The 60,948-nt window shown below is 48.0% G+C and overlaps 4 protein-coding genes across 8 annotated transcripts; all 4 read right to left on the minus strand.

Moving 5' to 3' along the window:
- Positions 1-4,574: 4,574 nt before the first annotated feature.
- LOC120950195 (CLK4-associating serine/arginine rich protein-like) lies at positions 4,575-11,390 on the minus strand. Its single transcript, XM_040368029.2, has 7 exons — positions 10,743-11,390; positions 10,498-10,595; positions 9,847-10,034; positions 7,849-9,745; positions 7,560-7,725; positions 6,523-6,628; positions 4,575-6,414 (listed from the first exon to the last, which is right to left on the minus strand). Exons 1-7 carry the CDS (start codon positions 10,839-10,841, stop codon positions 5,306-5,308), a joined length of 3,663 nt encoding a protein of 1,220 aa, XP_040223963.2. The 5' UTR covers positions 10,842-11,390; the 3' UTR covers positions 4,575-5,305.
- Positions 11,391-12,868: 1,478 nt separating this feature from the next.
- On the minus strand, positions 12,869-18,750 carry LOC120961019 (uncharacterized). The gene is made up of 2 exons (XM_040384572.2): positions 15,134-18,750; positions 12,869-14,845 (listed from the first exon to the last, which is right to left on the minus strand). The coding sequence occupies exons 1-2, from the start codon at positions 15,686-15,688 to the stop codon at positions 12,956-12,958; spliced, it is 2,445 nt and encodes an 814-aa protein (XP_040240506.2). The 5' UTR covers positions 15,689-18,750; the 3' UTR covers positions 12,869-12,955.
- Positions 18,751-20,468: 1,718 nt separating this feature from the next.
- Positions 20,469-42,601, minus strand: LOC120961020 (interferon regulatory factor 2-binding protein-like B). 4 transcript variants are annotated; one of them, XM_040384573.2, is made up of 5 exons: positions 40,589-42,601; positions 27,336-27,389; positions 23,225-23,488; positions 22,088-22,725; positions 20,469-21,958 (listed from the first exon to the last, which is right to left on the minus strand). In XM_040384573.2, exons 1-5 carry the CDS (start codon positions 41,292-41,294, stop codon positions 21,818-21,820), a joined length of 1,803 nt encoding a protein of 600 aa, XP_040240507.2. In that variant the 5' UTR covers positions 41,295-42,601; the 3' UTR covers positions 20,469-21,817. The 4 variants fall into 4 exon arrangements, with proteins under 4 accessions (XP_040240507.2, XP_040240508.2, XP_040240509.2 ...); XM_040384574.2 differs by lacking the exon at positions 27,336-27,389; XM_040384575.2 differs by lacking the exon at positions 23,225-23,488 and having other exon boundaries at positions 40,589-42,600.
- Positions 42,602-44,077: 1,476 nt separating this feature from the next.
- Positions 44,078-46,284, minus strand: LOC120961023 (uncharacterized). Of its 2 annotated transcripts, none has more exons than XM_040384578.2 (3): positions 45,311-46,284; positions 44,745-45,182; positions 44,078-44,661 (listed from the first exon to the last, which is right to left on the minus strand). In XM_040384578.2, the coding sequence occupies exons 2-3, from the start codon at positions 45,165-45,167 to the stop codon at positions 44,248-44,250; spliced, it is 837 nt and encodes a 278-aa protein (XP_040240512.2). In that variant the 5' UTR covers positions 45,168-45,182; positions 45,311-46,284; the 3' UTR covers positions 44,078-44,247. The 2 variants fall into 2 exon arrangements, with proteins under 2 accessions (XP_040240512.2, XP_040240513.2); XM_040384579.2 differs by lacking the exon at positions 45,311-46,284 and adding an exon at positions 45,272-45,297.
- Positions 46,285-60,948: the final 14,664 nt, after the last annotated feature.

Consider the following 60,948-nt stretch of genomic DNA (forward strand, 5'->3'; position numbering starts at 1 on the left):
CATTCCAGCCCTTTACTTGAAAAGCTTACTGACCCCTGAGTAAACTAAAAAAAAATTGTTGACCGATATGTCGTTCAAAGCTCCATTGTGTTTTGCCATCACTCGGCAGTGCAAAAGGATGATACTTTTATTGTACTCTTGGGTGCAATTAGCGACAATAAAACGCGTGCTTTTAATTAGTGCAACATCGATTGCTCCTCAGCAAATAGGGGTTAATATGCTCCAGTCCTAGGGCAATTCATTGCACACTCTTCGTACCAGGCATTGGGCCCGTTTTGTTTCCCACTTTACACCAAGCCTGTTTTCCAGCATTTCCAGCAACCTGACGCCTTCCTTTTAGAACTCTTTGCAGCCATCCGTGACCCATTTCCATGACAAACACACCGCACGATACGCCCCAACCGATACTGACACAAATCCACAGCGACATCAGATGCTCAAACTCCAGCGAACTGTCCACCACCGTGTGTACGTGCACGGTCGGCTGCAGATACTGCTCGTACTGGTGCCGAAACAAACCCATCAGCCCGGCCTCATACATCCACCGTAGGTACATCGCCACCAGATCGGTCAACGGTGAGCCACGGGCAAACGCGTAGGATAAATAGCTGTATCTTGTCACCATTTCCGGCACAATGTATGACCGCTTTCGACCGCTAACCGGATCAATGCCGACGTTTTCACTGATCTGGTACGAAGCCATTGCGAAGCTTTCCAGATGAGCGCACTGGGTAGAGTATGGCGAACACACGGATGCGCCAACGCCTCGCGCCATTATTCGATCCTTCAAGCGTGGTTCAAGATTCCTCAAAAATCTGACCATCCCCTCCGGCAACCTTATCGGTATGCCCGTGGCGAAAAATTCCTCCAACGTTTTCGCATCCGGCACGAACCGGTAGGCAAGAAAGAAGGATGTCACCGTAGCGAGATACGACTCAATAAGGACGAAGCTAATGACCGCGAGACATATGCGATAGAAGGATGCGATCGGTTGACGAGCGAAAAGCTGTTGCGCCAATCGTCCCAACCGAGTGTGCTGCTTGGAAAGTTCATCGAATGCGCTTATCAAAACCGTGCACACTACGATAAACCATCAAACCGTGCCTGAGAACGGACGCAGCAACGATTGCGTCAAGTCGATCTGCGTAGTGCGTGGAGCTACCAAACAGTAGTACGTAATGTCCGGGATGTACACGACGGGCAGAATACCCACATTCACGTGTCGGCGCGTCATCATTACGTCCGCCTTTGACCGATGCAAACTCCTAGTTATGACCGCGATATCGTTGTCTATACTATCCGTCGGTTGTAAGATGCGTACCTTCAGTTGACAGCCAATTCGTTCCATGACGGTTTCAAAAATGTTCACATCAATCCCACAAAACGGTCGATGTTTGCCCTGGAAGTGGGTGTATGGAAAGGATGTCATTGCTAGGGCGTAGATATCGAACGTGGCATTGCGCAACAGGCCGCGGTTCCACTCAAACGCCGGTGCGTACGTCAGTGGACCGTTCATAAAGTAAACGCTCGACGCAAAAAACAGCGTGTACTGGAGCTCTTCCGCCTGGTGCAACCCAGTCACACACCAGTACACGACGTTGTACGTTGAGAACGCAGATCCAAGCTCGATTGCGACCGCTAAATTGCCGTTAGAAAGATACGCGTCCTCCACTAGCACGATGTATTTTCCATTCCGAACGATCCTGGTAAAGTCACGCATGATCGCTTTGAATTGGATGAGCAAGTTGCTCTAAAACAAGGTTAAAAACGTAACCGTTAGTAAAATGGGTTCATAACTCAAAGTTAAGCACTGCAAAACACTTACCAATGTGCTGCAATCCATGTACATTACGATTAAGCTTGACTCATCGGGTGTGCCGATGGAGTAGCCGCTCTGTACGATCACTTTAGGGTGTGGCAAGGCAAGATAACTCTCATAAGCGGCAAGCTTTTCCAAGCCTACCAAGTACAACGTTCTCGAGTTATGATGAAAGCATTCTTCCACCAAGCTGGAGATTGTCTTGGGAATTTGCGTAGGTTCAGCTACAGCAGCGAATATAACTCCAACAGCTAGCCCAACTAATAGCATTCGCTTCCATGCCATCGTGCTTTGCCGGTATGACTGAAGAGTGTGAAAGTATCCTACTGAGTATCCTAAGCCCAAGATGACTTTAATTGCTATCCAAATAACGTGTAATGGTATCATGGTATTGACCTAGCCAATGATATGTTACTCTCAAAGCAATAGATTGCCTATATCTTCCCAATAATTATAATTATGTATTGTGTTTCCAGTGTGTTGCTTTCAAAACATGAACCACTCCGATCCTGGTGTGTCTCTTGGGAGAGATAATTACACTTCGAAACAAATCTGTTGCTACTAATTAGTGCTTCCGATAGTAATTACGACATACATGTATCCTTCATAGATGCTCATTTAAAGCCTTTCGGACCAGTCCCAAAATAAACACACAGCACGACACTCCCCAACCGATACCGACACAGACCCACAGCGACATCAGATGCTCAAACGCCAGCGAATCTTCAAGCGTATGTGCATGATCGTTCGGTTGTAGATACTGCTCGTAATCTTGATGAAACAAACGCATCAGCTCGGCCTCATACATCCACCGTAGGTACACCGCTACCACATCGGTCAGCGGTGAGCCGCGGGCAAACGCGTACGACATGCAGCTGTATCTTGCCACCATCTCCGGCACAATGTACGATCGCTTGCGGCCACTGATCGGATCAACCCCAACCAGTTCCTTAATCCTCACCGAAGCCCTCGCGAACGTATCCAAATGGGCGCATCCGCCAGAGAACTCTTCGCACTCCGTGCCGCGAACGCCTCGTGCTACTATAAGATCTCTTACGCGTGGTTCAAGATTGTTCAAAAATGTGTCCATTCCTTCCTCCAACCTTATCGGAATGCCCGTGGCGAAGAATTCCTCTAACGTTTTCGCATCCGGCACGAACCGGTAGGCAAGAAAGAAGGATGTCACCGTAGCGAGATACGACTCGATAAGGACGAAGCAAATGAACGCGAAACAGGTGCTGTAGAACGAAGGCAGCGGGGGGCAGGAACAGATCCACCTCAGCCACACACCCATCCGGGTGTCGTACTGCGAGAGCTCATTCAATACACTTATTGCCACTGCACAGCCCACGATGAACAGCCACACTTCGTACGAGAACGGGCGCAACAGCGATTGCGTTAGGTTGATCTCCGCAGCGCGTGGAGCGACCAGACAAAAGTAGGTCGCTTCGGCAATATACACAACGGGCAGAATACCCGCATCCACGTGTCTGCGCGTGAGCATTATGTCGTCCTTTATGCGGCTCAAACTATCAACTATATGCACAACATCACTGTCACTATTGTCCGTCGGCTCTACCACGCGCAATTCCAGTACGTACCCAAGATTCTTTATGATAGTGAACATAACAGTGTAGAGTTCGCTAGGTTTCACACCGGTAGAGTTTGGTTGGTGTGACGCGTCTTCGAGCGTATTGGACGCCCACCGTGACAATAAGATAAACCTTGGTCGGTGGTTGTCAAAAAAGTAACTAGATTGACAACGCCAAGGACGGGAAATTTAAGGGACGCCACTCGAATGCCGGAAAGTAACTACGGTGGAGTGATTTGGAAATATAGAGAACCCAACAAACAGTAACATCTATACCACGATACTCTTCCCCTCGCAAGTATACGTATGGAAATGAAGTAAACGCAATACCGTTGATTGTTGACCTTTCATAACGCCACAGTCCTCGCCTCCACTCAAACACCGGTGCGTGTGTCAGCGTGCTGCCGATCGTGTGAACATGCCGGGCAAGATATAAAGAGTACTGGAGCACTGCCGCATGCCGAAATCCCGTCACACACCAGTACACGATGTTGTACGTTGCAAAGAAGTGCCCAAGATCGGCCGAAATCGTACCATTTCCGTGCCGTAGGAGAGCATCCTCTACCAGCACGAGGTATTTTCCGTTCCGAACGATTCGGTTAAAATCTCGCAAGATCATGCTCAGTGTGTTGTACATGAAGCTCTGCAGCGGGAGGAGCAAAACAAAAAAACACACACACAGATTAAAACAAAATCAATAGCAAGTAAAGTACTCCAGTAACTCACCCGTGTCCTGCAATCCACGAACAATACAATCAAACTTGACTCATCGGGCATACCAATGGAGACGCCGCTCTGTACGATCACTTTAGGATATGGCAGGGCGAGATAACTTCGATAGCTGACCATTCCCTCCAAGCCTACCAAGTACAGCGTTCTCGAGTGTTGGCGAAAACATTCTTGCACAAAACGTATGAGAGCGGATGGTACCTTGGCAACTTCCGCAGTAGGCGATAGGGCACCGAATATAACTCCGATCGCTATTCTACACAGCACGAGGAAGATTCGGGACGACAACATCACCATGCGTTACTGGTACGCGACTGAGCGGAGTCTCGCCGGGATAGGGCCGTCCACACAAACTTTTAATTGCTATATCTACAAGAATTCTGTTGCCGTGCACTAATGATACGTTACTTTCGGATAGTAATAACTTTACACAGCTTTGCTTTTAATAACCCTTCTTCTGTATTCTCTTCTGTCTGTCCGGTGAAGTGAAGTACTGTGTGTAATGGTTGCAAAATGTGCAGTTGCTCTTATTCATTGACAAAACGAAAAACAATCTCCATCGGTAGGAACTGCTTCTTCCCCAAACCCTTTAAACCCCCCCCCCCCCCCCCCCCTCAAACAAAAGCTCCAACGAGAGCGCGCGAAAGCTTATTGTAAACGGTAAACCTGAATCGTCTATTGGTATGTAGGTAAAGGAGGTGTTTATGTTGTGTTGTAGAGGTGATAACAATCGTACGCAGATAGTACGATGATGATATTATTAGCGGTAAGATTAGAACGAAGTAAACATTAGTCGGCTCTTCAGGCTCAGGGGTTTGCAAACCTAATGGCAGAATATGGACCACATTGCTGTGAGTGTGTGTGTGTCCCGGAAACCAGTTTGACTTACAACAAGTTCCAGAGCCACTAAGAGCATAAGAATAAACTGTATACCTTGGGTGCATCAAATTTGCATAAGGATAGTATAAAGAGTTACCAGATTGGAGCAAACCCAATGTCAGTTTGACACTACCCATTCGACCCTTGCTGCGGTAGTGCGTTGTAATGATGAGGTAAGACGTTACAAGATTTGTAAGAAGTAGGAACGGAAAAGAGGTTAAAACGTATAAAGAAAACAAAGCCCACCGTAGATTTGGGTGAGCTGCAAAGGATCGACAAGGCGAATGTCAGTAGTCCACCAGCTTCTTGATCGGCTTCGGTGACCGATTCGACTGCCGGCTGGATGTCACCGCCCCAGATCCGCTTCCACCGCCGCCATTCCCCCTGGTGGTGGGCCGTTCGTTCGACCGCGAGCGACGACCGCGTGAACTGGAACGCGATCTTCGGCCACGGTAGCGACTCCCACCACCACCACCACCACCGTAACTACCGGACGACTGTTGCTGCCCATGGCCACTGCCTCCGTAACCGCTCTGGTAGCGCTCATAGTCGCCTCTCGTACGCCCATAGTCCGTACGACGGCTGCCTCTGCCAGCCGCATTTTGTCCCGCATCGCGCGAACCTAACCGTTCCCTCGATTTCGACCGTGACCGATCGTAGCGCGATGGCGGCGATCTTCGACGATTACGATCATCGAAACGACCAGCGCCCGTCATTGCTCCGCCTCGGCGAAGATTCATCGAGGGGGATGACATGCCGCCGCCACCACCACCCCCGTACCCTCTCGAGGACGAGATGCCCCCACCACCCGGGGCGGGAGATTCGCGACGTCGCAACCGACCACTATCGCCACCGTACGAACCCGACTGGTGCTCGGAACCCGCTGACTGTGCACCAAAGTTAGACGCACTGCGTAGTACCGGCTTTCGTTCGATAACGACACTGTTCCTATATCCTGCTCCACCACCACCACCACCACCACCGGAACCCATCGGTGGACCGCCCCCTCCCGCCGGCAGTGCGGGTGGTGGCCGGGAATGAAGCGACACCTTCGGTGGTGGAAGCGACGTTAACGGTGGCACTAGTAACGGGAGTCGACGGGGTGACGAGGAACCGTCCCCATCACCACCGGATGGTTGCAGCTGACCAAACCGATGTAGCCGTGACGCCTGCTGCTGCTGCTGCTTACCGCCCGCCTCGTCACCTTCGTCCGAGCTGCGCTCTTCCGAGCTGTGCGATTTGCTGTGTTCGCTCTCCGGCGTGCCGTACTTGTGACGCAGCTCACGTTGCCGGCGCCTCAGCTTCAGCGCCAGTTCGCGCATCTCGTCGTCACGTTCCTGCTGCTGCTGTATCTGGCGCTCCACCTTCTCGATCTCGGCCTTCTTGTCCGCTTTGTCTAGAAGGGCAGAGAGAGAGAGAGAGAGAGATAGACACGTTCCCATCATTACGATCCCACAAGCGGGGAGGACACAACGGCGATTGGTATACGGTGATACGAACTCACATTGTTTGTTCAGCAGGATCTGCATCTTGCGCTTGAGACGATCGCGCGGGTTTACTGACTTCGAGCTGGCCCCGGTACTGGCGATGCCGCTAGCCCCTATCCCGACCTGTTACGCAAAATTTTGCATGCGTGTCCACGCGCGTGTGTGTGTGTATGTGTGGAGGGAGGAAAAAGAAAACAAACGGTAAACTAGTTAAATGACCAACGCAGACGGCGATTCGGTATGAGCGATGTGATGAATTGTGACTCATTGGGGAATGTGTGTAGGAGTTGTGTATGTGTGTGAGGTGTGTATGTGTGCATGTGTTTAGTGGGTGTGTGTGTGTGTAGTTTATGAGAGAATGAGTGTTTCGTGTGCGATGGAATGCATGAATGATAATACCACACTTTACGCAACATTAACAATAAAGAATCAGCAGAAACCCTTCGGCAGGTTTGGAGTTTTGGAACATGGAAACTGAGCGCGTAATCTTATTCATCTATGCCACCTTGAGAGCTACATGAATTGGAGGTGCTTTACCGGACGACAGGCAGAATGGAAATTTAAACATGAACTTTACACCAAAATTTCGATCATGATTTTGGCAAAGATTTTGATAATGGAATAGTATCAATCAGTATCCGATCAACATCGATCCGGTCTTATGGTCACATAAGGTCATGAGACATAGCAGATATTCTATCGGGAAAAAGACTAAAAGAAACAAGAGCCGTTCGAGACGCCCATTACAGATTACGGATAACGTGTTGAAGAGTTTGGCACAAATCAGTCAATCGAAAACAAACGAGAGCGCTTATAGATGTGAAGGATAATATACCACCTGAGGAAAGCCCTCAGATAATGCCACCAATTAACAAAACACACACGCACACACGCATCGGAGGATTGGAGACAGAAAGGACGCAAAAGGCGGTTTTGCATTTTTTTTTTTTTTTTGCTGGTGATCGTGGTGGTGGTGGTGGTATTCGGAAACGATCGGATATAGAGGTTGCGGTTGTTTTGGTTTTGGTTTTCTGTTTGAGTTATTCTTACTGACTTTGGATTCGGGCGCGCTGGTTCCACCAGTAACCGTTTTACCAAACCTTAACGATGCGCTACCACTGCCGCCAACGCCCACGGTCGGGCCGACGACGGGCTGCTGCTCGATCGCAGGGTTTTCCAGCTTTTCCTGCTTGATCTTTAGTACCATCTCACCAGCGGGTCTGAATGGAAGAAAATGAGCATTTTTATAGGGTGTTAATTGAAGACGGTTTAACACACAAATGGGAAAGCAAATGGCACAGCAAATAGTGAAAGTGAACGAATACGCTACACGCTACACTCACTTAATGGTGCCGGCTCCCGGCTGGCTATCGTCCGCTCCCGTGGCTAGTTCCGGCGTCGGCAAAGCCGGTGGCAGTGTGACGGCCGGTTTACGATCACCGTCCCCGTTCGTATCGTCGCCGGACGTGCTCGCGTCGTCGCTCGAGCTTTCGTCGCCCCGCCTGCGTCCGTAGTACCGTTTGATGGGCACTTCCGGCTCGGGTTCGATCAGTGCCAGCGTTGGCAGGGGTTTCTTTTCGTCCACCGCTGCCTCAACCGCGACCGGCGGTGGTGGTGGCGGAGGCGGCGGAAGTACACCGAGTAGTGTGTGTGGCACAACGAGAGGTAGCTTTTCATGCGTGCCGACGACTGGCACGGCCGGTTGTTTGGCAGCTGCTGCTGTTGCTGCCCGTGACCCATCACTGTCCTGTGATTCACCCGTACGGAGTTTTGTACGCGACGGTTGCGCCCGGTGTACCGGCGGCGTTCGGGACCGTGATCGCGAACGTGATGAGGTAGAAGAGGAGGAGGACGATGAGGAAGAGGATGACCGTGCTGTACGGCGCCGCGTTGATGATGACTGGCCACCACCAGCAGGATAGCGACGCCGAGGGCTCCGACGGGACGCTTTCGCGCGTGTGCGCGAGTGTGACCGGGAGCGCGATCGTGACTTCGTTTTCGAGCGGCGTCGGTAGCGCGAATAGGTCGAGCGGCCACCCGCTCCACTCCGTCCGCCACTTCTCGATCGCGACCGGGACCGACTCCTTCCCACGGCGGTGCCCCGCAAGCGCCTTCGGCTTTTGCTGCGGCTGCGCTCCCGACTCCTGCTACGGCTGCTGCTCGAGGACCGACGGCGCCGTCCGCGACTTCTGCCCCGACTGCTTCGGCTGCTGCGGCTGCCGCTACTACTGCGGCTACCCCTGCCACGACCGCCACTGGCCGCAGCTGCCGCCGCCGCCCGCTGATACTGGACCGGTGGCTTGCGGTCGCTTTCCTTCGACTGGGCCTGCGTCTTCAGCTTCTCCAGGTTTTGCTTCACCTTGTCCGCGTAGCTGAGCGTACTGGTCGAGCCTTCCGGACCGCTGGCGCCGGCGCGCAGCCGGGCCGCCGCCTTCGACGTACCCGCAATGCCGCCCAGCGTGCTCATGTCCCGCGCAAACCCGAACGAAATCTTCCCGTGCGGCTGCAGCTCCTCCTCCCCACCGAACGAGGTAATGTACGTGATCTTGCCCGAGTTGACCGGCGACGGCGACCGGGAGCTGTCGTTCGCTTCCACGAACGTGCGCGGCACCAGCTCCTCCTTCGCCGCGTAGCTCGGCGGGCTAAGCGGCCGGCCCGCTACCTTCCGCTCCCGCTGGGCCCGCCGCTCGCGCCTACTTTTGCGCCCACTGAACATGATCTTCTCCTGCTCCTCCTCCCGGGCCATCCGCAGTGCGTCCGCCTCGTCCGCATCCTTCGTGAGGAAGGAGTAAAAGTCGTTGCTCTTCATACCGTACTGCCGGCCGCACGTGTTCAGCTCGTGCGCCTGATTCGTGCCGATCTTGTTAATGTCGATCGACACGTCCATGTCGAGGTCCGAGTCGGAATCGTCCTTCATGCACTCGTCGAACCGGGCCGCCGCCGCCGCCCCCGCCGGTCCCCCGGTCCCCGTGCCCGACAGTGGGGTGGCCGATGCTTCCGATGCCTTCTCGATCGCCGTCAGCGACTGCGAGAATGGGATGCTGACCGTTCCAACGCCCCCGGGGCCCGAACCACCCGGCAGCGTTTCCGTCTCTTCGTACGTGTAGCCGATCGCGGCACCGGCGGACGATTTCTTTTTGGCGGCCGCAGCCGCCGCCTTCGTTTCCGCCTCGATCTGGGCATTCACGCCGAACTGTTCCTCGAGGTAGAGCTGGTGGAGATACTTTTCCTCCACAATGCCTGCAACAGAGGTGGGGAGTGAGGGAAAGGGGTAAAATTGGGTCCAAACCACACACACACACACACTCGGCCGGCTTCCCGTTGGATGTATAGTTACCCACCGAGAAATTCGTTCTGCGCCAGCACCCGGTACCGCTCGTAGTTCATCGCACGCTCGTCCGCATCGTCCACGTCGGGCGCGTCCGGCTGGTCGGGCGGATTGGTGCGCGGCACCGGCGGTATGTAATCCAGATGGGCACGCACATCGAACCGATCGATCAGATTGTCCTTCTGTCCCTGCCAAGGCATCCTGGAGATGGAGGAAGCCGGAAAACGGAAGCAAAAAGACAAACATAAAACAGACCGCCCATTTTGTGTGCGTGTGCTGCAAGCCTGTTGAAAGGGTTTCTTTGACGCGGTCACCTCTAACCAAGCCAAGATGGTAGTAAGCGAATAGGATGGGGTAATTGTGTGCGTGTGTTTCCGTGCCCAGTGCTGTGCGGACAATTACGCTGCAATTACGCCGGGCATGGGAGAAGGTAAACAGGAAATGTATTTGCTACTTTACTAGGGCGTCCGGCAGGAACCGGCCCGGTCCCGAAACCCGGCCGGCGTCCGGGTGTGTGGCGGGTGGAAAGGGCTGGACACGCAGGGGAAGCATGTGAGAAAATTGCAGCGCGTATGAACGAACAAATCAAAGCAAACAGGGAGAGGGGAAAAAAAAGAAAACCAGGGAGAACCATCGCTCCCCGTGCGCATTGAATATCACTTGCATGATTGCCGGATTCTCCGCAGCTGTCGCGACGCTCGCATCCAGGTGTATTTTGCATTTGCGTCCGTGCACTTGAAGGAACTGTGTCGGGTCGGCTTTCTGCATTCGGGACGGCGTTCGGCGGCGAAGGAGAAAAAAAACGGGAAATTTGCAATCAGTACAAGGTCAACGGTGGAAAAACAACAAGGGGTCCTGCCCGGAACCGGTTCAGCGTCTCTCCCCTTCTCCCCCGTTCCCGGCACTTACGATACGCTCGTAGAAGTCCTGCCTCCGTTCGGCCCGCTTCCGATAGTCGACCAGCATGCCGCGGATCTTCTTCTCCTGTTTGCGCGCTTCGTGCCACATTTTTGATCGTGTGACCGTACGCTACAGGAACTGATACTTGGCTTCGTCGAATAGTAAATGTATGATGAATGGTGCTTTTGTTTTTAAGTGTTGCGTGCCCGTGTGGCGATCACATTTTCCCGCTGCTTGGTAAATTTCCCAAGCGTATCGCGCATCGGACCGAATTTTAGCAAACGTTCCTCTTTAACCACTTAACACAATGCAATATTTGTTTGGCACATTATCAAATAAGCACTTTTCTTCCAACACATGCCCGGCGTTTTTTTGGTAAAAAAAAAATCTTCTGAACAGCGACACTCCCCTCGCCGTACACTCTGTGCCTCTCTGTGTGCAGAGAAGATGCCGGTTGCACTGTTCAGCAGCTAAAAGTTATCGTTGCACGCAGAATAATGTTTGCACTTTATTTACAACCAACTGTACACGGGTTTTCCGATCACATTTTGGTTTCGAAGCAGCGGAAATGATTTTACTTTAGCAAATAACCAAAGCCGCACATTGCTGGGATGCGGCAAAGCGAGTGTACAATCGTTTTTGTTGTGCTTGCCTGCTTGCTTTGACAGTGTCGGCCAAACCCATCAAACAAACGGCCCACTGCGCGATTCGTGGTGCATTCAGTCGACATTGGAGGTTGGCTCTTGGTCGACTTTCAGCGACGGCGTTTCCCGTATCGTTCGAGTTTAACAAACAAAAATAAAACTTTTATTGTTGAACAATTTTATAAACAAACAACGGCACAAGTTTTAGCTTCAAACTTCTACATCATCATAATTGTCCAGAATTAACTAACACACACTGTAAGACCATCAAGCCAATAAAAATATTTTTGTGAAACAAAAATCTTGAAACATGTTTTCGAAACAGTGTTTCTACATACACCGAGATAGCAGCTGAGAGAATAACTGAGACAGCATGCTTTGACAGCGACAGACAGCATTTTCGGTGAGAAAAATCTCCTCGGCATGCAAAGCACGATGGAGCTGAGAAAAAATTGAATTTTCAGTTTATGGCGAACGATCAATTATAGTTAGAATTTTTGCCATCTTATAATCGTAGAAATATTAAATTATTAGAAAAAGAAACTTTTTTGACTTCATTTTAGCGATTCAAATGGATTTTTTCAACATCATTTTAAAAGTCTCATCTCGGCGCTCAGCACACACCGGCGTGAGAAACCGGTTGTCAATTCTCTCACAGCCATCTCTCAACAGCAGTCTCGGTATATGTAGAAACGCTCAAAGAATAGAAAAAGTAATAAAAAATTAAATTAACTTTTGTTGTTCTTGTTTACATTAAAATAATCGAGCAATTAGCCCATAATTCAAAGCTACCATACTGAACTGCACAGGGAATCTGAACCAAGGTGTATTAATATGAGAGGGTAGAGTTCTCCAGAGCATTTCACGACATGACATAACAATGCTGGAGGCTCCGGTGCTACAATCAGGAAGGACTGGATGGGATATAACAATTTGTATGCAATTTAACATATCATTTCTGAATGATCTCGCCCGGCAAATGCGATAAAAATACCCTAATCACCTTTTAAGTACATACATCTTGATCTGAACCGCTCGGTGGAGTAGCCTATACTGCCGTCCATCGACGTTCCGTCCTTGCTCAGGCAAGGAGTAGAAAGTAGTACAAGGGACGAACATCTCGACAAGCTACTGGACAAATTTACTATAGAGTGGAAGGAGAAGGCCTGAAAAAATGAGCGAGCAGCAATGATTTTTTTCCGTCGCTTTGTACAGCGGGACAGTGGGAATGTTCAGTGGGAATTCATCTATGGGATCGTAGCGCCATTGCAATGTATAGCGGATGCTAGCAGTACTAATTCAAATCGGCCAATAAGTCCGTTAACAACAAAATAATTGAAAAGAACGATGAGCTCAAACTTCCGATATTTATATTAAAAACAATTGCTAAATGCTTTGAAATATCTAATCAAATTTTAAAAAAAACATTACTAAAGCTATGTGATTTTTAAATTATCCTTAAAATAATAAATAATCTGATAAAAACTGTAATTTAAAAATCGTTGTTCAGTCGTTTTATTTGCTTTAAAATTGTTGTCCCAAAAATGCTTCCATGAATAAAAACAGCGTACAAATATTTTACTTTATTTCACCAGGACTCAACACTTCACCCAGATCACACTGAGCATGAAAATTGGACGTCAACGAGGACAAATCCGTTCCCTCGCTGGTACCAATCTGGCCGGCAGAAGATCCGTTGCTTTTCGTATCGCCGCTAAATGGCGTGTCACACGTAGAAGAAGAACAAACCGAAGCCACCTCCGAATCTGTATCATACTCATTTTCAGAAATAACCGGACCGCCGTAGTCAACCGTACCCAGCAAACCGTCGGATCTGCTCGATACGCTTTTTGAGGGAGACGGCAGCAGCACGGGAGACGATCGCGAACTGCAACAACTATTTTCCGTTATTGTGTTTGCTTGCAGTGATTGTAAAAATTTCTGCGCTGCTTTTTTCACGCTTTCATCTCGCTCTGGACGGGCCGCCGACAGTGTTCTTTCACGACCACCAAATTCACAGATCTTACGAATCGTTTTTGCATAGCGTGGATTGCTTTCGAATACGGTACGCTGAAATTTCTTGTAATCGTACGGCGGGGACGAGAAGGCGGGACGTGATGATGCCGGTCGCTCCTCGAAGGTGTGCTGACATCCGAAACATTCACACGATTTGGACCTCCGGGCGGATGATGCTGATGATGCTGGACGCATCGGAACACACTGAGCCGGGTAGGACTCATCCACCACCTTCGAGGCGCTGCTTTTAACATTCTGAGCAATTTTCACTACCTTTGCGCTTTCTTCTGCAATCTTCTGCAAATTGTCCTTGAGAGCTGCGAGATCTTCTGCCAGTTCGTTGCTCATTTTCATATTCCTTGACTGTATGTCCACGGCCGACTTCCAGATGCGCAAGTTATCCAGAAACCTGCTCGAAGACTGTCCGCTGAAGGTCGGATCATGATCGGATTCGGAGGTACCGCCGACCGCTGCCCGGCTTAACTCCGCCGGACTCCGAAGTGCAGGAATGCTCGAGACTTCCAGCAAACTTCGCTGACACTGTACGCTGGTGGGGAGTGTCTTTTCACGCACCGCTTCCCGAGATACCGAGTGTGATGTTTCACTGGAGCGATCATCTTTCCAATTCAAAAGCACTCGTATATCGTCCTCTTCAAGATCATCTTCCGTACTGGAGCAGCTAGAATCTTCATCAAAAATGTCAAGCGACACCTCGGGACGCTTCTTGGTAGAAAATTCCTTGTGCTTCCTGCTAACGAATGGATCTAAATATTTGTTCGGCTTGTTGTTGTGTTTTGTCAGCTTACAGACAGATCTAGGGATACGTATCATAGGCAGCCCACCGCCAGCTTCCTCTCCAGAGCTTATAACTTCCGTTGCCGTATTCTCTGACTCACTGTTTGAGTGTGCGTCCGGTTTATCTGCAACTTCTACGCGCAATTTAAACAGCTTGGGCGCAATTTCAGTTTCTAAATCCTGCTTAATATCCTCAGCTGCTCCATTCCGAATGTCTGTGTTTAAGTGTTTCACCGGAAGTGCCTGATTCAACTCAACGTACTTCACGTTATCATTTTGCAGTTTTTCACAAGACGTATCCCTTGGATCAAAGATGGCGATGCTCCCCGTTTGCTGTACCTTCAGATTTGCATCCCAACGTCCCTTGATAGACAAGCTCGGCAGGATGTGGCTTGTAAATCCAAGCGATTCTCCCGCATTTTCATCTGTATCTGGTGCTTTTTCTTCAGTCGTTGATTTCTCTACTGCTTCATTGTGATTTTTATCTTTTTCTGGAATTGTGGAATCTCCGTCTCCTCCGTTTACCTGCACCAGAGCCGGCTCAACACTATCCGGTTCTTGAGGAGGTGGTTCCGCTTGCTCCACTTGCTCAGTGACAACGTTCTCAAGATGTTCTGCATGATCCTTCGCCGCATCGGGATACTTTTCCGACTGCATCTGTATAAACCGGTCAAACAGGAGCTTGAACTGCCCATCAGAGAACGTTGGCCTACCCAAAGGCTTCCTGCTAGCCGTTGCAGCTGGCACTGTAGCAGGAGGAGGAGGCCGTGTTTTAATAGCACCCCGTACACGATGCTCAGGTGCGATGGGACACTTTGCCGACCGGGTAGCAGCAGATCGGACGGACGGTGTACCACCACCACCACCACCACCCCCAGCACCCAGCACATTGGTTCGCTTTGCACGCGGTGAAACAAAGTTCACATTGGTCCCTATACTACGTACCTCGGGCAGCGTTTCCACGGCAACAGTGTTGTTCAGCGGTTCAGTTTGAATGCTTCTTTCGCCCGCTGTTGACATCGTAACACGGCCCACTTCCGGATCATCGGACAAGGCTCCGGCATCATCCCTCGGGACGGTTTGTTGAATCACCGTAACAGCACTTCGACGCCGGTTCTCACACACCGTAAGTACCTCCCGCTCTACCGTCCTTTCAACCACAATCGGTTGCTTCCAAGCTTTCGGCGTTGCAACCTTCTTGTTAGAGCGCCTTTCCGGCCCACACTGCACACCGTGCTCATCGACCGTTGCGAAGGTTTTTCTCGTTTCACGGATAAATGTACGCGCGTACCTTATCAAATCGGCGATGTCTTCCTTGTCGAGCGCTTCCTTCTCGCAGGCCCGTTCCTGCTCGATCGACTCCACCGTAAGTGTGGCTTGTTCACCAAGCCTATCGAGCTCGTCGTACAGTGCCTTAAAGCCCGACCTCATTGCGCTGAGCGAGCCGAGCTCGGCTACGCTTTCGTCCTCCGTGAAGCACTCGTCGTCGTGTTCTCGCATCCTCCTGTGCAGTCATCAGTGTACTGAAGTGGATTGCAGGTCCTGCTGCGTTCGGCTGGTACGTCTAGGCTTGGTGTTAGCCGGGTTGCTAAGCTACCCCCAGCGCCCAAACAACGGGCTGGCGTTATGCATGGCTGACGACGATGTCGATATGATGAAGGTGCAAATGCAGAACTGCAAAGCAAGCACGAAAAATGCACATACACACACACACAATCTTGGTAGATTTTGTCAATAGGATTATTATTGTAGAATTTTTTTATATAATGTTTATTATTTGTTTCTCATTCGTTTCATATATAATGGTTCACTATTTACAAAAAAGGGAGCATGTTCGCCAGACTCGCGCTCTAGTGTGTTAATTTAGATTTCTAATGACTTCTTCGTCGAAGATTCTCCCTACTACAGCGTTTTACAAGTGTATCCCTTCTCGCTAACGCTGACTAATATGCCAGTTTGGGATGTTGAAACGATGAAGCGCTTCTCTCTTCTACTACACTGCATTTCCAACACTACCAAGGGAGAGTTGTGTATGGAGCGATCGAGCGATCGAGCGATGGTACATGCTACAGTTCCTTTCAGTGTTTCAATCAGGTATTTTATCATTGTCAAAGTTCAACGCGCACACACTCTCAAACACACACACACTTTATGCAGGCTTTTTAAATTGTGCAAAAAGGGGTTCGCTCTCTCTCTCTCTCTTCTAAAAATCATCCTTGTAATGTCTCCTACTGCAAGGTGATCTTGGGACGACGACCCCGTTTGCTTTACAAGTATGTACACGTATGGCGAGTGTTGTGTTCCAATGGTGACGCAAAGGCGACGACCACGGTGACAGAGGCCGCCTTCGATCTGGCTTCGTTCGGTGCAGGATCCTCGGATCCTCAGGTGCACCTGGAAGCTCCGGAATTATCCGTCGCTTCCGTTACACACAAAGCGACGATCGTGCACCGTTCGAACCGTTCCAGGCGTCCAGGGCCAGCTGCGTGTCCGTGTCGTCGCCTGGTGTCAGTTTTGCTTAATTAAATGTACAAATTGGGTGTAAAGAACGAAACGAAACAACTGTTCTTCCTGCAACTGTGTTGTTGTTGTTTTGGTTGTTGTTGTTGTTGGTGTACGCGTCTCTTCTCCACGTGGGCTAACTGAGTGGTCGATGGACGCTTTGCTAAAGAGTTGCGTCCTCGCACAAGGGTGAAACAGGAATGATCGGGTATAACAAGGGACTGTTCTCCTAACGAAACAAGAAGGTGATCGGTGCCCCCACCGCCCCACCCACTCGAGATGGCTCCTATCAGTAGTTGGTGGTAGTGGCCCTATAATGCTTCTGTTTATGGTTATGTAGTAATGCTTAACTCTGTTAACTTCCTCTGTCTCTCTCTCTCTCTCTCACTATCGCTCATTGCTACTATTTTCTTAAATTTGCTTTGCAAAAACCTAACAATACGCAGACCGAAACACGTGGCATGGATGTGTGGTTTTACCAAACGGTGGCCAATGCCTTCATCCCCCCATCAAATTTCAACCAAACGTTCGGTCAATGCTGCTAACGAAACGCACAAACAATTCCTATTCTGGGGAAAGAAAAACTTGTCACACCACACAAACACACAACTACTCTAAGGAACACTCTCCTAAGCACGAAACAACCTATTGGAATAAATTAATCACCTCTAACTGTTGTGTGGTTTAGGGTTAAAACTTTAGACAACATTCTCCTCCCATCCCGGGCGCAGGATGTCAATATTATCAATATTGCAAGTAATTCGAAAAACGCTCTAGTAATGGTAATAATATGCAGTAAAGGTATGCTAGGAAGGTAGAATGGTCAATGGTAATAGTGCTTGCTGGTAGTATGAAATAGTTGGTAATAAGGCCTGGGAAAGAAAACCGTTTTTAACCGTTGCAACCTATCTCGATCATTTGTTACACAAAATGGTCAAGAAGATCGCGCACCGTGGGCTGTGCAAACAAACGGTTCACGAAACAAACAAGTTCAAACTATTGTAGCAAGTAGTAGTTGTAGCTCTAATGCTAATGCAGCGCCCCACTATCGCTTGTATTGCGTGGCGCGATCGGTAATGATAATGATCTTTCTCCGACTAAACTGAGATCGGGCCTGATTAACTGATAACCCCGGAATGCGTCCCCCGGCTCACCAGCTACGGTCACGATCAATAAATCTATCTAAAAGTGCAGTAGTCCCTCCTTCCCTACTTAACGTACAGGCGGGCTGGTAAACTCAAATCCATCCAAACAATCGTCCGATCCTCCGCTTCGCAGTAACTCAAACGTGTTTTTTTTATACTACTATTTTATCTCGGCTATGTAAGTGCAAAATTCGGGGGGAGGGGGGGGGGGGGGTGGTGGTAGTAATTCTATACCATCTCTTTTTACATTACTTTAACTGCTATTATACTATTTCCGTTAGCGATTGAGGACACTCTACATGCTAATGCGGCTTGCTAAAAAAGGAAGTTGCTGCCTTTATACAGCAGCCGAGCAACACTACTAAACTCACTACTACAGTACAATACAATAATTTCCAAAATGCGACGATAATGGGTTGGTTTTGTTTTGTTTTGTTGTTTTCGCTTATGATTCGTTAGTATGTATGATTGATTGTTTTTTGTTTTCTTTTTTTTGTCTGTTCTTCTTCACTTCGGAACATTCATTTACTTCGCCCCTCTCTCTCCCTCTCTCTCTCTTTTGATGCTTTTGCATCATTGCATAGTAATTGCAGTTTGCGTTTGCGCTGCATTAGAATGTCCTCTCTCTCTCGAGAAAAGGGTTACTCGATTGCTATAGTAAGGATATTCTACATATCGTTCAAAGGTACGGTTCTTCTCTCTGTGCGTGTTCTTCTGTGGTTGAGTTTGGCGCTGTTCTATTAGGATCAGATCCACTGAACAACCCACTTCACCTCTTCTTCTTCTTCTGGGCAGCAACAGGTAACTTTACTAAAACGAAAACAATAAACACATAACACGACTAACGCAAACACAAATTATATTTAAAAACAAATACATACTAACATACACTAACATACTCACCGTTAGGGATCAAATCATTCAAAAAACCGAAAACGTTCAACACAAACGGAACACAACTGGAGGAACGGGGAAAAGTAACAAAGAAAATACGAAAAACCGCGGAAAATCGAACTAATAAAAACAAACAAAATCATTCCAGAAGAAAAACTGTATTATTTTTCACTGTATTTGCAAAATTGTATTCCATTATTCTCTCGCATCTTCTCTCGCTCCCTCTCTCTCTCTCTCTCTCCTTGCTCTTAAAGTGCATTCTGCGTTCCTGTTTTTTTTATTATTTACTTTCCCCTTCTTCCGCCCATTTCTGCTGGCGCGCGCGTGTGTACAATGCAATTAGAATTCTTTTTCTTTTCGCAGAATATGATAGAAAACTAAATTGTTTGTTAAAAAGAAGAAAAAAAGTAAAAAAACAGTACAGTTACAATGTGTTACAGAGAAATATTCTTATCCTCAAGCTACTGTACTTATATCTTTCTTCTGCTATCCCTTTTGTGTTTTTTACCTTAGCGCATATATGTACAAAAAACAACCAAACGGAGGACACCACAAAACGGGATTTTAAAATCTAAATAAAAAAAACGGAAGAAACTGTGTATTTGTCTTACTACTACTCTTTCAACGCGAAATCAAAACATTAAATAAACGTTCATTCGTCACAAACTACGGTTATAAATACGTACATAGTAATAAAATTAAAAATTCCCCCCTTCAACTGCGCTTAATTAAACGTTCCTCCTCGTTTTTTTTGCTCCTTACATTGTACAAAAGTTTGCCGAACGAATGCATCCGTGTGTACTTATGCGTATGTGTACAAAAATTGCAACTATAAGCATGCTCAAACTTATAGTAAACTCTCAAAAATCGAGTTATAGCTTCTGCGTATCCAAACCTCTGCTCTGCTTCCATGCTACACACAGCGTAACCCCTCTTCTCCGCGGGCTGAAGTGATTCCTAGTTCTGAATAAGGTTTTTGCTCTCTCTCTCTCTCTCTCTCTTCATTTTCCAATCATTGTGTCGCATTCCTCTCATTATGGCATTAGCGAAGCAGCTTATGACGAAACGCTTCGAAACGAAAGTAGGTTGCCGGTGTGGCGCGGCTTTACATTTACACACTTGCACAAACTTCACATCAATTCAAAACGCCGCTACAACATCCAAAGAGAAGAAGCAAATGAATAGCTTTTCATCCCGTACAATGCAGCTTGCTGTATGTTGTGTTTCCGAACCCAGGAAGAAGTAGTTTTAGCCTTTGAATGCCACCAATTCTACAAGACTTTGTGCGACACACAGACACACACACACACACATAAGAAAGAAAGGGCCCATATAACAGTTTAAAAAACGAAAAGAGGTGTAAACTTCAACAATTGTACACGGTGTGGTGTGTTATTATAATATTATTACACACACACACAGCAGGAAGAGAGGGTAGCTGCTTAAAGTGCCGCTTGTGTTTATACGTGTTGCACAAAGCACAAACTACTGCTGTGTAAGCTTTACTGACCCACGAGCACGAAGAACGCCTTCGGCCGCCGCCGTGTGTTCGCTCTATCTTAAAAACAAAACAAGAAAAACCATTACCCCCGTTGTACTCTTGCAGGAACGAAGACAAAACCAACGATCCATCAACACCACTACACCACCAACACACGCACAGCAAAACCAAAAATTACCCCAAAAACGGGATGTTTTTGAATGCTTGTTGTGTGTGTGTCGGTGGTTGAGGGCGCGTTGTTGGTGCTGTTGTTGTTGTTGTTGTTGTTGAGCGGAAAGAAACGTGCTCTCTATTCCGGTTGATTGTTACTGTTAATTGCTATCCAAACGCAGTTGTGAAACGGAGCATCCTTATAATCCCTACTAACTTCATCGAGACCGATCGATCAATCGATCAGTCGATCGGATACTATACACAAACACACACGCACGTACTTGATGTGCGTGTAGTTCCAAATGTTCAAAAATCTATGTACAAATTTCGATCCTCAATTCCCGGATCCTACGTACCCCCCCTCCCTCCTCACCAACGTTCTTCTCTCCGTGGGGTTATGTTTTTTTGTGTGAGTGCGCGTACGCCCACAGAACAATTTAAAAACGAGTTCCATTAAAAACTACCAAAAAGATTTCTGCTCCGCCAGCGCTGGGCGGAGCGTACATCCTTCTCCAAACCACTCTATCTACAATCTCCAACACAGCGTGTTGCGCGCGTGTGTGTGTGTGGAAGGTGCTCGTTTGCGTTCGGTTTTTATAAAACCAAGCGAACAAATACGCTTCCGTGCAACATTGTGCCACCGCGCTTGTCTCGTTTGCCTTGTTTGCACACATTCCGTTGTCCAACATAATTTAGCACTGTAGGCCTTGGTGCCCGGGTGAAGTCATCATCATCATCAACCGGCCGGGGCACACATCACATCACAAGTGAAGGAACGCACCGTCGACGGGCAGCACGGTTTCAACGATGATGCTGCTGCTGCTGGTGCTGCTGGTGATGGTGTTGATGGCGCAGATGTCGATGCGATCGGAGCTGACGATCGTAGCGTTGCTGGGGAATCGAGGGCGGGTGTGGTTGCGGCGATTGTTGATAGAAATCCGTTTCCCATGATTGCTGCTGCTGCCGCTGCTGAGCAGTTTCGATCGGATGTGATCGTACCGCCGGATGGTCGTTATCGGCCCTTCCGCCACCAGAGTAGCCACCAGCGGCTATCGGACGCTGGTAAGCAAGGTCCGGATCTTCGCCCGGTGATTCCCTATCTTCACGCACGATGCTTCGCACATCCGCTCCATCATCGTCCTCGCAAATGCGCACCGCGTCCTCATCGTCCTCATCCTCGTCGTCGTCGTCATCGTACGCATCATCGACCGATGGGTGATAGCGGCCAGCCGGGCCCACCGCAACCGATGGCACCGGTTCACCTTCCACGGACATGGAACCGCCGCCACCGCCGCCGCCGCCGCTGCTGCTGCTGCTCCTGCTCCTACTGCCACCACCATTTGTGTTGGTGGGCGTGGTGGCGTTGGTGTTTGTGGTGTATCTTCCCGTGCACGCCGGAACAGCGACACTGTTGGCAACGGTGTACCGACTTCTCTACGTTTCGCGCTCCTTCTTTACCTTCAGCTCTTCGCCCAGAATGGTCGCAATTTCGCCCTGCATGAACGCCCACGGTATCGTCGAGTTGGCGAGCGGACACTTTTCCCCACTCGGACAATACACTTCCGCACCGGAGCCCTGTTGGTGTGTGTGTGTGTGTGTGTGTGTGTGTGTGTGTGTGTGTGTGTGCAGGAGCAGAAGAAAGAAAACAAATTTTAGTACACATTTCACAAACAGATTGTCCTTCCTCTCATAGTCTTCCTTTACCTGTCGCTTGATGCTCTCCCGGCTGCAGGGGAAGCAGAACTTGTGGTGTCCAACCGACGGACACTGCACGAAGTGCGTATCCTCGAGCCGCTCCTGGCACAGGGTGCACTTGAGCGTCGGGTTCGGGGCCGGTGCCGGGGGCGGTCCACCCGTGCCCGGTGGTGCATTGGTCGCTCCCGAGCCGGGCGGCGGCGGCGGGAGCCCACCGGGGCCTCCGGGCGGCCCTCCCGCTCCACCACTGCCCGGTGGTCCACCGTTACCGCTGCCGGGTGGTCCGGCGCTACCGGGCGGTGCGGGGCTTGCATTTGGACCGGCCGGGTTCGGACCGGGACCGGCACTGCCGCCACCGAGACCGGGAGGGACACCGTCCGGCGGTCCGCCCGGTTGCGATTGCGACTGGGACTGGGGCGGTGGTGGAGGTACTTGCTGGGACATTTGCTGACCGGGGCCGAGCGGACCCATCGGTACGGGCGGGGTGCCCGCGTTGCCTCCGTTCGGGCCGCCCGCGCTCCCACCGTTCGGTGTCGTCGATCCGCCGCTGCCCGGCAGGGACGAGTTCGGTTGCTGCGCTTCCGACGAGGTAACGGTCGTGCTGGACACGTGCCTAGAGCCGGAAGATCTTCGTCCACTGGAGGAGCCTACGGAGGGGGAGAGAGAGAGAGAAAATAAGGAACATTTTAGTATCTTCATTCTTCCATCATTCAACTAAAAGAAACAGGAAGTGACTACAAAGAATATAGGATAGATAATGGTGCCTACGAAGGTAAAGGTGTGCGTGTGCGTGTGTGTGTTTGTGCAGGAAGAAAACACCAGCCCAATTAATTCTACTGCTTCTATAAATAATTCCGTTCTACTGAATGAAGTTCTTCCAAATTCTCTCAAATTCTGGATTACAAGGGGGGAAATTGGGGGATGGAAATGTGCACATGCTACAAACTGCAACGAACTGGATTGACCGCCCAAACAGAACGCACAAACAACTAACAGAGCAAACAGACTTAAGCCGCAACCCCGGAACCGGAAGAAGGAAGGAGCGTTAGGATGAGAGCAAAGAAATAACCGGGAAAACAGCAACAACAACACCCAAAAACAACAAAAATCACAACTTAAAAACAAAACAAAACAAACAAAACCTACCGGAACTGTTCGGCGAGTGCTGTGAGCCACGGGAAGCTGTCCGCGGTGGCGGCGGACCCGGCGGGCTTGGCCCATTCCGGGGGCTGCCGGGCGGTAGGGTTTCGGTGATCGACATTAGGTTCGCCATCGGGCTTTGCAACGGCGCGACGGACGGGGCCGGTGGCGTGCCATCGCCGCCACTGCCGCCACCGCCAACCCCTCCGCCGCCGCCGCCGCCACCGCCACCCATCGATGCGGGCGCGATCGGTATCACGTTCGGATAGACTGAAAGAGAGACATAGAGAGAGAGAGAGACACACACATACACTCTGCGTTTTTACTAGGTTTGTTGAGAACCCCTGGAAAGGGGTTTCCCGCTTGTGTGCTCATATTGTGCTTATTTATATTTCTATATTTCTAAAAGTGCTCCTTTTGGCTTCTTGCGCCCTTTGCAGTCATCCTTAGCTCACAAGCGACTTTTGATGCGCAAGTTTTGAGTGCGCCAGGATCTAGGCGCTCGCAATCTTTTCCTTAACGTTAGGTCATTGCGTTATCAAGCGGTCCACCAGCAATCCGCTCCGCCTTTCCTCCACAGCCACAGGAACCTACTTTCCTGCTGCTACGTGATAAGGACAGGCTGCGAGCAAACAGAAACACAGAAACCCATGTCCTGTCCCACCGAACCGACCGAAACCGAGCAATCGGACTCACAGACATCGTGACCAGCGTGTCATGATTATCAAAAGAATGGGAAAGAATTGGAATTGTAACAACAACAAAAAAAAACACAGCACAACCAGCCAGCCAGCAGCTGATTTGTGCTCTCGTGCAAGTGTTGATAAGGGCAAGACACATCATGCACAGTTCCGGTGTAGTAAATCGGAGAGCATCTCACCAACACACACACACACGCACACACTGACTGACTGGACTGGTCAGAATCACAACAAACTGATTTCCACAGGCCAAGAGAGTTGTAAGCCCGTCAGGCCGTCTTATCAAACCGGGCTGCGAGTCACAAACCGCTCCACTTGCGTTCTTATCAGTGTTTTTGTGTGAAAGAAAAAGAGAGAGAGAGAAAGAGAAAGAGGGAGTGAGAGTGGTCACTTCCCCACCGTCATTCCCAGGTCATGATGATGCGTGCGAGGGCGCGTTGCATCATCGCGCACCACCCCGGGGGGACGACGATTGTGATAACTCTGCCCCAGCATTCTACAGCTGCCCCTTCCTTTCACGGGGAGCACGCGGACAGCGCTTGATCTTGAAGAAGACATTCGTACAGAGTGTGCTACTGATAACAGGAGCGGCCTGTACATGTCAACACACACACTGGCAGACGAGGATCATCATATGCAGGTCGTCGGTGTTGGCCCTGCCTGCCTGCCTGCCGGCACAGTTCCAAGCCGGCAAATGCTGATAAAAATGGCATCAGGCTGACTGGCACGGGGAGTTGAGGTGAAATGGAAAACAATATTATCACACACTACTACAACGAGGGTAGTTGGGAGGGGGGAGGGGGAGTATAGGACCCAAAACTGCGCCACCGCTTACATTCCGATCATTGGAATCACGCTCAACGCGGTAATCAGAGCTGGTGGTTGGTTTTTAAACAAGGAAAAACACACTCATGATACTGAAAGGCTGATATTGCACACACACACAGTGAAACCCGTAACTGGCTCGGACTGGCTTGGGTTGGAGACCGATAAGGGTCCATATTTTCACCCTTATCATGCACACATATACACTCTAAAATGCAGCACACCATACAGAGAGAGAGAACCTGATGTGGGGGGAGAGACAATTCCCTAACCCAGCACGACTGTTGCAATCGTACAGCGTGGACAATACCGAACCACACTGCACTTGATCGTCACTCGATCACGGGTGTTGCATGTTTGGATTAAGTTCACCTCTCAATTAGTTACCGCGAGGGGTGGTGCAAGAGACAGTGATTGATGATGAGCATCGAAACAATTAACTGTGTATTTCAGGGATTTAAGTGCACTAATTAGCCTTCGCTTTGGACGAGCATCTTCTTTTTACAATCTGAGAACATCTTGCAGAACGAGGAAACTTCCAGTTAATGAAACGGAATTTGAAACTAATGCAAATTAACAAAAGCTTGTTATTCCCAATACCTGCTTTTCGTATGACACGTATTTCTTTCGTGCCATATGTAATGATATAAAGCAATCTTTCCATTATTTTTAATGCATTTGGCTATAACAAAAAGTTAGTAACTGAACGCATTTTCTCGATTATTATTCTTAAGCTTAGAAGTCCATACTCTGTGACGAGTTCGTCCCTCAATTCGTAGGAAATATTCTATGATTGTTCAAGTGATTTAACGTCCAATTTGAAAAGCGGGTTTTAAACGCCTCCTTTGATTTGCTTTCTTTTTGTTTGAGCGTTTCTACATACACCGAGAAAGCAGGTGAAAGATGGCTGTGAGAGAATTGACAATCAGTTTCTCACGCCGGTGTGTGTAGAAGCTCTGAAAAGCGCCGAGATGAGACTTTTTAAATGATGTTGAAAAAAATCCATTTTAATCGCTAAAATGAACTCAAAAAAGTTTCTTTTACTTTTTAATAATATATCTGCGATTATTAGACGGCAAAAATGCAAACTATAATTGATCGATCGCTATAAACTGCCAATTCAATTTTTTCTCAGCTCCATCGTTCTTTGCATGCCGAGGAGATTTTTCTCACCGAAAATGCTGTCTGTCGCTGTCAAAGTATGCTGTCAGTTATTCTCTCAGCTGCTTTCTCAGTGTATGTAGAAACGCTCTTTGAGCAACGTGGATGTAGCTTGGTTCTAATTGACTCAACGCCGATCACAGAGAGATTCAACCTAGTGGTGTAGTTGTTAAGTGCAAAGCTGCATGAAATTGGCCGTCCAACGTTCAATTCTCGCACAGACCGACCTTTTTTCAGCTTCTTAGCGCCCCGATCTACTGCTAAATCTCTACTACTTGTGTTCCTCTCTACTTTTAAAATAAATTTGTTAAGCGATTGCCTGCAAAACGCACAACATTATAATTAAAATTAAAAAAAAAACAATGGAGGGAAAATGCAAATGCGAAAGGAAAAAACCATGCTTCTATTCAGCCAAACGGACAAAACCAAATGAGATGAGTTTTACATGAATTTTAAGCAAAAATAAGTCATCTCTTCTATTGTTGTAGGAATGATCCTTCCCTACCTACACACACCACATTATTCATGATGGCATTCTCATGGTTTTAGGCGTATGAGTGAAACGCTTAGCCAACTATACAACCGCGCACGGAGTAGTACGGTCATGGCCGCCTAATGCTTGTTTTCCCATCAGGTTGCGCGTGTTCAGTCACCTGGCGGGGGCGAATGCAACTCTTTCCGACCCACTCAAGGACGAGGAAAGAGGTAACAACGGTGGTTGGTAAGGTGAATCGATCCGTAACGGAACACACCACCCCACTGACACCACCGGGGGTGGCCCTCGGTACCGGACAACCAACAACCCCTCTTCCCGTTTCGTCACACACGAACGCCAACGGACAATGTTCTCGTTCGCCGGTGGTCACCGCTTGATGGCGCCACGCCAACACACAATACAGCGGGCCAGTAGTGTGTGTTTAGCTTTCCGGATGTTGTATAGACGATGGCTTGCTGCGTTTTTCCACCCAATGGGGATGAGAGTTCGTTGCGTGGTAGAAGAAGAGAGGTGGGCGCTTTTGTTGATTCGTTTTGTTCGAACCCCGGCAGCAGCAGCAGCAACAAAGTAGGCGACAAAAAGAAGCTTAGGCTCAAATGTAAATCGATTCTCACATGCACTTCACACCCCGTAGGGGGTTTAAAAAGCCATCAACAGACCCCGTTTGCTGGCGGTTCCCCTTCCTCTTCCCATCTTCTCTAGATGTACACCTTTGAAAAACTGTGAGAAGCAGTGTCCGTGCACACACACACACTCACACACACGCACCCATACGATCGCAAGGATGGAAGGATATTTTGCATCAGCTTGATAACCTAAAATTGGTTCAATTTTATTATTTGCAATTGAACCCTTCAATCACTACACACTATCAAATGTCGAGCAACATGGGGCACAATAGGGGAATTGGGGTTTATTTTTTACGTATATTTACCTCGGGGCATTACTGGGGCGTTCACAAAAATCCCCACATTTTGTTGTTTCTGGTCTGCAATAAAGAGAGAGAGAGAGATGGTAGGGATAGAGAAAGCTCGAAATAATCATTTATCAAAATTCGGTCAACCGGTTAGGAGGGTTTGTAAGTTATTGTTGTTCGTTTTCGATTGCCTTTCAACATCGAAAAGAACCGGGATTTGCTTATGCCAGTGAGGTTGGGTGGGGTGGGTGTATTATGATGCCGTACGGGACATCCGTATTGTGAGGTATAAAGTACTTCCACCAGAGTTGGGTTGGGTAAAATCCATAATACGGTATTAATATTCATTCAGATTAGTTCATTAAGGTCTACCTTTACACACACATACAAACACACACTCCAACTATATATGGTGCCCACTTGGTGAACCACTTACAAGGTCCCATCATATCACAAATCAGCTACAGGTCGGTGTGTGTTGATGTGCCCGTACCAAACGTGCTACTACCCCACAAACCAACTTTTACTCTAAAAATGGAATTTTCCACGCTACATCACACGCGCTAAAGGTTACACTACTGCTGCTTGGCGAAATGTTGCTTCCCTTCCTTCGTTTGGTTTGCTGCAGACGTTCAACGCAGACAACACGTGTGCCACCACACACAACATCATTTCCACGTCCTTAACCTTTGGTTCGCTCGGGTTCCTTTCCACCAGAACCAAGGCTTCTCTCGCATGACATTTGCGTGTCTGCGGGGTTCCTGGTTTTGCCCACTGGAAGGGGACGTTTTGACCGACTTTGCATTAGAATAACGATGGTGACCCCGCAGGTACGATAGAACACACACTCTTCGTAGGTTGCAGGAATAAATAAAAGAAAATGCCGTTACACTACGGATTTGCTTTGGGTTCTGTACTTGGTCTTGGGCGTGGAAACATTAATCATCAACCCCAATGTGTAGAGCAATGCCATGACCGTCACAAGTTGGGCAACGGCAGCCCGGAAGCCAGGTTAGGAAGACTTATGTGAACTTTTATGCTTGAAGGCTACGTTTTTGTATATATAGAGAAAAATTAATGGAAACCGCTAGTTCGCTAAATGGAAAATGGAGTCATCCGAAGTCATCCGGAGTCGTCTGGAGTCGTCTGGAGTCGTCCGTAGTTGTTCGGAGTCGTCCGGAGTCTTTCAGAGTCGTCCGGAGTCGTCCGGAGCCATTCGTAGTCATTCGGAGTAATCCAGAGTCGTAAGGAGTCATCTGGAGTCGTCTGGAGTCCGTAGTCCGAAGTCGGTTGGAGTAATCCAGAGTCGTAAGGAGTCATCTGGAGTCATCTGGAGTCGTCTGGAGTCGTCTGGAGTCTTCTGGAGTCGTCTGGAGTCGCCTGGGGTAGTCTGGAGTCGTCCGGAGTCGTCCAGAGTCTTTCAGAGTCGTCCGGAGTCGTCCGGAGTCGTCCGAAGTCGTCTGGAGTCATTCGTAGTCCTTTGGAGTAATCCAGAGTCGTAAGGAATCATCTGGAGTCGTCCGAAGTCGTCCGGAGTCGTCCGGAGTCGTCCGGAGTCGTCCGGAGTCGTCCGAAGTCGTCCGGAGTCGTCCGGAGTCGTCTGGAGTCATTCGTAACCGTTTGGAGTCATCCAGAGTCTTTCAGAGTCATTCGAAGTCGTTCGGAGTCATCCAGAGTCGTAAGGAGTCGTCCGGAGTCGTCTGAAGTCGTCTGAAGTCGTCCGAAGTCGTCCAGAGACATCCGGTGTTATCCAGAGTCGATAGGACTCACCCGGGTTCCGAAATTTTTGGAGTCATCTCAAGATTTTTGTCAACTTTTCCATCACTACCTCTGACAGTAAAGCTGTCCCGAAATTACCACACAAAGAAAATGCCCCCTCCCCCCTTTGTTTGCTTGATTAATTTCCACTACTGTCATCAATCTTGACCGGCTTGAAGGACACGGCGCTCAACACTTTCTCTACACCCCTCCTTAAGCGCAAAGGACCAATGGCGGCCATTTTGTGCAAAGAAAGTAACATTTTTGCCAAATAACTAACCACCCACCACCAAACAAAACAGCCCGCACGCAATAAAAAACTAACGCTTGCACTAAAGACACACAGAGACATCGAATACACTACCCCAGCCGGCCGCTGAAGGTCGAAAGCATCAACATCATCCCCTATCCTCCTTCTCGCGCTACTCTCCACACTTCCGGCCGGTTGTTGTTGTTGCTGTTCGACGCATCAATCATGAAGCGCGCCATTCTTCCGTACACAGGCATGAAATGAAAAGGAATCCGGCGCACGGTGTGTGGCACGCAAGGGAGGGAGCGAAGGAAGAGATAGCAAAACCAGAACAAATTTTTTGGATGCCACTCCAGCACGAAAAGTGGCCAAGGGAGGAGGAGTACGGAGCTGTTTGGCAGTAAAATTGAAGAAGAAAAATACCTCCAAGAGAAAGGTAGGATGAATGCCAGCCAGAGAAATAAATATGTGTGTATCTGTGTCGAGAGGAGAGAGAAAGAGAGAGAAAGAGAGAAAGAGACACGGCGAAGCTGTTTGATGGAGCCCGCTTTGTAAAACGGGAAGGGTGAATAAGACGGATGGATGGGTTTTACGGTTGCTGAACGTCTTTACATAATCGTAGAAAGCGAATCATCATCATCAACATCATCAGCATGTTATTTGTGAGTCGTAACGTGGAGTAATGCCGTGGAAAGGAAAACTGTAAGTGTGTGTGTGTGTGTGTGCAGTATACGATTATAGAAGCAAATAAACACTTTTGCTGTGAAGCAACCAACCAAACAAAAAAAGAACGCCAACTGATCCGGAAAGAGAAAAGCAGAGCAGCAGCACGATTGAAAGCCGGTTTGAAGAAGGTAAAATCATTACGATGACGGATGATGATGACGATGATGTTGGAGAATCCAGGAAGGGCAAAACAGCTCTCTCACACACACACACACACACACACACACACATAAACCGGTTTTCTGTATTACGGCTTCTTCTACGTACGTATTTTCCTCCAGGGAAGACGCCGTGGTTTTTTTTCGGCACCAGAATACGAAATTCAAACACAAATAAGAGGATATAAGATAAGATTACAGCGCGCGCAGAAGAAAAAGAAGATGAAACCTCTTTCTCCGGGTCGCGAAACGGCTGGGATTTTGTGTGCTACCTTTTCTTGTAGAACAACACACCACACCACCAGGTGACGACCAACACGGCCCAACAAAGGAAGCCGGCTTAGCAACAAGAAACACAGCGAAGAAGCAAGCTGCAGGAAGAAAATGCGCTTCATCTAAAAAGAATGCCCACAAACACGCACACACACACACACATAGAGAGAGCATAATGTACAGTTAGGAGGGCAACATAACTCACATAAGCACACAGACACACAGAAACGAGTAACAGCATAGGGGAAAAAACAGGGAGAGAGGAACAATAAATGGCCGCGCGGCCAGCCAGCTCGCCAGGTACGGAAAAGAAAGAGCAGGAAGGACGACGACGGACGCAGAGCACAAAGTAGGCGCAGAAAAGTAGGTTATTCTCGTGAGCGTTTCCTGCAGCTTTGTGAAATGCAGGAGAGAGAAAGAGAGAGAGACAGGGGAGGTTGTCGAAACGTGGCCCACCGCCGTCTTGGATGCCTTCTTGTACACACCTGGCCGTTAGTGGCGGACAAGAAGACAGAGGGAAGTGCATACAATGTCAAGCGAAGGAAATACACCCCTGGCTGTCTGTGTGCTGTCACCAAACACCGACGGAACTGTGTGTGTGTGTGTGTGTGTGTGTGTGTGTTACAAGGGTAAGAAGAAGCAGATCCTTTCTGCGCACGTCCAATGCCCTTCAAGAATGGGACAACCCACCACCATGGAGGAGCGGCGCTGGTGGTGAGTTCATCGATCGATAACGTGAAGGTGGTGTTGTATCGGTGGGTGTTGTGTTTGTGGCATAGAAGACGCCACATTATGCCGCCACCAATACACAGCCTTACGACAGTATCACATATCTATAGGGACATCACGGTAGTTTGAAAATGGAATCCTCCTCAACCCCTCGCCACACACACACACCCAGAGTTTCCCAGGGTTACGCGGTGGACAGTGAGCCCAAATGCGGCGCAAGCGATGATGGCACACATTCCATTCAGAACCATTTCCCCCCGCGTCTGTTCGTTGGTACACAACAGGCTCGTTAGCAACGGCTGGGTTGGGTGGCGGTCGTCGTCGCATGGACATGGACCAAACCAAAACGCCCTGAACAAATCAAACCATAGCCAAGCAGCACACCCCCCCCCCCCCCCGCCCCACCGTCCCCGGTCCATTTTATCGATCGATAAACTAAAATAAACGATTACATCGAATTCCTTTCTCGTGTTTCTTGCCCGAGCCGGCTGGTTTGTGTGTGTGTGTGTTCCTAAACTTGGCAATGATTAGCTTTTGCTTTCAATGCAATCGGCTGCCACCGTAGTAAATGTGGAGTGTAGAGAGTGATGGAAATAAAAACAACCGTATACGGAGCGCAGCCCCCGTCACACATTTTTCTTTTGACTGGCTTCCCTCGAATCTACTCATACCAGGAGCGTTTGCGGAGGTTTCAATGCGTTCGTTAAGCATTTTGACTAATAGGTGTTTTATTTCAATTCTTTGATGTATTCTATTCACACTACGAAACCCAACCCACACACACACATACGTACACGTTTTCTACCACACGTTTGAATTAGTTTCGTGATAGGCAAAGAAAAAGAACCCGAAAATCGAACCACGTTTACGCGCGATCGATTTTATGCTCTTTTGAAAGGGGATGACGCGCGTGATGATGATTCATCATCCAGTCGGTCGGTCGGTCGGTCGGTCGGTCGGTTGGCCAGCCCAACAAGCAAACAATTTATCATGCGCTTTGTTATGAGAAACATCCAAACCCACAGCTCCCAGAGCAGTAGAACTAAGAATATATACCCTGTTACCTATATATATATACCTTGGAGCTTTATTTAAACCTCGACGGGGAAATGGTGTCGGTCCGTTGCGTGTTTTTCAACTTTTAAAAACATACATAATTTACAATACATTACTTCTACGCCCCTGGTTTTTGCCAGTCTCTTGAGAGAGGTTGAATGAGAGACACGGGATTTGAATATAATTTTGGCATTGTGCCCCACTAGTATATATGATTCTGACTGACAAATGCATTACAAAGTAACAGTGTTTTAAGCAGATAGGGAAGGTAGGTAAAGACGAACATTATGGGTAATATGGACACTTGTCTGAAATACATTAGTATACAAAAGTACAAATACAAAAGTAATTATTGAATAGTTTAGCAATGTAGCATCCAAACTGATGATATCTCCAAAGGTATTTGCGAATATTTTTGGCTTGATATCTTCAAAGTTAGTTAAATTTATGAACAAAACAAGTGTTCAATCGTGTGGTGCACACAGTGGATCTAATTTGACTACTTTGAGTTTTACTAAATGAATGAGTTGTCGTGATTATTAAGCATCCTGGAACTCAGGTGAGCAAGACGAACACTCTGCCGTAGGGGCACCGATTTTGTTTAAATTTATTTTACTGTTTCAATTGATGATGAACAGATGGCATCAAATACCTTAACTAAGCATAGTCGAAAGACAAACCATCCAGCATTGCACGAAATCCAATATCTTGCCGTGACTTGGACATCTTTAATCAACAAACAGAAAAGGCATCGCTAAGGCAATGTAGGAATAGATGAGAGATTCTCTCGGGTTACAAAGACAAAAAAGTTGAATTTTCAAAGAATCAAACATGTTGCGGTCGCGGACTTTCCGCGGAATAACTTCCGAAAGGGAAGTTCTAAACTGTTCGTCTATAAGCTGTTATGTGCCCGATATGTCAATAATGCTTTAGATTCTGCATTCTACGAGGTGTTAGAAGTGGCACATATAATTAACTAAAATTAATAATTGAATGAACCGTCGTTGCAATTGGCCAAGCATTTTTATGATGTATGTGGACCAGGAGGACGTGGAAAGCAATAGGATTTGTTAAAATACTGTAAACCTCATCAATTTCCAACATTTTCTGATAAAAGAAGAGTGTAAGATACAATATGCACACTTCCAATGTCGCTGAATTTATATAAATCCCTAGATTTTTACATTTTCCTTAATGTATCCGTCTTTACCTACCGTCTCCTAAGTGTATTATATATTTCCTTTTTTTGTGCTTAAGTCCAATAAGATATAATACTGGAAATTTAGTTGGCAACAAACATTCCCCTCCTCGTGGTAAGTGATGAAAAGTAGTAGTTCAAACAAACATTACATTACACACTACCAAAACATCCAAGTTTTTTTATGTTTGAAATGGGAAATCGTTGTCTATTTTTGCCGTCGGTGTTGCGCTGATCGATCATGCACACACACACCCAAAAACGTTGTGCGTGATGAGATGGGAGGCATGTCCCCGACAACAACTCCACCAGCAACACAGAGTTACGCGTTAGTAGCGTAAATAGAGTTGTCCGTCCCACTGGTGCGTGTTTTCCCGGTTTAGGTTCAGACGGCCTCCTAGGACATCAAATGGGAAAACGAAACACGCAACGTTTCGTTTTTCTTGCTCCACACGGGAACCATTCACGGGCGCACACACACACACACACACACACGCGGAGACAGCTATAGCTGATGGAAAACTACCGTTGCGAAGGGGTGGATGAGGGGGTGCGCCAGGAATTGAAAACGTTACCGCACACACACACACACAACCGACAAACCAAATCCGACGAGTTGGCGGCGACGGCGGCGGCGTTTGTAAAGCACACCCGCGTGTCTCACTCTCTCTCTCTCTCTCTCACTCTCTCTCTCTCTCACACTCTCTCTCTCTCCTCTCCACCGTACGCCCCACATCCAAGGCGGCGACGATGGCTTCGGCTGTTCGCCAAACTGAAAATGGGAGGCCATGGTGGATTCCTTGCCAACCACTCTCTCTCTCTCTCTCTCTCTCTCTCTCTCTCTCTCTCTCTCTCTCTCTCTCTCTCTCTCTCTCTCTTTCTCCCCCATCACTCTTGCTTTCTCCTCCTGTCCCCGGCCAGAAAAACTTGCACTAAACGACGTTGTAGCTGCCTTCGTCATCGGTGTTGTGTTTGCTTTCCTTCTCGTGTCCGCTTCTTCCTTCACCTAGCCACTAGCCCCCCCTTCAGTTCCCGCGTTCAACGAAATCTCTTGCCAAGACCACCCCCAGACGTGACAGCGAAAACCGTCGTCGTCGTCACCACGAAAGGAAAACGGCCACGGTCAGCCAGGAGGCCACCGACCTCTCCTCCCTGCTACATTCCACACCATTCCACCACCACGCCCAGACAAGTGGACAGAAAGGGAGAGATAGAGAGTGTGTGTGTTGCGTTTTACATTACTGCTTCACCGTCCCATCCACCTCCCAAGCGCTCAAAACACGCAGCACGCGATGTTTTAGTAGCAAACTGTTAGTAAATCAGTACATTTGTATGTGTGTGTGTGTGTTTATATAGGGGGGGGGGGGGGGGGGGGGGGTGAGAGCAACCCACCAAACAGTGTGCGCTGTGTAGTAAAAATCCTCCATTCCGTGCGCCTTTTCCCACCTTCCCCACTCGGATACACATCCATCAACAAGTCTAGCTGCCGTCGTCGTCGGCTAGACGTTGAAGCAGAGCGTACACCTTTTCTCGTGTGGCCCACAGCCCGCTGACTGACTGACTGACTGACTGGCGATGATGATGATGATGGTGATGATGTAATCCATAAACTTGAACCATGGTTGGTTTCGAGGGCCTTTGGCCAATGAACGAAACCACACACCGCACAGTTACACGAGACGCACGCGCCACCACTACCGAACACAGCAATGCTCGCGCGGCTGGACCTCCGAGACACGAGACTGCGCTGAGACAAAGTGAAAGGGCGTACAGTACGATTGTACGCGAGCAGTCGCCCCAATTCCCTTTCCCCCACCACCACTTGGACAGTCCAGCACGAAGAAAGAGGGAATTTGAGATTTGAGGGAAAGCGCAAGACACGCGGCGTGCCATTTAATAAACGGACCATTTTATCAATGCGCCCGTCGCCGTGGCCGAGGATCGAGAAAAGGGAAATAAATTCCTCATTCCCGCAATCCTTCACACACATCCACCCGCATCCAGATGAGATGGGGACAGAGGTTCTTTCTGACTGAAACTGGTTCCTCTTGCAAGCGGGCTCATCTAACCGGGCGCAACACCGGAGTGATGGTACCGTGTACCATTGGACAACACATGCAACACGCAAACACAAACACAAACACAAACACAAACACACACACACACACACACACACACACACACACACACACACACACACACACACACACACACACACACACACACACACACACACACACACACACACACACACACACACACACACACACACACACACACACACACACACACACACACACACACACACACACACACACACACACACACACACACACACACACACACACACACACACACACACACACACACACACACACACACACACACACACACACACACACACACATGGACACAAATTCTTTCCTTGTTCCACCAGCGACGGCGGCAAAAAGTGCATCGAACCATTTGTTGCACACAACAACAACAGCAACAACATAGCTTAAATCCAGTTTCCAGTTTGAATCCGCATCAGCATAACACAGCACACACACACACGTAGGGCGCGGTAAAACTGGTTTGAATTAGGCCAACCGGTGCAAGTCCAGCGCGGCGACCGGTAGTGGTAACTGCAGCCAGCCCCCAGTGTCGTCCACAGCCAGCCGGTAGAAATAATCCATAATAAAACGCAAAAAACACACACACACACACACTGAGCATGGGAAGAATAAGGCCATTGATGATAAATGTTTGCACTGTGTGGTGAATTTTAAATATTTTGCACACCACACAATATATTTTGCAGCACAACGCCACACTCAAGACGGCAGAAGATGAACAACAGCAGAACAGCTTCAGCACAGTATCAGCAACAAAAGTGTAAAAATCATTTTTAAATGTATCTTCTCGCACGATAATACCACATTGTATCATATCTGCTGTGATGAATGAAGGCTTAAAAAAGAAAAATTTATTTTTACACGTTTTTGTATTGAGCACGCCAAACAAATCCTTTACAGAGACACTACCAAAAAGTTTAATTTTTGGGAAAGATTTTAATTTTCTCTTTGCTAAAAAAGGAAAGAAACCTGTTCCGTATCCGAAGCTGTTTCGGAATGTGGCAAAAAACCCCTACACGAAGAAGAACATACACACACACACAGGCGCAAGAATTACCCCCACCCAGCAACAACATAGCGGTAAAACGGCCCATGATGATGACGGCTTCGTGCAGCAGAGTAAGGGACAAATATCTTTTTTCGCAAATCCGGTTTTCGTTTTCGCAGTCTGAGCGATGTCGGTAGCTGGATGGACCTTTCTAAAATACCGTCTGATGGGACTCATGTGGGGAGGACGGTTCTCGCTGACCATCAAATCCATCCATCTCCATTAAAAACCACATTCATTCTCGCGCGTTCATTTCTGCTCACTACACAATCAACCATTACACCCTCCAGCAGACAACGAAAATCACAGAGACAACAGAGCGCAGCATGAGCATGTTGATTGAGCGTGGTTTCTAGTGCTGGGAGCTCGGAATCGGACCTACCCGGTTCAATTCCGATTTGACTCTGAATTCCGGAGTTACTTGACTGAAAACCGGAGATGACTCTGGAGCAGGTTCCGGAATCAGACTCGGCTCCGGAATCGGAATTGTCCTGGGAATTACAATTTGCTCCGGTAACGGTATCAGAATTGACTCTAGAATTGGAATTAGCTCCAGAATTCGTTCTTGAGTTCAAATAAGAAATTTCTGATGCAAAATCAGTCCGGGAATGTCCTACAAAATGGATCGTTCACAATTAAATTTTGCATCTTTGCGGCAATATCAATACAAAGCATCATTGGATCCAAAAGCCTATGCTTAAGGAGATGCCAAAACCGACTCCGATTTCGAAGCCGATTCAGATTTCGGAGTCAATTCCGACTCTTAGCCGATTTCGATTCCGGTACCGTTTCCGATTCCAAAAATGATTATGATTCCGGAGTCAATTCCGGAGCCGATTCCTATTCTGGAGCCTATTCCGATACCAAATCCGGAACCAATTCCGATTCCGGAACCGATACCAAATCCGGAACCGATTTCGATTCCGGAACCGATACCAAATCCGGAACCGATTTCGATTCCGGAACCGATACCAAATCCGGTACCGATTCTGATTCCGGAGCCGATTCCTATTATGGAGCCTATTCCGATACCAAATCCGAAACCGATTCCGATTCCGGGACCGATTATGATTCCGGTGCCAATTCCTATTCTGAAGCCTTATCCGATACCAATTCCGGAGTCGATTCTGGACCTACTATCCGGAATCTAATCCAGAAAATTTCGGAGCTATCCGGAAACGATTCCGACGAAAACTTCATTTTTCCCATCACTAGTGGTTTCCTTCTGCCCTGAGAGATGGGTCGGAAAAAGGTAGAATGGCGCACAGAGGAAGCAAAAAAAAACACACACACAAAACCATAGCAACAACAGCGCTAGGCATTTGAATCAGCAATCAAACCATTCAGGGGGAGAATAAATAATGATTTACTTTTAATGTAGTACCGCCCGCTCACGCACACAACTGGCGAGAGGGGTGTAATCGTAAGTCCACACTCATACACCGAAAGGAAAGAATGTTTGTCCCAGGTGTGTGTTGCGACTCCCGTCGGCCGCATTAGTAGGCCGGCCCACCCTACCAGAGCGACCGAGTCGCGACCCGCGGTTACCATGTAATCATCATCATCCCCGCCATCCTGATCGTTGGCTAGGCTGATCAACAGAACACTCATGCAGGAGTGGGAAGCAAAAGATTGCTTCATTCTCCTCCCGAACCGGCGCGGCTCAGTTTCTCGCGCTCCAATCAATCAGCCGACGGTCTTCTGACTCATCTTGAAGCATGATAGCGTTGTACCTTTTTTCGTCAGTGTGTGTATTTTTGGCTGACATCACACCGCATCCTATACCGTTCGCAACAGGGTAGCTGTTTTTTGCGCCTATTTGTCCTTGGTTAAATCAGACAAATAAGCCTTCCATTGCTTTTTTCTTGAAGGCCTACCCACGGTGGCAATGGTAAAAAACGTGGGCAAATAAACTAATGGTTTCTACTTCATAAAAAGTGTAAACCAATATGGCAAATGTCTTGGTAATGTGACAATAATCATAAGAAACCATAAAAATTCACTCCCTTTTTGGGTACAGTTCCCCGACTCCTTTAACTACGGTTTGCTAAAGATTACCTTTAAAGCCTATTTTTAAATAAATAAAAATACAAGCTTCTTCGCCAAACTCACTCCTCTGGCGGTACCTGTGATACCTGAAGGAGATAATCAAAAGAAGGACCGTTTGTTTTTTATCCTTAGACAAGGAGCAACGACATACAGTTTCGGAGGAAATTGGTTTCCCTCTTGCCCCTGTCGTCACTCACTAATCTATAGTGGGAAACAGGGGAAAACACACACACACACACACAAGGTTGTGTCAGCTGATTGACGCGCCACTCTGAGTAACCCTAGCTGAGGCTGTGTGGGCTGGCTGTAACAGCTGCGACGAGAAGGACGGCAAAAGCAACACACCACATGTGGCAGACAAGGAAGGGGCCCGGGAAGATAGAGGGAATTGATCTCTGTTTCACCATCCTTTGGCGTCCCGTTGGCCGACGACAAAACACGGTAAAAACCGTTAGAGGGTCTACCCTCAAAAACAGCACCCGCGGTCGGTCCCGTCCCTCCATGGTGGTGGTGGTGACGGGTATGGCCGTTGCACGTGCTCGTCCTTGAACTTCGCCGGAGCAGGGCTCTAGCCACTGTGGAAAGAGGGCCGGTGTGGTGGCGGTGACTGATGGCGGAAGTCGGTGGCTGCTACTGATGTATGAGAGGGAGGGGGTTTGCATCATCACACATTTTGTAACACACCCTGTGACTGTTGTAACTGTGTTGAGGTGTTTGCGTGTGCGTGTGTGCCTGTCCAAAAGCAACATCGTCAACACCCAAACAAACAGCAAACCCAATACGCTTTCTCTCTTTCTCTCTCTCTCTCGCTGTTGACAATTAATGAGCAATTTTAATAGTAATAATGGTGACGGAAATTGCACATCGCTTTATTAAAACCTTGAATCATCCCATTACACAGTTAAAACTGGTTGATGGTATGAAACAGTTACACGTGTCCCGATGGGCGATCCGTGAAACGCGTACGGATGCATACAATTAATTTCGAGATTATTTGAGCCGTGCAGAGGAAATACGAAAGAGATAATCGAAGCCGCCAAAAGGGAGAACAAAAAAGGTTGCCTAACTGTCTATAATTGCTTGAGAATTGCCAATGGTAATATATATTGCTTACTTAAAAAAAAACAGAGAAAACAAATAATGCAATAAAAAGACACCAATATTGGGATATATCACTACCCCGTAGGAAAATTTACCGCTAAGTAATAAATGAAAAAAAGTCTTAAAAAAGCCCGTTTGTGGAATGACACCCGTTTCAGAACATGCTAACCCTCCTGTTCTTTTTACACGTGTTGAGGCAAATTTCTATTCGGGTAAAGAACTGCTAATACCGACTACCCATAACCATCTCTAACTGTAAAAAAAATCCCTTTTTTATCCTCAAAACCAAAAACAAATAAAAGGTCGTTTTTTACAACGTTACTCAGAGGAATATAAAAAAAGGGATTCAGCAAGGAGCTTCTACCACCTTTCCATCACCACGTTTACACACTTTTCGCACCAAAACACACACCACTTCACTCACAAAAATCCTACCTTTTCCTCAAGCGCACACACAAAAACATATAACAAACACATTCACACAACACACACACACCTGGGTGAGGAAAATAATGATTGCTTGGTACCGAAAAGAGGGATTTTCTTTACAGGAAACGTTATTCAAACCTCTGAAACCCTAACGGCGAGCAAATTGCGTCTTAGTTCTACACACAAACACCACTATACATTCACATCACCGTAAGTGTAAAAAAGGACTCAATCTTAGCAACGGGGAAGCAGGAAAGCATCTAAGCAGGCACGGGAGTTGTGTGGGATATGTCGGGATGGTCCCGCAGAAAGGAGATGGCTCCAAGCAGGCTGTGCTGCCCCATCCCCCAAAGACACACCCTGAACAGAAAACACTTACCAAGCGGCTTGAATGTATCGAACGACCCGGTCCGCAACGGGTGCTTATCCTTGTACGTTGGCTGACGGTCCGGCACGAACGGGACGGCCGGTAGCGATTCGCCCCGCGTCAGCGGTGGCCGCTGAATGGCCACGGTCGGATCGTCCCCGGCACCGCGCTTCGCACTGCCCGTCGGGCCCTCCATCTGATGGTCGTCGTCGTCCGGCGGCGGGCGCTTCAGATTGACGGACAGGGCCGGCGGTACCTGCTGCCGGCCGGCACCGTGCGGTGCCATGTGGTGCGGCGGCATGTGCTGCTGCATCCGGGCGCCCGCCCGCACGCTCGCAATGTCGTGCGGATCGTGCTTGGGCGCGAAATCGACCAGCGTCGACCCGTTCGGCCCGGTCCGGACGGAGTAGTGATGGGGACCGGCGGCCGTCGGCACGGACCGGTGTGACAGTTCGCCGTTCTCGTGGCCCCGCTTGCCGCTGCTGCTGCCAGCGCCAACGCCAACGCCGCCGCTGCCACCGCCCGCCCCGCCACCGCTGGCGGCCGAATGGATGCGCTTCATCTGGCGGGCCGTGTCCAGCACGAGCTCGATCCGGTCGGCCCCCTCGTAGTTGACGCACCCGCGGCACACCGCCTCGGAAAAGTCGTGTATCATGGCCCACGGCATCCGGGGCAGATCGCACAGGTAGCAGTGTTGCCTCTTTGCCTGCACCGACATATTGTGACGGAGTTTAACGCTGTGCGTGTAATGTTTGATTTTTCCAAAAACTGCCCAACGCTTCCGCCTCTCTTCTTCTCTGTCTGCGCGACACTATTTCCTTCCCCACGGGGAAACTCGCTTGTACTTTTCCAGCAACCAACCAACAAACAAACGACACTTTTCCTCTTCGCTTTTCAACCGACTCCGGCAGCACTGACCCTCACAACGACTTATTCAAAAAGGCTCGCCCAGCCGGAGGGAAAATCGCACCGTTTTGGAGCGTTGGCGAGCTCACGAGAACCTGTTTTTGGCCTGCGGTGTCATCGTTTATATCATCCCGTCGGTAACTTCGCTTGCCGTCGCACGAAAACTATCCATCGCTGGAGGAGTTTTGGGAACAATTTCCTATTTCTCTGTTTTTCACGCCACCGTATTTACCCGCTTCTAACTTACACGTTTACTTCGTGTTGACTTTCTTCCCAGTTGCCGTCGGTAGTTGGACATTTAAACGCACACGCATACAACGACACTTTGCTTTCGTAGATGAAATGCATCAATAAATTGAGGTGTAAAAACGGGTTTTAACTTGTTTTAGTTAAATTAAAAAACACCACCAAACACTTTCATTATTTGTTTTCCCAATTTTGATAGGACGCTCAATTTGCCGACGGGACAATTGAATTTCCGCTTCTGTTTGATCGTACCAAAATGCAAACTTTCTCGTTCGTATAAAATGCTTGTTTTCCTTTGTTTTTAGCTTCACTTTTCACAGCATAAACAAAAAAGCTTAAACTTCTTCAATTTAACTTTAACCACCGAAAAACGCCACACAGCAATCGAGCCGACGGTAAGGGCTACCTTTTTGTTTTGGCACAGCTTGTGAGACTGTACAATTTACACCTTTAATTTTTTTTACTTTCTTTCAATCGCGGTTTTGATTTTTCGCACCTTTAAATTGCCTCCTTGCGCGATCCGTTATTGAAAATTCAACCACACCACCACTCTGCTTCTCGCTCGCTCATACACACTTCACACACACATACAGGCTGCCGCAAAATCCACCGAATAACTGTACTTTACAATTTCTCATGCAGAAATTAACGCACTTTTAGCAAAAAAAAATAACGCCCTCACGTCCGTGAGTGTTGAACGGTGAGACAAACTTCCGTGCTGCCCGAATTTCAGGCAACCTTCTTTCACCTGGAGCGCGGATTGGAGTGCAGATTGAAAACTCTTCTTGGTAAAATTCACCGTTGTGACACGAGCAGCAAGCGAAACGACGTTGTGCCGCGACCGACGTACACAAACAAATGCCGTCCATTTTGGCCAACTACCATTTTACCGCCGCCGACTGGGACGGCGAGCGAAACGGCTAGCTAAGAGGGCGCTGCCCGCGCGTGCGAGAGCGAGACACCCGATGCAACGGTAAAGTGTGTTCACCAACACAAACGCACACGCGCACACCGATACACTGCAGTGTTCGTTTTGCGCGCTGCTTCGCAGTGGTGGTGGTCGTTGTTGTTTTACTCTTCGCGGGTGCTGACACAATCTCGCTTATGTGCTGACGGCTGCATGGGAACGTGATTGCGGTGTGTGGTGGAGGGTGAGGTGAGTATGGATGGTTGGTGAGGAGGAGGAGGAGGAGGTGCGGTGAAAAGTGGTGAGATAATCGAAAGCATTGGCCGTCACCGACGGCGCAGCCAAGCCCGGCCAACTCCGCTTCACTCCGCCCCCCCACCCCACTTGCGTATTTCTTCTTCCTTCTTCTCCGCTCGCCGTCCCGTAACTCACACGCCACACACACTCACACGCACTTTTGCTTTCCACGAACAACGGTCTGCTGCTATGTATTGGAATGGTATTCGTCTGTTGTGTGTGTGTGTGTGTGCGTGCGTTTATTATAGGCGCGTAGTAGTAGGAAGCGAAATGAAAGCGAGTGACGTAGGATGACGGGAACGGGCTACCCCCGGTGAACGTTGCTGCAGGGGTGGTGGATTGGAAACGGCAGACGCGGTTTTTGGGGCAACACAGCGGAAAGAAACGAAATGACGGGTGAGAGTGAGTGAGTGAGTGAGTGAGGGTTGCGGGGAAACAGACCGAAATAGCATAAGTGAGCGTGATGATGATGGTGCGCGGCTGTGTGGTTTGGGGCCGCGAAGGTGAAGGTTGGAACGCGCAGCGTAGGCAGTGAGAACGACTCTGTGGGTGTGTATGTGTTGCGGAATGACGGCCAAGCACAAAAAAGCGGTCGTGAATGACGGCGGGCATACTGTTTGAGGTGGGGGGGGGGGTGTTGTATGCCAAAAACATACCGAACAAAAAACAACATTAGGTAGGCGGCCAACAAAAAACGCGGCCAGCATTAACCCCTCACTAACACGACCATGATTGGTATGATTTATATTATTCATTCATGTCCGATGAAATTACGCGATGATGATGATGATGGTGGTCGTGTGGTGTATGAGCAGTTTTTTTAGTATTCAAATTTTTGCGTTTCCGCAGAACTATAACTGGCCCTTTGGAGAAAAAAAAGTGAACATACTAGGTGGACCGCAGCAAAGGGAACACAGAACTTGTGTGCTAAGCAATTGCTGTATCTTAACCTTCGAATGGTTCCGAACAGTATTCGTTCATACGCTCCTCAAATACTCAAATGAAGGCGTGTGTGTGTGTGTGTGTGTGTGGTTTAGCAAATAAGTACATTTTCAGCGCATTTACACTCCAGCACCAACACCGTTTACTACTCAGGCACGCACCCTTGCCCTTCAAATTTTTAACATCTCGTAATGCCTCTTGAATAAGGTTTAACAAAACATTAAATTTATTTGAATATTCATTTACATTTACATCACATTTATGGCTTTTCTTCTTCACAATTCATATTGATGGCGACATTTTAACTCAACATAGTCCAGACCTGATAATCTTTGCTGAAACACACTCAAACTCCGAACCATTTCCACCTTCCCTAATGATGCGTCAAACTATTCCTTTGGGAATTGTTCGGTTCGACGCCTGTCAATCCTTCCAGGGTGCAGTCTCTGCTCAAACTCCCCATCTCTGCCTCGAATATGATATCGTTGATCAGCTTCTGGGCGAACTTGTTCTGCAGTTCGTTCAGCGACCGCAGCTTGTTAGCGACATGCTTGCCGTACACCACCGATGGATCATGCTGTAGGAAGTCGTTCAATTTCTGGTCCACCAGCTCGTCTAACTCCTGCTCGCCGCTAAACCTAGCAGATGCTGTACTGCGCCGTTGCGCAGTCGTCAGTGGTTGGAATTGGTGCTGTGAGCCACTACTACACGATTCAGTCCACTGCGAATTGATGGTATGGTGCTGCTGCTGCTGCTGCTCCAAACTGTCATCAATGTCATCTGCTTGCTAAAATCAAGAAATGTCAAAACCATCTGAACCCCTTCCAAGGACCGGTGCCGCCTACTTAGACCCCAAGTATGATAACTCACCTCCACCTCGGAGTCCTGTGACACATGGGCTTGCTGCGATTGCTCCTGTCGGCCGTTCTGCTTCAGCCAGCTGGGATAGTCGTCTAGGAAGTCAAACAGTTGAAAATACCACCAGGTCGGTTGCCGCTGGGCGTCGCTGTTGTTGTTACTGCTACTACTGCTGCCTGCTGCTCGGGGTGGCCGATTCAACCTTCGCAACTGTTTGCGATATCCAGTTCGGAGTGCGTTAATTTTTCGCTTAACCGTCTCCTTGGTTGCCTGCGGATCAACCTCGCGGTACTTTTGCACCAGCGCATCGTAAGCGCGCTGCTTCTGCTGCTCGTACTCGCTCGACTTCCGATGCCACAGGCACGGGAAACTTTTGTACAGCTCAATAAACTCCTCCACAAAGTTGGGCTTACAGTTTTCGTGCCTGTCTTGCATCGTGTTGGTTTTTAACTATTTAAGAAAAAAAACATTACTATTACCTTTTTCCCGGTTGGGAGAAGAACTCTGCAGCACACTCTCCAGCACCCGGTGTGCCTTACCTTGCAGTGTGTGCTGCAAAATTCTGTACACATACACACCTTTAAACAGCGATCACATTTCTCTTTCACACACACTCTCACTCCACCGCTAGCCGTCTCTTTTCTTCTTCCCAGCTATACACCACACATCAACGTGCGAGAGCGAATGGGCTACAATTAAACTTTCTCATCTACGTCGTCTCGTCGCCGTCGTCGTCGTCAGCGTCATCATCATCATCGATTGCTTTTTTCTGTTATGTTGCTTCTTGCTCTTCTTGTACCGTCGCAGTTGCGCGAACTGTCTGTTTTGCTTCTTCGCTTGGTTGTATTCTTCTGCCGCTTCCCGTACCGATGGGGCTTCTTCGCCTCTTCTTACTCACTGTAGCCGCTGTAGCGTGACGATGGTGGCGGCGCTAGCGCAGTTTCGTTACCGCACGCGTGCTAGTGTTGGTGTGCCGCTAGCATACGCACACACATTCACAGCCGTGCTAAGGTATGTATTCCACCGTGCGTGTGTGTGTGTGTGTGTTTGTATGGCTCATTAAATGCACTTCGGAACTACCCCCGCTGTTCAACTGTTTTTTGTGTGTTCTCTTCATCATGTCGTTTATATCTTCTTTTCTCCTTCAAACAAAAAAAAACACACAAACACACATACGCGCGTTTGAAATGTGGCTTTTCGTTGTGTTCTTCCTCTTCTGATCACTTCTTCCGTTTTTGCGTACTTTTGCAGGGTTTCTTCCTTGTTTCTTTTCTGGCGCTTCTATCGATTCCGCCCCGGCGGGTATTCTAGCGCGTGTTTTTTTTCACCCGTTTTCCTGCGCTTTTCTTCCCAGCAGCATGTTCCGTTCGAACGGTTGTGTTTGTGAACGTGGTCACGAATCGTGCTGTTCCCGCGACGTTGCTGTTTTTTCTTCATTCATCGCTACCGTTCTTATCGGTCGGTGAAAGAATCGTTCTTGGTGCAGGGAAGCAAATTATTTTAAATAATTTTCTAAAAAACAGCCTTTTTGCATTGCATTGCTTAGAAATATGAATTAAAGTTAAATTTCTTGAATTGTTCTTCCACTCATCGTCAAACTGACTTTAAGAATAACTATTTGGATGGTTGTTTAATAGGCATTTAATGTCGTTAATCACTAAAAATTCACCTCTTCAACACCCCCCCCCCCCCCCATTTACCCACTTTTGATGGTGAAAGATGGAAACACACACCAAAATGATTCATATTTACATGCACATAAGCTCGCCCGTCGAGCAAGCATATATGTGTGTGTGTGTTAAAAAGCTTTCCATTTATGTTTGCTAGGGCTAGCATAAATCAATGAAAAGTATGCTTCTAAGGGCATTAATCACAGCTTTACAACTCCTCGCTCTCTCTCACTCACTCACTCACTCACTCTGGTAGAGTGCAAGCACTGCATTCCCATTTGATACAAAGCATAGCGACCCAAAAGTATGGAATGAAAAGGGAAGGGCAAGGAGTGTCGCTCTCCATGTTGCCCACCACCCGGTCGCTAACGCTCACGTCCGATAAAAGAATCTTGATAACGGCGTGCTTCAACGTGTGCAGCGTACAAACGCCAAACCTCTGCGCTGCTGCTGCCGTCTCGCTTCCGGTAATCTTGTCCGATGGCTAAGTTATTTAATCAAATTCACTGTCCCTCCTCTTGCTGGAGCGGCCGCCCCTGGTGAAGGTGGTAATGGACGCAGCACATAAAACTCACCACCCCCAAGGCCCGTCCCGGACTCAGCCGCCGCACAAGCTTTGGCGTGCGAACGAACCGTTATTGGAAAATCTGTCCACTAAAAGTACGGATAAATGGACAAGATTAAGATGAAAAAGCTGGCTCAATCAACTGGTAATGGCGCATTTATAACAGTGAGTGCAAAAGGTGCGGCAACTTTGTTCGGGGCAGTCAGAACACGGCCAGATTGGGTAATAAAGTGTTCATAAAGTATGGACGTTTTTAGTACAATTTTTGTGCTTCTTTTTTCGAGCTGAATGTTTTGTAGTTGGGTATATTATCTTTTACCTATTTTTGTACCATTTTATTATCACCAGTGCCTTCGAATTACCTTCAAAATACCACATTACTTTATCACTTATTCGTAATTTCACGTTTTATCATTTCTAATGAGTTATACGCAGCAAACAGGAAAAGAAGAGATGGAAAGCATCTCCTAACGTGCTTATCGAGCTGCTTTTATAATGAGGCAATTTAAATTCCGTTCGCAGTTTTTCCCGATCGAAGCGAGAATTATGCAGAACGTGGCATCCCGTTGGCTTGAATAAAAAGCGGGAGGAATAATTTGATGTGAGTGGCACTATCGTCTACTTTTTCCCTCAACTACCGTTCGCCGTCTTTCAGCAGTAATTAAGTTACAGTTTTATCTCAACTTTTGTACCTCCGCTGGGGATAGTATGTAGTGCAAATGATCAAGAAAGAAGGTTTGGTTCTTTTCAAACCAAGAACTCATAGGAACTCGATTCCAATCCGATGTAGAAATTTTGGAGCTGACTCCGGAACGTGGATCCGCCCAGCATTATACGGAGCTGTTTTCTATCTTCTGGAGCCGTCCAGAATCGCTAGGAGTCGTCCGGAGATGGCTGGCGTCATCCGAAGTCGGCTGAAGTCGGCTGGAGACGTCAGGAGTTATCCGGAGTCGGTTGGAATCGGAGTCGTTCGAAGTCGTCCAGAGTCGGAGTCGTTAGGAGTCGTCCGGAGTCATCTGGAGTCGTCTGAAGTCATCCGGGGTCGCCCAGTCTCGGCTGAACTCGTCCGAAGTCGTCCGGAGTCGGCCAGAGTCTGTTTAACTAGTTCACACAACGAAATGAAATATCTCTAGCCGACTCTGATTCCGGGTAACTCCGGACGACTCCGAACTATTCCGTCTCCCGACGACTCCGCATGACTTCGTCTCCGAGTGACTCCTGCCGACTGCGAACGATTCCGACTCCAGAAGACTCCGGATGACTACGAACGACTCCGAACGACTCCGGACGACTCCGAACGACTCCAGGTGACTCCAGACGACTTCGGATGACTCCGGACGACTCCGGTCAACTCCAGACGAATCCGGGTGTCTCCAGAAGACTCTGGGTGTTTCCAGATGAATCTGGGTGACTCCAGACGACTCCGGATGATTCCTGATGACACGATATGTATCCGGACGACTCAAGACGACTCCAAACGACTCCGATTTTACCAGACTCAGAATCGGATGACTCTGGACGACTTCAGACGACACCGCCCAACTTCGAATTGGAATTGGAATTGGAATTGGACTAACAATAGCTGGAGTCGGATCGGAGTCATGGGCGCGCTCCAGAAAGCACACCACCAATCTCGTAAGCTTCTTTACGAAAGTAGTATACGTGTTGGCAGCAGACTTTGAAAGTTTTAAACCCCATATTTCCGTTTTGTTAGCTAATTTGCGTAGCACAATAAACAACTCGTCGCATTGTGCTGTGGCTTCTTTACGGCACTACTACAGCAACAAAAAAGAAAACCGGGAGTCCGGCAGCTATCATCTGTCAATAGGCAAACCTGATAACATATCACACTCACACACACACAGCCAGCTCGCGACACCGTTGACGTTTCGCGCTTATCGCTATCGCGGGAGGGTGGAAAAGCTCACCCATTACGCCACCTTATCGGTAACGACTGGTCTGGTGATAATGGAGGACGCGCGCGCGCGCACTGTTAGGACATTGGCCACCATCAGCCACGGAGCGTAAAAACCGGCAGATGGCACAAATGCAACACTCCACGCCAAACCATCCTCATGCTACTGGGGCACACTTTAACCTCAACGCACTTAACCTTCTCTTACTGCTAATCTTATCAGCAAAGCCGCATATGTGCAGCCGGAATCAAAATCTGAGAAAGGCCGGAAAGAAGCAAAAAAATAAAATAAACAAAACCCGAAAGTTCTCACCAGCCGCACACATCCCGGCACCATCCACCATCGGTGCATCCGGTCGGAAGCAGATTAGCGCAGGCAGCACAAATAGTTGGCCCCGAACGGCCCCACGTCGAAGGTTATCAGTGGAAGAGGAGAAGGTTCTTTGGAAAAAAGGGGGAAGAAAAACATTTCTTCAAAAATTACTGTACGCAACAACTGTCCCGACGATCAATTGTAAAACGCGAAACTGGTTCGCGGTCTCTCCTATCAGAAGCAGCAGCCTGTCAGTGTGTGATAAGGCAGGAGGAAATGCAGTCCGGTGCGGGACACTGTCACAGTTCTAGTTCACGACCTCTCGACGATGATGATTTTTGCATCGTGCGGAACGACCTTCGATGCTAAAGGCTTGTTTGTTGTTCTTCGTTTCCTTCTCTTTTTGCGTGTCGCCATTTTTGATAAGAACGCACACATATTCGCTCGGATGGCCTGCATACATCTTGGGGTGGTTTTGGTTTCTTTCCTGATTGTGCTGTCCTAACTCCAGCTGGTTTGCCACTACCACTACCACCAAGCCGCGGGAAAAACAACAGTTGATAAGGGCCTGCCTCGCCACTTTCCAAGAAGCGAAACCCGATTGCGCAAACGCAAACGGCTCGTAATCAGTGCGCCGTACGTTCGGTGTGGCATGTTTTAGGCATGCCCATGGGTTTGGTTTCGATAGCGGTAATATCGTAATATCGATTGCTAGAGAGAAACTATTTCATGAAGCAAGCTTCACACAGCCGCACCGGTCAAAGGGAACATTCCAAAACGTGTCCAACGGTTGAGTTAGAAATGGCTATTATTTTTAGAAATGCAATTCTTGGTTCTCCCTCTCTCTCTGTTGCTCTCTCTCTCTCTCTCTCTCTCTCTCTCTCTCTGTCCCCTTAGCTGTTCTTCCCAGCGAATTGCATTCCTCACGTTTGTTGTCGTAGTTGGACCATCGTAGACCGGCATTCTGACCATGGTGCTTTCTCCCATGGCCACTCACACACCTTTTCTCTTCTCTCTCTCTCTCTCTCTCTCTCTCTCTCTCTCTCTCGCCTAGAGTCCCCCCTCAGCTATGTAGTTGGCGACCTAAGAAGGCAGACAACGTCGAAAAGGCGCAGAAACGTAACAAAAAGTGGAGAGCTCCTCTTCTTCCTCTCCTCTTTGGAGATCTCTCAAAACCCGCAGTCGCCGGAAGGTCTGCCCTCCCTAGATCCGGCCTCTCGACCGAATTACATCATCCGAACGGAGCGAGCAGCACGCGTCGTCGTCATCTGCCGGCCTCGCCAGCGCCAACCCGCGTAAGGAGCGTTCGTTATTTATTTTCTCTTTTATTTACTATGTTGTCCCGCGCCCGTGTTGCAATGGCATTGCATTTCCGGGCCGCTGCATCCGGCCACCTCCTGAGTGTGTGATAGAGGACGGTTGGTAAACGTTCTGAGATTGCAAGTTCTTTTTTTGCTGCTCAGGAGCTTACTTAGTATTGTCGTAGTATTGCATACACTACTTCATATATACCTGTGTGTGTGTCTGTGTGTGCCTGGAGCCGCGCTTGCATTCATATAAATAATCCCCCCCCCCCACCAATTGAAAGCATGGCATGCTGCGAGGTTTGAACGGTACATAAAACCGGGATCGTTATAGTACGCCTTGCACATAAGTGCGCGGGAAAAAGCGTTTTCAGTTTCAACCGTCCGACCCATGTACGTACGGAAATGGCCAAATATGTCCATGTGCACGTGTGTGTGTGTGTGTGTGTGCCCGATCATGTGACCCACAGCCGTGTGCCCGATGCTGCTGAGTGGCGTTTGTGTTTCTTTGGACGGAAAAATAAGCGCAACCGCCATGTGCCCGTGTCCTCTCGTGCTCGGCGTGTAGGAGGCGCTTGCTGCTGCTGGTGCTGGTGCTGCAACGCGATGCTGCAACCATTTCTCGGGCAGAAGGCAGTCACAGCATAGGTTGTGATGGTGGTGCAAAAACGAAGGAAAAGAAAGCGATTTGTCGAGCGCCTTGGGACGTTTCTTTCGGCTGGGGTAAATAGACGATTCCGGGGTAAACACTTCCGGGTTTGACGGTGTACATAAAAGCTTAAACTGCACACCGCTCTATGTACAGTGCTGTACATTGCATTGCTTTAAAAGATCGCACAAAAAAAAAAAATATGCACAAGGTACTTGAGAATCTTTTTTCTCTTGCTAAAAATTTAATACCTTTCTGGACGGTTCTAGCATCAGTTCTTGGAAATTGTTAAATAATAATAAGGATGCGATAATTAATTCAACTTTAGCACGTTCAAGCTGCTTTGCCGGAGCATATACAATCCAAGTTTATTGTTTAAATACAAAACAGAGATTCACATTAAAAAAAAATCAAACACTCACAAACGAGCTTTGCATTGCTACGAAGGTCTTCTTACTCCACCGGTCTCTTAGATGCCCTGCGTCATGATCACTTCGTGCCATTAGACACACTTTTCCGTGTCCGAGATAAGATACAACTGCCCGTTAAAAGGGGCACGGACTTTCCGTGTACAAAAAACCGCCCTGGGAATGAGTTTCGGTGATAAGGAAGTAAAAATAGGCGTTATCAGCCAAAGGCGTACTACTCGGGGAGGACGGGGAAGAGGGGATTTGAATCAACCAGGAGTTTCTAATGGCTGATAAGCGGCACGGAAATGTAATGCGGCGGCGGTTGTTGCTGCTGCTGTTGCGTGTGCATCACCATCAAATTCCCTGATACGATCTATCTTATCTACAGTGTCTTATTGACATAGAAAGATTTGGTTTGTTTGTTTGCGTGCGTGCGTGCGTCTACCTAGCCCCAGTTGGACGGCTGCGTGACGCTACGGCGCGGTCCATCGATACGCGACCGTTGATAATGAAGTTGATACCACATCGAACTGTGCCACCGATAAGGCGCGCTGCCGGCCATGTGAAAGTGAAACGAATGTGATAAACGAAGGTAACGGCAATACAACCAAACAGTTAAAAAGCTTTGATGAAGCATTGTTGGCGGGGAAAGGTTTTAAAATTGTAAAAAAGCTTCTTCTTCTGCAATAATTACCTTCTCTTGGCTCGTTCCAATGTGCGTAACTTCTTCAATTACGCAGCCAAAATTTCAAGCTCCTACATTTGCTCATATGCGCAAAAAAAAACATTGAAAACAAACAAACAACATGCAATCAATTATGCAAGGATAATCAAGAAAAACGACAAAAAAATAAACAACACACACACTCACATATGTAAGGAACATTTTCCCACACACACACAAGAAGATCGCTTTTGCCCATGAAGCACCATGTACAGTGTAGCACAAGCGACGGGGCGCTTACTATATGGTTGCCATGGTACATGCTGTAGCGATGTGGCTGTGTACGGTTTGAAGCAATCATTTGTCGCGCGGTGTTGTGTTTCGTTTTTCTCCAATGGAGGCGCATGGTGCTTGGTGAATTTGCTCGAAGGACAATTGGCCGAACCCCCATTTCTATTTTTTCGCAGGTGTGTGTGTGTGTCTGTAGGTATAAAAAACATGAAAAACAGCTTAATTTAAACTACATGCAAAACATGATCACCAAACATCACGCTTCGTTTAGTTCAACTTTAAAGCAATTGCACTGTAAATGGATGAGAAAAATCACGCTTCCCTGGTTGATTCCCCTTTGCCCCCATTCTCCCTGTTGCAGACGGTTGAACTTCAAGCAGTAGCTCGCACCCGAACGCCCCCAAAAACCTGTCTCCTACGCCGCCCCCTACATCCCAACAACCTGACCGGATAGTGATGGCTGATGTAATTCATTCAAATGCATTTTCCGTTCCGTCCACCTTTTCCACGCGTATTTATGGCCTTTTTCGCTCTCACATTCGGGTTGTTTTTGCTCGCTTGCCCTATGTAACGCAGCAAACGGTTCGTCGCTTGTGCAACGCCCCTTAAAAGCAGCCGAACACCCGAAAACCCGAACCCGGTGTGTTCGTGCCCCGCGGCCCCAAGATGGGAAGTTCCGGAATGGCTTGCACAAACCCTAGGCTCTTAGAGGGTTTGTGAGAGAGCGGGGGGAGGCGGAAATTGAAATCTCGCACGCACACCAACACAACCATCGCATCGTGTCCGGCATTTCGCCCTTCGAAAACGCCCTTGCCATAGATTTGTTTACTCGTGGCGCGGCGTTTACAATATATAGCGCAGACGACGGTCTATATACTGCGAACCAAACGTGGGGGAAAGGGGTGCTGGGATGGTCCGGGCGTCCGGTGACCCGTTCCCGTGCTGCCCCAGCGTCGTTACGGGACGGGTGTTTGGTGTTGGTGTGCGGATGTCGACGGATGAGCGCGCAATGACAGACCAGAAGAGGGAGCCTTAGAACAAGGGGTTGGGGGAGAAGCAGCTAGGGAGAAACCAGGACAGCCCAGACCCTGGCAGGGAATCGATAACACGCTGCTGGCTCGTAGCCCACCAGCACCAGCACCAATACCAAAGCAAAGCGGGCGGCAGGATTACGTCGAACGAGACAACGACGACGACGACGACGACGACTACGACATGAAGTTGGCCAGGGTCTGGGACGAGAACATATTTTCTCGGCTAGCGGAAAAATCGATACTCCATCCTGTTTCTGTTTTGTGCCTGTTTTATTTTTCTTTCTCACACAAGCTCTCTCTCTGTTACACTACGCCACACCAGAGGTAAGTGTTCGTGTTCGTTCCGGGATTCTCTGCTCTCACACCCTTTCGCACCAAGGGGTGTGGTTCACACACTGCACGTGATAGTTTTCGCTTCGTTTCGCCCTCCAAAGGATAGACATCGAACAAGCAATTGTACAATTGTCAACTCCAATGAAACCTTCCATTAATCTATTCCAGCATGATTGGGGCTTTCATGGTTTCGCTGTTCGCTTCCGAACTTTTGCCAATCAACTTTTGCAAAGTTTTCCTCTTATTTTTTTTCCCTCCACTTAACATGATTTGTTAATCCCTTTTGCCAGCTGAATTGGAATGAAGGAAATCAAATTTACGGCAGCCAAATTGGAAAAGCAAAATTTCATCACGTCCCACCCAGAGTGCCCCAAAACCGGAGCTGTGTTATGCCAAGTCTTGTGCAAATAATCGCACACATTCCTCTCTCTCTCTCTCTCTCTTCCGCTCGTGTCTCATCGTGAACCTCTCTGCACGGGAAACATTCCACCAGTTTATCGATTTTTCCTTCCAGGCAGGGCACGTTCTCACCAACACCAGTGCTAGAGAGGACCAGTGAGAGAGACCAGCGAGTAAAAAAGCGGATCGATATACGCACTTCCGAAAGTGTGACGGGCAAATCGCGTGACGGACACGCGGACGGACACATGAAGTGCAGCGCAGTAGGCGGTGATGGTGGACCAGTGCAACCCAGATGGTACGGCTTTGTCATGTTGTTGTTTATGTACCCCCTCAATCATGGAGAAAGAGAGTGGAAGCTTTCGTTCGTCTCTCTCTCTCTCTCGCTCTCTCTCTCTCTTACAGAGCGTTCTAGCGCGCGGGGTTTTTGAATTAATGTTTCGTACGTGACTCCAGTGGCCCGTTCAGGAGCCAGCAGCGTCGAAACCGTGTGATGTGACGAAACCTGTACGCATGTGCCAACATTCAAGCAGTGTATCTCGCCCCGGGAGTTGTCTTCCTCTCGAACGCTCCAGGCCGGAACGCCGGAAGCAAATGCAATATTTAGATTTTTTCCTCGCTTAATGTCTTCACCATTTCCCGTACAACTGCCCGTACGATTGATATCAATTTTCACAATTGCGAAAAATTTCACCCCTCTTAAAAAGGAGGATCCCACTCTGCCCTTGCTGTGCCCTTTCCGGGACGCTTCGCGTTCCCTGGGTAATATCGCGTGCCGGAACCTTTTTGGCACGGTGTGTTCGTGTCCCTTTGCTGCCGGTCTTCTACCTCCAGCTCAACCGAGCCGCACACTGTGGCCTTCAGACGTGATTAATCGATAGCATTTTCCTCGACAACCCGCTTCCCGTTTTGCCCGTGGCTGTACTGTCCCTTGTACGGTGCCTTTTGTTTGTCCGTGTATTGGTGAGCGTTTCGATGCTCTTCGCGTTCGACAGCGCCCAAAAGTAGAGCAATCTGGGGGATTCGAGCGCTCACCCACAGCGGTGGGATTTGCGAATTTGGGTTTGAGCGAAATCTCACCTTTCCTTCTCCCTCCCGTTGGAAAAGGGGAGGCAATGCGGGACGTTTGATTAATGTTTGCACACCAATCTTGCCGGTTCAATAATCGAACGAGTCGTACGGATTGGCACGCAACGAGGAAGGTCGATACCAGTGTGTATGTGTGTGTGTGTGTGTGTGTGTGTGTGTGTGTGTGGTACCAAATATTGATGTGCCATTTCCTGCAGGAAGAGCTGAGAGGAAGCGATGAACCATACTGAACCCTAATCTAATGGCATCCAGGTTCCGGAAGTTCGGTACCCTCTCCGCCCACTATCGATCGGCCATCAAACTCCACTGGTACACCTAACAGGCTCATCAGGTATGGTCGATGGATGGCACAGCGCCAGAACGTGACCGTCATTGCCGATCTACTGGCGCAAAAAATAAAACAAAAATCCCCGATCCAACTCGCTCCAACGGAAAGTTTGCGGGACGCTTTTACGAAAGGAAAAAGCATTACACTTACTTACGACGAGCGAATACTAAAACAAACCAAAAGGGAAAGAATCATCGCTTGTCCCCTGTTTCTTCCGCTGCGGTCTTCGCTGACCCTTCCCTCTCCCCCTCGGGCGACTGCACGCGAGCGCGCGTGACTAACGTACCAAAACACAGATGATGATGGCGGACACCGAGACACCGGGCACAACGTCCAGGCAGCAGCGGTACCGACCGGGACCTAACAAACGGGCACGTCCAAGCGGCGGCCATCGGTGGGTTCGTTTTTTTGTTGTTGTTCGCCTTCCTCTACCAACCCAGCTAGCCAACACATTTAGTCTGAGGCACGTTTCCGTCCCCCCCGATATTCCCATCGGAACGGTTGGTTGCAGTTCATCCGCCCTGAATGTCAATCGGCACTACGAAAAACTTGGTTTGCATGTGTAGGTTTGTGTCGTAATCACGCACGTTAACACAGCCCAGACGCTTGGCTTTGGCCGGTTGTGTTGTGTTGTGTTGTCTTGTGGGAACAGGTTCGTTATTAAACGGCAGACGGTTTCGCTGACGTCGCTGCGTTTTCCGGTCCCAGCCAACCCGCCGCTCGCTCCAGCAATGCGGCGTGGGGTGGGATCCCCACGGGATGGGTGTAGCCAAACGGTTCCAGATCCAGGCGAACCGGTTTACCTTGATCGAGTGGCGAGTGCGATCGGACTGCGATCGGACGCGGTGTTCGAACTCGCCGCCAGTTTGCTTGGCTTGGAAGCCCCATCCAACCACATCCTGGCAAGTGAATAAAACGCGTCGGAACGTCGCTTGCAAAATGGCAACGTGGCACGGGGACTTTTTGTTTTTTTTTTTTATTTAAAGCTTAATTTAACTCTGGAGCTGTGCGAGCGAAGGCAACAAACGGGATTTTTTCGATCTCGAACCGGTATTTACTGGAGCGGGTGAGGATCGTTCGTAGGAACTGGTATCGCTTGGTGGGTGGTGGTGGCAATTATTAACAGCCGATATTGTTTTAAATCAATTCTGTTAGACCGTGTGAGTGTGTTTGAGTACTGAGTAGTAGATAAGTACACGAAAAACTATTTGAAAGATGTATATAAAATGTTGTTGACAGCCGTCATTAGTATCCAAGTGTATGAAAAAGCAATTTGAAAGATGAATATTGTTGTTTAACGTTCGAGATGACAAATTTACTATACAAATTTAGAATTAAGATGCATAACAGTACCCTAAGCTGTGTGCTCTACAATAAATTCATTCCATGTCTAAATTTGAATGAGAAATATCTAAATTTTAATGCCAAGGTCTAGAATTTATCATCTTTTAAATTAAGAAATTCCATCGCTAAAATCGCTGGTGCGTGATGTCACCCAATGGCATAACAAAAAACGCGGGAACAAATGTGAATCATTGCTATGTTTCCAAGATGCCAAATAAATGGCTGACAACGTGTTGAAACAAACGAAGAACAATAGTAATGTTAAAAAGATGCTTTTACTGTGCGTCATTTTTTCCTCTAAAGTAAATTTTTAAATGATTATGTGTATTTTATGATTAACTTGAAGTCTTTTAAGTTCGCTTCAATCAGATGTTCTATTCAATACTATATTCGTTAAACATTATTTCTTAATCTCAAACACTCATACTAACTTCGTTTATGCTGCTTAGTTCGATTCTCTACATAGACACCAGGGCTTGATGTGTTGGGAAATGATTTTGTGAGTTACAGGTTGTATATATCTTTTCCTTTCTTTTACAATAATATGAGTAAAATATTTAGCCTATTGTTTTGAGGGATGTGTTACATTTTATTTTCATAATTCAAATAACAATAAGCTCTTATTAATGCGAACATAATCAATCATAATCAGTGCCAATCTACAGTAAGTTAGGTTTAAACCATGTACCAAGCCTCATTTTTATCTCGCCAACCGTTACCCTGCTCCGTTCGACCATGTCTAATTAAAAAAAAACACTCTCTTAGGGGGGTTTGTGAAGCTTTTTGGCGAACCTTTTTCAGTCACCTTTCCATTTCCTGTGCAAGATGTTGGACGGGGCTGTAGAGAGGCTCCCGGGGAGGGAATGATTTGAATTTTTTAATGAAAATTTTCCTACTTCACCAGCGTTGTGACGATGCACGGCACGATTTCCGTGGGTGGGAAATCCCCGTAATTCCACTGCCAGTATGTGTGATTCTTGATGTTTGTGAAAAGCAGAACCAGGCCCATCTTTCGAACGGAGGTGTATATAAGCCCCCCCCCCCCCCACCGCCAAACGCCGCCTGCTGCACGGTACCCAATACCTCACAGGCACAGCATCCGTCCACACAGCACACTCTCAGCCTTATTTACCGAAGTTTTCATGAATAAATGAGAGTGGAAAAGAACACACGAAGATAACGCAGGAAACAGAGAGAGAGATCGATTGAGAGCAAGTGTGAGAGAGGTACAACGCGTGACTATAGCGGATAGAAAGAGAGAGAGAGAGAGACCGAAAGAGCGATGGCTACTACGCCCAGACACAAACACTACGCGAGATGATGGTTCCCGTTTTTTGGAAAAATCGATACGCCTGTGAACAGGGATGGAAAAGAAACCATCAACAACGGTTCTTCTCCCAAACCTTCTCGCCCTTCCGCGCTCCCCAATTTCCCCCTTTACGAAAACCGATCGATAAGCGTGCGGCTGGAACGGGCCTCGAGAGCGCACAGCATCCACTCCGTTGATTGCTGCCGCTGCTGCAGGAAAAGCGAAAAAATAAAAGGGAAGCCATTTTCCCCCGTCCACAGTATCACCCTGCCGCACTCTTGGTGTCTGGCTGTGGTAGCTAGATTCGCGCGACCGTAGGTCGATACAGAGCGAATGTGTGTTACACGGGTGTCTTTCGAGTGCCATTGACAAGCAGACGGTGGCCCGGATGGTGCGGTGCTTCCGGAACAGCCGCAGGACTCGGGCCGTGTTCTTGTTTTGGCGAAGAATGGGATGCTTAAAACTGAAACACTTTAAGTAAACATTAAACGTTCTGACGACTGAGAACCACCCGACGCGGTGGTGTTGGCTGTTGATTGGGAGGGTGTGAGTGACAAGGGCGATGGAGGATGATTTTTGTTTCTTCTAGGGAAAAATACTTATACCTAGATTGTTACTAGCTTGTTATATAGACTTTTACTTCAGATGAACAAGGTTATTGTTGGGTAGAATATTAAAATTATGCTAAAAATACTGTAGCGGCCACCCAGTCTGACATCTCATATTTTCACCTATCTGCTGACTTTGAGGCTTCCTGCAGAGTTCCGTAGACTACTGATAGGACAACTGTCTTCGTACAGTTGCCGAAGATACTCTATAGCTATGCTGCTGCTAAAACCAGGCACATATCTTCAAAAATCTCATAAAACCATTCATAAATGTCATAAAAGACGTAAAATTTTGAGGTTCACTGAGAGTCAAACAGTATCCAAGCCCTAGCGAAATGATCACAATATTGCTTCCCAATATTAGCCCAATCTGATACTGACGCTGAACAATAATAGTTATTAGTCAATGGTGCTGGTCAACAGGTCTCTATTACAGGGTTTTCCAAGTCACTTTCGAATGTAAAGGTTATTATTTACCACATGCAATATGTTAACCCACATCAATCAATTTCATTTCCATTATAATAAGTTTCTTCAGTTTGATTTTCAACAATTAAACTGTCTATTGCCATCTTTTTTTCACTGCGAGTTTGAAATCTTTTACAAATGTTCATGAGATGCGGCTTCAAACCCTCGGTGAAAAACTGATGACAATATACCGTTGAAGTGATGAAAATCATACTGAAGAAATTAAAAAAAATATATTACAGGGTTTTCCAAGTCCCTTTCGAATTTGCACGTCATTATTCACCACATTCAAGGTGTTTTTCAACAGCTGTCAAATGGTGTATTTGATACAAAATGAAATTTCAGTTTTTACCCATGATTTTCAACACATAACAAAGAACTGTCAAACTAAATTCCACCTTGCAGCGTGTTGAAAATCATGCTGATGAAATTAAAAATTATTGTGATGGAATTGAAATATCATATTGATGTAGATTAACATGTTGCACGCGATGAATAACAACGTTTACATTCGAAAGTGGCTTGGAAAACCCTGTAACTTATGTTTAGGACACAAAGTTCCGATTGCCGAATTTACAAAATGTCTATACGCCTGGTTTTCCATCATTTTGTGTAGATAACAGCCTGAATTTTATTTCATTAGCACATACATAGAGTATCCTAATCGATATGTGAAGACGGTATTTCGATGCACAGTTAATGAACTGCCCAGGAAGCTTCAAATAACTGCCCAGGAAGCCTCAATGATTCTCATGATTCTTTGTTATCTCCATCACAAATCTTTCGGATATAGAAAAAAGTGTAGAAAATGAAACTACATCGATTCAATATGTGATCCAGCTATAAATACGTACTCCGGTTCGTTTCCCTGATTCACAAGAATTAAACTAATTTCGTTTTTTATTACCAATCAAGTATAGAAGAGTCGCATTTTTCTTAGATGTTGTAAAATCCATACCGCTTTTCAAAATATAAACCCAAAATTGTTAACCAAATCAAAATCATGTTGGCAACAAAGCTATACCACGGTTGGTTATATTGGAAAAAAAGTCAAACCCAGATGACGAAAATCGATTTAACCCGATCCCAAACCATCGAGCCAAAGGTCGATCGATCGATCGATCGATGGCTGACAATCGGAAGCATGCCCCTCCCTCCCATTACACCCACCCTTCTACATCTCTATCACCGAGCGAGCAAAATAATGAAGCTCACACAACCTCACACACACAGTCGATGAAAAAAGAACACCCCCACTCGGGTGGAGCATGATGGAAAGGGGTGTGTAAAGGGGTCTTGGTCGCCCGTTTTCCACAGCCACAGCCCCCTTGTGCGGTGCTGTGGGATTCGCTTTCTGGTACGCTTTTCCCATGCATGATGCCCTGGCGATCAGAGCAGGCATAGAATCGACTACTACCACCACCACCACCACCACCACCACGGGCATGTGCTACTCTGTGTGTGCGCCTGTGTATGTGGGGGCTGTTTTTTGTTTATGTTTCTCCCCACCGCCCCACCCAGCC

The sequence above is a fragment of the Anopheles coluzzii genome, chromosome 2, assembly GCF_943734685.1.
Source record: "Anopheles coluzzii chromosome 2, AcolN3, whole genome shotgun sequence".
NCBI lineage: Eukaryota > Metazoa > Arthropoda > Insecta > Diptera > Culicidae > Anopheles > Anopheles coluzzii.

Excerpts from the sequence above, each read along its gene's own strand:
- LOC120950195 (XM_040368029.2), bottom strand. The coding sequence starts at position 10,841 with ATGTGGCACGAAGCGCGCAAACAGGAGAAGAAGATCCGCGGCATGCTG. Across the intron at positions 10,035-10,497 it reads GCGGAGAATCCGGCAATCAT|GATGCCTTGGCAGGGACAGA; the intron begins GCAAGTGATATT and ends CTCCATCTCCAG. Across the intron at positions 9,746-9,846 it reads GGCGCAGAACGAATTTCTCG|GCATTGTGGAGGAAAAGTAT; the intron begins GTGGGTAACTAT and ends CCTCTGTTGCAG.
- LOC120961023 (XM_040384578.2), bottom strand. The coding sequence starts at position 45,167 with ATGCAAGACAGGCACGAAAACTGTAAGCCCAACTTTGTGGAGGAGTTT. Across the intron at positions 44,662-44,744 it reads CACAGGACTCCGAGGTGGAG|CAAGCAGATGACATTGATGA; the intron begins GTGAGTTATCAT and ends TCTTGATTTTAG.
- LOC120961020 (XM_040384573.2), bottom strand. The coding sequence starts at position 41,294 with ATGTCGGTGCAGGCAAAGAGGCAACACTGCTACCTGTGCGATCTGCCC. Across the intron at positions 27,390-40,588 it reads CGATACATTCAAGCCGCTTG|ACCAGAAACAACAAAATGTG; the intron begins GTAAGTGTTTTC and ends TCTTTATTGCAG. Across the intron at positions 23,489-27,335 it reads CGCCCCAGTAATGCCCCGAG|TCTATCCGAACGTGATACCG; the intron begins GTAAATATACGT and ends TCTCTCTTTCAG.
- LOC120961019 (XM_040384572.2), bottom strand. The coding sequence starts at position 15,688 with ATGCGAGAACACGACGACGAGTGCTTCACGGAGGACGAAAGCGTAGCC. Across the intron at positions 14,846-15,133 it reads CCGTGGAAACGCTGCCCGAG|ATGCAGTCGGAAAAGTATCC; the intron begins GTACGTAGTATA and ends CGGTTTATACAG.